The sequence below is a fragment of the Apium graveolens genome, chromosome 3 (assembly GCF_009905375.1).
Source record: "Apium graveolens cultivar Ventura chromosome 3, ASM990537v1, whole genome shotgun sequence".
NCBI classification, from domain to species: Eukaryota; Viridiplantae; Streptophyta; class Magnoliopsida; order Apiales; family Apiaceae; genus Apium; species Apium graveolens.
Window position 1 is genome coordinate 165,645,820 of NC_133649.1, and position 72,089 is coordinate 165,717,908.

The window sequence follows — 72,089 nt, forward strand, 5'->3', positions numbered from 1 at the left end:
TAGTTCTGATTGGTGGGGGTGAGACCCCTTATATAGATGTTGGGAGTCCTTGAATTGGACTTGGTATAGGAGACTTGGTGGGCAAGTCTCATAATTAGAATGGACTTTGGAGTCCTAGATAGTAGGAAACTGATTCCTTATCCTTTTAGGTCCCCTTGAGGCTAATCTCCAAGGATTTATATCCTTATCGGGACTCTTTTCAACATCTGATTTGTCCCTTATTAATTAATTACGAAATTAATTAATAATGAGGGTTTTTGGGCCTTTTTTATTCCATCAGGCCTGATCTGGTCCATCAGGCTTAACCTTTCTGGTCTGAGTATCATATACCTTTTTATTGGGCCTATCAGCCCATTAATTATAAAATCAGGACTTATTTATCCCTATCAGTACCCAATTGTCAGAGACGTGGATGGAAGAGCATCAAAATTTGATGTCTTATTCAAGAAACACCTACTGATGCAGTCAAAGAAAAAGTTCCACTCTCTTTTCAGTTTAGTCCTGGCCAGTTTTCTAATGGTTGTGATTTCTCCTTGATAGCCCAAGGTCCTTAGAATATCAAACAGCTGCTCAGTGATATGAGTATCAGGAGTACCATCAAGGGCAGGCAATCTCAAGGATTGAAGCAAAATATCAGCATCAACTTCATATCTTTGGCCCTTATATTCAGAGAAAAAGCCAGTGTTTGTTGAATTTACCACAGCTGTATTCCAGACCTGCATGACAGCCCTGTATGACACATTGACAGGATTCGTGAGAGCATATCCAATTGGACATAGAAGGAGAAAACCCTAAATATCATGAAAAGATGATGGTAGCTGCTGATGTGTAAGCAGAGCTAGGTAATTGTTAGTGCCAAATGTATTTCCATGAATGATTGTGGTTTGACTGAAGAGTGGCGAAACGTTAGACGTTGTCATGATATGTATAGCTTGTGAGAAAGAGAATAAGTGAGATATACACAATGAAGCTATGTGTATCATGAATTGTGTCACAGAATTTCTTCTGGTTTTAAAACCTTTCTATTCTGGAGTATAACACATTCATATGAAGAAGGTAATTAAGTGAATATGACTTTGAACAGGTAACGACTACTGAGTTATAGAATTTGACGGTGGAGTAAATTGTGGAAGTAAAGACAAAATGCATACAGATATGTCTAGACACAACTGTAGAAATTTGTTTATCAAATAATCCACCATTAACCAATAATTAAGTAAGATACTTAATTGCAGCAAGAAAACTACTCAGAAATTAATTAAGACTAATAATCTGAATTAGAACGTTCTGACCTGTCGTCAGTATTTGAGACCTCGTTTCTATCAGAATTTGACAAACTCAAGATATGTCGATTTAAATTCAACATTTGTTTGTCAAAGCAGCACAAATTATTAGCAACCATAATTTTAATCAAAACAGTCATCAGGATATACAATTTAAGTAGATGATGTAAAGATTAACATGCTTCAATAAGAACATTCACATGCATACAATACGAGATAAGCATAGACTAAATCATGCAATCAAAAGAAATTTCATTAATATATCAGAAGAGTACATTTCATGAAATTTGGAGATTACATGCAAAAAGATTACAAGATAGTCCTACTCTAAGATGGTGAACATCAACAGCTTTGGTCTAAGAAGCCTGACAAAGCTGATGGTGAAGTGAAACGGATGCAGGATGTTTAATGCTTCTTCCTACTTTCAACAAAGAGAACAACAAGATGAATAATTTTCTCCTGTTGTATAAGATTGTGGAGATGAAATTCTCTTTGGAAAAACAGAAGATCATTTTTGATGACATCTGAAAGTTGAATCCAGATGTCGTGTGGAATATTGTTGATGGGATATTGAGTTTGGATTCCATTTCGAAAAATTGTCACATTATTTGTGCCTTAGCAGTAGAACCAGCTGAAATTCGTTATTGTGTGTGAGAAGTGAAAGTGAAGAGATGTGTTTGAATATGAGAAGAGGTAAAATGACTTAAGGATGAGTGGTCATTTTAATAACCGAGAGATATAGAGAAGGAATATCAAGAGACTAAGAGATTGACCAATTATTAAGTGAAGAGTTAACTTAATGAATTAACCAAAAGATGTCTTTTGAAGGCGCGTCTTCCTAGACTGATATGTAATGATGACATTGATATATTTATTCATACATGCAGACTTAGCAAATAAATTCACTTAATTTATCATGCATATAAAAATGATATACGTCAAATATTTCTGGCTTAATATCTAAAAACATAGCATTTAGGACATATCAGGATTTGATCAAATATAAATTGAAATAAATTTATTTGTCCCAATTAACCATACCAAGTTCATTCAAAAGCTTTGTAAATGTTGCTTCAGGTAATAGCTTTGTGAAGATATCAGCCAGCTGCTGATTAGTAGGAACAAAATGAAGTTCTATGGTTCCTTCCATGACATGCTCTCTTATGAAGTGATATCTGATACTGATGTGTTTTGTAAGAGAGTGTTGCACCGGATTTCCTGTCATAACAATAGCACTTTGATTATCACAATAAATAGGAATTTTTGAAAATGATAATCCATAGTCCATGAGCTGATTCCTCATCCATAACAACTGAGCACAACAACTTCCAGCTGCAATATATTCAGCCTCAGCAGTTGAAGTAGAAATAGATTTCCGCTTCTTGTTGAACCATGAGACTAATCTGCCTCCCAAAAACTGACAGCTTCCTGATGTAGTCTTCCTGTCTATTTTGCATCCAGCAAAATCAGCATCTGAATAACCACATAGTGCAAAATCAGCTTCCCTTGCATACCGAAGTCCAAGTGAAACAGTACCCTTGAGGTATCTGAAAATTCTCTTTACTGCAATTAGATGTGGCTCCCTTGGATTTTCCTGAAATCTTGCACACAAACAAGTGGCAAACATAATGTCTGGCCTACTAATAGTTAGGTATAAAAGAGAACTAATCATACCTCTATAGCTTGTGACATCAACTGTTGTACCTTCATGAGGGTCAAGTTTTGTAGCAGTTGTAACACCCCCAGATCCGGGGTCGGGAATCCGGGTCGTCATGGTCTTTCTTTCCATAATTATCACTTAACTTAATTAACATAAATAACCTCATGCTGTGACCCCATAATAACCCACACCACAACACGTTATAGTCTCAGAGATGAAATTGATATAAGTACAAGTCCTTGAATCCATAAATTAAATGTTATTGCAACCCAAAATGATTACTTAATAAGTTTATAGTTAATTGCCATTATCCGTCGCAAGTTATAATTATACATAATTGATTCCGAAAAGTAGAATGCCTGGTCTACAGATAGATCTACCTCTGCATCTATAACAACTATGATATCAATGGGAAGATGCGGGACGCTTCCCACGCTCTTGCGCTGGGTCTGCTTGAGTCTGGCCATCCTTCCTAACTGTTGTTGTGTGATGAAGAAATGAAGCAAGAGTGAGCATTACAGCTCGCAAGATAATATATAGTGTAATTAATAATGCAAGTATCTAAATGAATAACTTACTGGAAATCCTTATCAAATATAAGATAATTACTTATTGGATATAAGCTTAAAGGGAGATTAAGTTACCAAATACTTCACTATACTTATATCATTTTAGAAAACTACTTGAACTACCACTGCTCAAAGTATAATAAGTTTTCGAAGTTCGTCACATAGATGGGAGTACAAGATAACACTTGAATAGATTCAATCTTTGAAATATTAGTTGAAAGAATAGAGTTACGAGATACTTCACTAGTCCCGATATATATATATATACCTCTATATATATACATCCCATACACTCTTCTGCTATGAAAAGTATAAGCAGAGTTGTCATTCCCAAGAATTTTGGAAAGAAGAAACCTTGGCATAAACCTGATATCTTGCTGATCAGGCAAAGATACCAATTAAGTCACCTATTCTACTAGTAGATGGATGAACCCCCACTGGTCATCACCCTGGCCGCATTAGCACCTTATGCTGGACTGCCACTCAGCCACTTACACATTGATAGACTCCCACTGAGCCACTTACACTTTCATGGACCCCCACTGAGCCCATGTTGCTTATGCCGATGCATTTCGATTGGGCTTACTTCCTGAATATTGGGCAAGTAATCAAACTCTTTTATCAAGTTAGCAACTTCGTTGCTCCAAAAATACACCACGGAGCCGGATCCCTTATGTTTTGAGCGAGTATTTAAATCCCCTTCGAAAGGAAGATCTTAAATCTGAAAATAAGTTTTGGGATCCGCTCTAACTTTTAAAATCATTTTGAAGACTCGAAAATATTTTAAATTATGTTTAGAGTAATGATGATTTAATAAAATAAATCGATCCCGATATGTTAGCAAATATTTGAATATTATAATTTAAATAATATTCCCATAAGGATAATCTTTATAAAAATAATTGAAGTAGAAGTTTTAAAACTCATACTTGAAATGAATAATAAATAACCAAAGATATACTTATACGAAAATACGATCTTTATTTGAATAATCGAAAATAAGTTTGATTATTATTCAAAACTATCGAATATACCTTATCTGATTAATAGTTATAGAAAACTATATAGATATACATATATATATATATATTATACTCAGGAACATCGACTCCCGGTTTAGAAAAATGTTCACCTTCGGGTCCCCTATACTAATGGTATACGCAACTACAACTTATCTCTAGCATAGGTATTATGCAGCTTATAAGCATTTGAATTAACAATGAGATATCAAGATTATGAAATAGACATGCATATATATCATATCAACATGCTCCAATATATCGCAAGATTTGCTAATAAGAATCATGCACTTATCACAAGATAATGTATATACAGATATACATCACAACAACAGTATTACGGGTAGAAAACTTGCCTGAGCGACTGGGGGTGGTAAAAGGCCTGGGGCGAGTCCGGTAACCTATAAACAACATATAAGTTAGAATTAAACCATGGTCTCTTAAGAAACTAGACTTTAACCTATTGGACCCTAACGTTCGCTTTTGCGCTTAACGATTCACATAAGTAGCTCGAGTACCCTCGGCTCCATCATTTTTAATAAATTAACCGTTACGAAATTTAACGAAACTCTTTCGCAAATACTCTACCAACTGACCAATTATTCTTACATAATTGTTTCGTACTCCAATTAATCATTTAAGGGCTTTAATCAAGGTTTCAAAGTAAGGCGAGGGGTAATGGTTCATTCGCGAAACGCCGTTACTTAAAACGGTCGTTTCTCCTAAACCGTATATCGGATTCAAGCGAACCACATATCAAAACGAAGCTTACAATATGATCTAACTAATCATGGAAAATTTACAGATTAGTCAGTTAGATTTATGTCTCGAACACTAAAACAAGCAGTTGAATGAAAATGGGCATTACGACGGCTATGTTTACGCGATTACCAAAGTTTAAACTACTCCAATCAACCATAAATCAACTCATAACCACCAATACAACCAAACTTCATCCAAACCTTACTACATCAGTCCATAACCTCATGATATTTCCAACTCATTCAATCACAAACAAGAGCTACTAACTATACTTAAGGTTCATTAACTAATAACCAAGATTTATAACTCAAAATCATTTCAAATCCAACCGAACTCAAAACATACAAGAATCATGCTTCTCATGAACTATATTAATCAAAAACACTCCTAAATACTCAAAGTAAAGCTTAGGGTATGAGGTTTTAGCTTCCTTGGTGAGTAGATGTAACTAAGAAGCTTGAAATAGCCCTTGAAAGTCCGTACCAAAGCTAAATCTAACAAAAAGCACAAGATTAAACAATTTAAAATTCTTGAAAACACTATTCACTCTTTTCTTCAATGAATTATTGAAAAATATTGTGAAGAAATTGGGAGCTTAAACTCCTAGGATAGCCATAACTAATCATAAGGGACCTTGGATAATTACCTTACAAAATAACAAGGCTTGGATCTTGAGTTTTGGATTTTCTTCTTCTTGAAATGCGGGGGGGGGGGGGGGGGCAGAGCTTTGTTCTTGAGAACAAGAAGTCAATTTGTTGTTTTGTGAAATGAATTAGTTGATTAATTCTTTTTATGGCTTGGCTACTTTTTAGATTTACCATGGTAACTTTTACTTGGCTATAAATTAACCAACAAATCAAAACTCCTTGTCATGCTTATGTCACCATGCTTGTGTCATATTTTTAACACATGTCTTCTCCTTGTGGTGTGATGACATCATCATCCACTAACCTCTTTAATTAACTTTTAATTACTTGGCTAATGACCGCTTATCTATTATACGGTTCGCTTAACTTTCGTTCTCGTTTGTTATTTTGAGGGATCATATCCGGGATCTTATTACTTGGGTTCCCCTAAACCTTTCTCAATATTTTATATTCCTTTTATTATCCTCTCTTATAATACTTGAATTTAAATCATTTTAACCATGTTACCTTATACTCAATTCTTTCGGTATATGGTGGATTTTCGAGAAAAATCAAAGTGTTCGAATTTGGATTCTGACGATCTTTACATACACTCATATACTTTATGGAGTACTAATAAGATCTCAAAATATTAATAAAAGAACTCCTACATAGTGTGGCATGAAAAATTTCCTTAATCAGCATAATCACAAAATCACTATTCATAAGGATTACAAAAAGTCCAAATTTTTTGGGGTATTACAGCAGTTGCCATAGAAGTACCTGCAGTTGCACTTTCTTGCATATTAAACTTCTTCAGTAGATTTCTCGTGTATTTGGACTGCTTAATATAAATGCCATTATCAGTCTGCTTAATTTGCAAGCCTAGGAAATAGCTCATCTCTCCCATCATACTCATCTGATATCTTGATTGCATCAACTTTAAAAACTTATCACACAGTGTTTGATTAGTTGATCCAAAAATGATATCATTCATATAAATTTGAACTAAAAGCAAATATTTACCTTTATTCAGATAAAATAAGGTTTTATCTATTGTACCTCTTCTGAATCTACTTTCAAGTAGAAACTGAGCAAGGGTTTCATACCATGCTCTAGGTGCTTGCTTCAGTCCATAGAGTGCTTTATCAAGTCTGTAAATATAGTCAGGATGTTTAGGATCCAAAAATCCTGTTGGTTGTTCAACATAGACTGCCTCTTCAAGTTCTCCATTGAGAAATGCACTCTTGACATCCATCTGGAAGACCTTGAACTTCTTGTGAGCAACATATGCCAAGAACATTCTGATTGCTTCCAGCCTAGCAACATGAGCAAATGTCTCATCATAGTCAATACCTTATTGTTGGGAATAACCTTTAGCCACCAATCTTGCCTTGTTTTTGATGATCATTCCATCAGAATCAGTCTTATTTCTAAAGACCCACTTTGTGCCTACTATTGACCTGGTTTTAGGTTTAGGCACCAACTTCCATACTTCATTTCTTTCAAACTCATTCAATTCTTCTTGCATAGCCATGACCCAATCTGCATCCTTAAGTGCATCTTCTACTTTCTTGGGTTCTTCTTTTGAAAGTAGATTATGATATAAACATTCATTCTGAGTTGCACTTCTTGTCTTTACACCATCATCTGGTCCATTTTCTAGCACTGGTCCAAAAAGGTCCAGGTGTAGCATGTGATATGGCTCAGAAATAGAGAATTATGTTTTACTTTTGAAAGATACTCTTCTTTGTTTAGACTTTTGGAAAGCATCATAAAGACCATCAATTGAGTATAGCATGTTTGGTAATCCTCTTACAAGATCCTTATTGGCAAGTTCATTGATTGAATTGAAGTTGAGATGTGAGAGCTTCTTATGCCTCTTCCAGCTTTCATCTACTGATGCCTTAGAGATAAGGCAAGTAGCTTCCTTTTCAATACTTTCATGTAGCCTTGCTTCATATATATTACTATGTCTGTATCCTATCAAGACAATTTTCTTTGACTTGTTATGAACAACTTCACAGTGTGAGTCATAGAATACCACATGATAACCTCTGTCAGTGATTTGACTGATGCTTAGAAGATTATGCTTCAGTCCATCCACCAAATCTACATTCTCTATTGCCACCTTTCCAATTATCAAGTTGCCATATCCCAGAGTGTGTCTTACATTTCCATCTCCATAATATACATATGGGCCAGCCTTCTTCTCAAATTCTGACAGCAGGGATTTATTTCCAGTCATGTGTCCTGAACATCCACTGTCCAAGACAAGTGTATTTTTCTTGTTACCCTGCAATCAGAAGAATAATTAATTCGAAGGATTTTTAAGGACCCACACTTATTGGGCCCTCTTTTTGGACAACTTAAGCCTTTGTGTGTCAGGAGTTCTTTTGACAATTTTTTCATTGTCAGGATTTGTCTTGTCAGAAGTAGATTTAGTAAAACCAACAGAATTAAACACACAGGCAACTTTATTAAACTTAGGCAAATGTTCATAATAATTATGGTACAACTTGTGATAAGAACTACAAGTATAAATCGAATACCAACTACAACCATAATGAAAACAAGGATTTTGTGGTTTATAAAATACTGATCTACCCCTAACATCAGAATCAGGAATAACATTTTTCATTTTCTTACTCCTCCTGCAATCAATAGCAAGATGATTAGTATTTCCACAGTTAAAACAAGTTTTTCTAGGAGCATTTGGAACAACCTTGTAATTTGAATCCTTAGAAATACATTGCTTACCATTCTTGTTTCTTTTAGGACTTTTTATTTGAGGTTTGTCAGTAACCTCAGATATTTTCTTTTTCAATTGTCTTGTTGACTAAAGTCCTGTGTTCTTTTCTTTCTTAATAGACATAATGGTTTCCTTGCTTTCCTTTCTTTGAGATTTATTACTTACCAGTTTTTCTTGTGATACTGATGTTGAACCCTTTTCAAAGATGGATTTGGGTTCATCAGCTCCTGAAGAAATAAACTTAACAGGATTTTTAAGGGAAATTTTATTTTCAGTGTCCACATCCTTAACTCCATCCTTATAGCCTATGCATTTTTCCAGTTTTTCTTTGAGATCATCTCATGAACCTTTTTTCCTGAATCAGTCCGGGCTTTAAGGGTTTTTCTTTCATTTTCTAAATCTATTTACAACATACTGTATCTAGCCTCAAGAATTTTTACTGTATGTTTAGCTCTCTCATATTCTTTCTTCAAATTTATCTGATTTATTACGTCAGACTCTAACTGTTCATTCCTAGATTTCAGGATCTCAATTTCAGTTATAAGTCTATCATTTTCTAGAGTCTTATTCTTAAAATTATCATGCCGAGATTTAAGAATAGATTTCAATTCAGAAATATCTATAGTATTAAAAGAGAAGAAAGAAGTTGGTACCTTAGACTCAGAGGAGGCAGGATCATCAAGACTAACCATTAGTGCATAACATGTGTCTTCAATTTCAGAATCAGAGGAGTCCATCCAATTCTTGCTTGATGTGATCAGGGCTTTGTTCTTCTCTTTATCATGCTTTGTTTTCTTTCACTCTGTGGTAAAATGACCAGGTTCATCACAGTTGTAGCACTTGATCTTTGTCCTGTCTACCTTTCCAGCTTTAGAGTCCTTTCCGTCTTTTCTCCCAGTTGACTTCCTTTCACTTCCAGTAAACTTCTTCCTGAAGCTTCTGTTGTTCTTAGACATCCTGAATTTCATCCTCCTGAAACCCTTAACCAACAATGCGTCCATTTGCATGACATCAGAATCTGTCATGTTTTCATCAACTTCAGAATCAGTATCATCATCAGGATTTGATGATGAGTCATCAGTATCTTATTCTGGCAAATTTTTCTTCTTTCTTATAACTCCAACAGACTTTTCTTTAGAAGCTTCGTTATTTATTTTCAAAGCAACAGATTTCCCTTTGTTGCTTTTCCTCTCTTTCCTTTGCTGGACTTCCAAATCATGAGTTCTTAGAATGCCATAGACTTCATCCAGAGTAATTATTTCCAAATCATACTGATGTCGTATGATTGAAGTCTGAGTCTCCCATTCTTCACTTAAGGCTCTCAGAAATTTGGTGTTTGAATCCTCTCGATCATACACCTTTCCCACGAAAGACAGATTGTTGAGCAAGGTCAGAAAGCTATCATAGATGTCAGTGAGACTTTCATCAGCCTTGGTCTCAAAGTGTTCATATTCTTGAATCAGAACAGCCCTTCTATTCTTGATGGCCATGGTTCCTTGACATTGAGTTTCAAGAGCATCCCAGATCTCTTTGGCAGTCTTGTAGGCTATCACCCTGTTTGACATCACAGAATCAAGACTATTATGTAAAATGTTTCTTACCTTTGCATCTTTCAGCATAATTACTTTCTCTTCTGGTGTCCACTCACTCTTCTCCTTTAGCTAATAGTGTTCATTAATAGTAGGAGTTGCAGGAACCAGTTTTGTTAGAATGTATGGTCCATCATTAATCACATCGAGATAATCTGGATTCGTAGCTCCGAGGTGCATGAGCATCTTTACCTTCCATGTAGGATATTTAGCCTTTTTCAGAATGGGAATTTTAATACTTTCATACTTGTTCAGAGACATGTTTAGATCGTTTCTGATTATAAGTTTATCAGTGAGCTCTGATACCAATCGTTGCCCAGTGAAGATACAATTGTTTAAGGGGGTTGAATACATTTGTATAAATGTTTCGAACAAGTAATCAAATATAACAACTTTTTATATATCTGATAAAAACTGTTACAAAAACTCTCTCAAGAAATACTGATGTTCTTGAGAGCTGCTAGGTCGAATGATACTCGTGATCGATACACTAAGTGATGACCTAAGCTGTGTTTATATACTACACAACTACAACAAATCAATCTAAGATATGCATTATTAAAAGCTAACTAAAACTGATACATATCTTCAACTGAATAGATAAAGTCCTATAACTCAGACGTAAAAGATATCTGCTCCATAATATAAGGAATAGAACAAATCTTCTAAGCTGAATGTCTTCAAATACTGATGACATCCAAATGCTGATGATGTGTCAAATCCTGACGACATATCAGATACTGATGACACCCGAAAAGCCAGATCCTGAGCTTCTTCTGATCATTGAGAATTCAATATGTAACAGAACCAACTGACAAGTGTTAGTAAAGTAAAAGCAGATTGATAAGGTGTAACGCCCTCCAGACCCGGGGTATAAGTCTGGGGGTTACTAGCTAATCACCAAACCTGTGCAACCTGAATAACAAATAATAAAGAAATGTATTTAAGCCCCTTTAACACTAACCAGGATCTTTTTAGGTTGAAGTATGGAAACAAAAACCACTAACTACTTTATTACAAACCAAATTCAAAATCTTACAAACTCTCTTTATTACAAACCACTGTCTAGCCAGTTTTAAACTAATTTCATCTTTTATTCAAACACACACACTAACTATCTACACTCCACCTGTTCGGGCAACTCAAAGCTTTCTTCCTGGATTGGGATCAACACCTTGGGTATGAGAGGATCCCGAGGCTTGACCCGCTTCTTTACCGCTCGAGTCCTGATGGGTTTCATATTCCTTCTTAACTGAAAACAATAAGGTGAATAACAACAAAAAGGGGTGAGCCAAAAATTGTTCAACAAGTCCGCAAAATATAAACAGTGTTAAAACAGTTTAAATGAAACGGTAATCTGGGTATATCTACAAAGATATAACCCGCGAGAATAGAAAGAAGGCCACTGCTGGCGAGTACAAACGAACTAAACTGGACACAAGTTCGCATCTATACCCTGCTGATCAGCCAGGATACAGTGCAGATCTATATCCCACTATATAGATCCAGTCGGGCACCCAAGCACAACGGCCCATCTCAAGGATCCGGTTATGTCCCGTTCCTTAGGATTAAGTAAAACTTAGTCCCCAAAATATCACTATCCAGTCCATGGAGTAGCAACCGGAACAATTGGTATGCTTTGACATATTCTAATCACCAGAATATATCAATATATGTGAGTAACAATTTGAAATATGCATAAGGAATTCAAAGAAAAGGAGAATTCAAGAATCGAAGTGAATATGAACAAGAATCAAAAGAGTGCAAGCCTGATAAGAATCTGAAGAATTATTACTATTCTGAAATTAGAATAGGGGAAAAACTTGCCTTCTGCGTGACTCACTTCAATTAAATCACCCTCGTCTATTACTGGCTCAACCTGCCTTGCTGGTTTAGCTTCTGTTAGAGAAATAGACTGGTTTAGTCATTTCGTACTTCAATTGCATCTTGAACCGACTTTACATCGTTCCTATTGTCTACCCATGCGCTTATGACTGACTTGTAAATTATATATTAACAAGTAAGACTCGATTAACCACATAATACATATAAGCACATAAGCATATAATCACTTTTATAGTAAAAATATTTTTTTAGAATCGGAATCGACCCGCTGATCGCTTAACTGATCATTATCTGACTCGTTTCCTATTTTTTAGAATTTATCGGACTCGTCTCGGCACGCGATTCGGCTGATAATTAAACAAATAACAAAGTCAACTAATTTCTAGAAGAAATTAGGTTCTAATAGTATTTTTAATGAAAATATTTCATTTTTATGAGTCAAAGGGCTTTCGTTTCGCTCGAATCGGACTTACGGTCTATTTAATATCAATTAAACACAAATAATTCAATTTTTTATTCAATATAGATAATTATTACTAATTTTTAAACTCTAAAATAATTTTTAAATAATTATTTAAGAAAAATCAGAACTAAAAATGATTTTTCTATAATTTTTGGAATTAAAATGAATTTATTATGATTTATTGAAAATTATTTGATTAATTATCAAAATAATTAATCATTTTTAATTAATTAATAAATAATAAATAAATACTAAATAATTAAGAAAATAATTATTTCTGATTTTTTAGAAAATATTTCAGAATTATTTATAATATAAATCAATTAATTAAATAATTAATTAATCAATTTTTAAAATAAATAAAACAGATTTTTAAAATTAATAAAAATAAAAATAAAAATAAAAATCCAGAAACACCTGTAAGAATTCAAACTCTGACAATTTAGGATCAAAGTCGGGTATTTTATACGGGTCAAACGGGTCAATTCCGGGTCATGAAGAACATGACCGGATTTTTCCCAGAAACCGGCCACCGGAGCAGATTCCGGTGAGCCAATTTCAGGCCAAAAACAAAACCGTTGGGTGTGTTTTTCACTGGGTTTTCATTCCTGAAAACTACAGCAATCTATTCCCGACCAAAATAAACCAAAAACATCACGGAATCTTCATCTCCGATCACAACCGACATCAACTCCGGCCAAATATCGAACTTTTGATTCTATATATGAAACTCGATGATTTATAGTACAAATCAAAGCTAAAGAACAGTATGATCAAAGCCCTAACATTACACATACCAAAAATTCATAGAAATTACAGAGTTGTGATTTGAAAATCGAATATAAACCCTAATAATCGAACTTTGCTTTCCAGGTATCGTTTGTTCGATTGAACACCATGAATCGATTGCAAATAACATCAGGAAGCTATATCAATCATCAAAACATCATAATAACCCTAGAATCAAAAAGCCCTAATTCGAACATAAACCCTAGGAATCGAAAATCAAAAACGATGCATTAAAACATGAAATTGATGCTAGAAACAGAAAGATTAGATGAAAACCTTCGATTTGGATACTCGAACTGTTTGATTTGATGCTGTATTCAGTTCAAAATCACTGATTGATTCTCGACCCGTCACTGTTCTAACCGACCCGGTTTGCAGAGAATTCGTGTATTTTTTTATTTTTAATTACTTAACTAATAATAATTAAATAAAAATTAGGCTATTTATAGTAGTAAAATTAATACTCCTAGTTAAAATTAAGGCCCTAATTCTACACTTTTTAAAAGTAATAAGCCCCTAATTTTATAATTTTTTTGAGTATTAAAATTTAATTTATAAATATTTTATATATACAATATATATGCCAAAATTTCCCAAAAATTATAAATAATGCAAAAATACAAGGAAATGGTATAAATTAAAGTCCTATAATTTTATAAAAATAAAAATGTGATTTTTGTAGTGTTTTTAACACCCAACGGGGCCCGGAAAAGTCATTTTTTGCGAAACGAGAAAATTTATAAAATACCTAGATGTTCAGAATAATGTGATGGTAAAAGTCGTTTGATGAAAAATATGGCCCATTGTTTTATTTGAAATACCTGCTTTAAAATCATGATTCAGGTCGTAAAACTTTTGAAATGAAAGCTATGAATGCAAAAATAAAGTATCCGAAAAATATCTTAAAAATACCAGGACGACACAGAATGCACATAACACATAACAAATAGGGTTTGACAGTTAATTCCACATAAATGGCACATTAACACACATAATTTATTATAAATATGATATTATATAAACGTAATTTTCCTAGACGTTACATAAGGAAAGTGTTCATATTCTTCTTGATGATATTATAATTATTTTAAACTCTCTTCATTATCTTACAACTATTTCAAACAGTTCTTATTCTATATTGCAAGTACTTTGAAGTACTTAACCCAAACCCTGATTCTTATTGATCTTGAGCCATAAGCCTGATTCTTCATAAACCACACCTATATGATACTACTCCATAAATATATATCTACCACATACTGATTCTTGATACAAGATTGCTTAACATACTAACCCTTATCTCTTGTGTAACAGAAGACCGATTTTTATAACTTTTGAACCCTCGGGTCTTCTGCTTTCTGATTCTTTCCTTGATTGAAACCCAACCTTTATGATTTCCTTGTTATTTCATGGAATTACATATCATCCTACACTTCAAGATAAATATTGTTTATGATTCAACTATTGATTTACATTGCTTATCATATTGTGATTCTGGAATTGGATTATTTTTAAATATGGACTAGATTCGTGGTCGGACCAGATTCATGGTCATAATATGCCAATGTGTGCCTTCAATCCAGTATATGGAGCAAAGTTGGGAGCCTTGCTCGGGGTTAGTGTGTGACTGATCAGCAGCCTAACTTTGGTTTTTAAAATAAAAATGAATATCCAATTCTAATCATTACTTATCAGTAAACTTGATTGTTATATCATTTCGATTGATCATGGTTAATCTCAGTTACTGTCATCGTGACTTGCTAGGCTTGTTAGCTCACTCTTGCAAATCTGTTTATATTCTTTTCCAGTGAAAAAGGAAACTGGTGGTAGTGAGGATCCCCAGACAAGTGTGTGAGCTAGGTATCCAGGTTGAAATGGAATAGACTAGCAGATGATGTTTGGCTTGGTTGTGTTGATAGTTTGTAATAAAGTTTAAACTTCAGTTGTAAGATAAATAAACTGGGATTTGGTACGTTTGTGTAATAAATAAGATTGTGGCTTTTGGACGTACTTTAAACTGCGTCGATCCATGGATTATGGTAAGTAGGGTAATTTCATATATATTATTATATTCATAAACAGGTTTAAATATGGTGTGTGTGTGTTATGGGCCCCAAACTTCTGACCTGGGTTTGGAGGGCGTTACACTCTGACCCCGGATTTGGGGGCGTTACACTTAGCATTCCTAGAACTTATAAATTCCCAATCTTAGAAGCTATCTAAACCCTAACAATTCTATTCTTATTTTATGTGTTCTTCCTATCTTATCTTACTCCTAATGTTCTTGTTTCAGGGACCAAAACCTACAGCTCTGATACCAAACTATAATGCCCTCTAAATATGGGGTTTAGATCTGGGGGTTACTTGCTAATCTCCAACGTAATACAAACCTGTATAACAATTATGCAAACATATACCCAACCCCTTTACATCTATCCAGGATCTTTAAAGTTGAGGTATGAAAAATAGAACAATACACTATCTTTATTACAACCCAAATTTAATGTAAGAACCCAAATTTTTGACATCGATAAAGACTTTTATGAATAGTAATATAACAACTTGAATTTTTGAGACCTTGTAAAATGTTTAATGAATAGTAACCCTGAGGGACGGGGAAAACTTTTTAGCCAACGCTATGTAGTGCATGAGAAAATGAGTTTCGGAGTTGATATTACGATTATACGTACCAAATGAGTGTATGTAAACGCTATTAGTTTTCGAAGAAAACGAACTTTAAAAAATGACCGTATTTACGACTCATCGAGGATTATGGGAATCATAATATAATTACAAGATTAAAACCCTACGGATTTATATTTAAGTATGATAAATCAAAATATAAGGAATAAATACGAAAGGAACTACGTCGCGAACCACTTACGAGTAAGTATTACGAAAACGTTTAAGCAACCGAGCGAACGCGTAAATGATTAAATAAATGTAATGCACTAACTAAACCATGGTAAGAAAGTAACCATGGTTACTTTATCAAATAGTAAGCTAACCATAGGATGATCAAGCAAGCTATCCAAATAATGTGCTAAGGAAGCTAACACATGTAGTTTCTAGGAAGCTACCTAAAATTTATCCCTAATATTTGCAACAAAGAATAAACCTAGAATGCTATACTAGGAAGAATAAAGATCAAGGAAAGATATCACCCCCATTTCCTAGAAGAAACCTAGCAAAACAACCAAGCTAAGCAACCAAGGGAAGCAAGTATAAATACCCCCCACCCATTAACTTCTTCCATTCGGCCCTTTGAAGAAAAAGGGAGAAATTCCATTTCAAAACTCAAGTTCTAGCCATGGTAAAATCATCCCATTAATTCTCAAGCTTCTTAGAAATTAAACTAAGGTAAGAAAATTCTTTCATCTCTTTTTATCAAGGTTTGATGGGTAAAATAAAATCAAGAAACTCACTAGTGAATAGTATGAATAGTAACCTCTCTTTGGTTTCTTGATTTCAATGGTGGTTTTAGGCTCCAAAAATCTTACCAAGCACTTCCAAGCCTCCACCATTCTCAAGAACACATCTCAAGATTTCAAGAAATGTAAAAATCTTTGGCCCAACTTTATTTACGATTCATTTTTAAGATCCATTTAAGAAGTGGTATTGTTGAGATCTTGAAGTTTAAGTTAAGTAGATTTAAGGTTGATTGTTGTTGCCTCAAGAACATGATGTTCTTGAGAGTAGTTTGTGTGTTGATGATGAAATGATGATTGTTGGTGGTTGTGTTAAGAGTTAGGGCGTAAACGAAACCCCGATCGTAAACGTAACTCCGTTTAAACCAACGAATCGTAACTTTAAGTTTCTGCAGAAAGTCCCGAAGTTGTAAACTGTAGTTTCTTGAAACATAACCCTTAATTATGATAGGAAATTTTATAAGGATCGTTTAGGCGCTTGAATTGCTTGATTCCGATTTACAGATCAAAAGTTATGGTCGTTTTAGTAAAAGTGATTTATGCGACAAAAACTGCTACAAATCACGAACTTTTAAAATATAAAGGATCGACTTAAAGTGTTCATAAATCATGAAATATTTACAGAGGGTAACATATTGAGTTTCCTAATTTCCATAAAAATTTCAAGTAAAAATAATAATTGTTCAATTTTATAAAAATATCGGAGCCAAGATCGCGCGATTAGAAACCGTAGAATCCATAAGCGGAGCCGACGGCGAAAATGAAAATGAACCTAAGATACTTAGAAAAATGAAGCGACCATAATGTGAATAAGAACTTAAAGGAATAATAAGGGTAGTATAAGTTGAGAGGGTGCATAATAAGTAGCGCATGAGTGCGAGTCGCCGTAAATTAGGACGGGACCTAACAAAATGAATTGTGTTTATGATTATAGATTTCTGAGCGGAACCTAGAGCATCCTCCACCTCAAGATACCCAGGCAAGTTTTCAAATCCTACCTTTTAAGAACTGTTGTGTTGTGAATATTTTACAAAACCGTGATATATGCATGAGATTGCTTTAAACTGTTTTACGAAGTTTGAGATGTATTACATTACTCAATTGTTGATAATTTCTAGTATATGTTCATACCGAGTTCAAAATATTATATTTAGACCGAGAGCCGGTCGGTGTAAGCTTATAAAAACCCGGAAGTATCCCGGAGGCATTTATAATTGAGAATGTTGACGCTAGCGAGTAGCTTGGCATGTATATATTTTAGACCGAGGATCGGTCACAAAAACTTGATGAAAACCCGAAAGTATTTCGGAGGTGTTTTAATTAAGAATATTAACGCTATAGTAGAGCGTGATGTATAAGTCGTAAGACCGAGAGTCGGTCAGTTTTGTTTTATAAAGTATAAAACCGGGAATCATCTCGTAGATGTTTTGGACGATTATAAGTCCATAGTAGTACGTTTTAAAAAGGGACTCAACGTCCACTTATGAAACATTAAAACACCTCGAACTTTTATTTCAACGATTTCCCAACGATCATATTACCTCAACTATATTTATGGTTCGAATAATAAATACTATATACTTATTCCTTTATTATGGGAGTAGTATACTCCAACGATTATTTATTTCAAACCTGATTAATCATTGTAGATTATTAATTATGTAGACACAAACTAGTTGAGGAATATTATTTTAAATATTCTTTTAGAGAGTAAACTCATTCGAGGTTTAATTATTTATCGACTATTATTTAATTAATTATTATTCTTAAAGGGTTTATTATTGATTTAAAAATCATAGATCCTGATTTAAAATATACTTTCTGATTTCAGAATATCATTCGAATAATTTCAGATCGTCGGTGAATATTATCCCGACTTATTTAATATGTTGAATATAGTTTCAAAGAGAAACTTTTCCCCCTTATTAATTATTTGTTGACAACGGTCAACTCACATCCTTAGTACTTCCTTCGAAATTCTCGGAAGTACGTATATACATATATACACTTATATATTAGAGAGATAAGCAATTTCTATCAACAAGCAAAACGCTTGGGGAACTTCGATGTGGTTCGAGTTCTCGAGATTGATAGAATTCTTTTAAAGGACAAGGGAGGGGTAGACTCTGGTACTATGTGTGCTAGATGGACTACCAAAGGTACCACAAGCAAAGGTCCTCTGTGTACTCAGGAACTTGTGAAGTATGTGTATACCTGAAAATGGGACACGTAGCCCGAATGCGGCAAGGGTGATAACCAGGATACGAAGGTGTCGTCCTACTACTAGTAGAAAAGGTTACTTTTATCGTAGTACGACTGATCATCATATGCGGTGGCTCCAACGAATGTCCTATTCTTCCAATTGGAATTGTGATGCAATACCATAACCAAAGCCTAGGTGCTGGGTTTACTATTAAGGTATTCGCAGGATAATAAAATCCACTAAAGGATTATTTTCGTAAAAGGTGTGTATCACCAAGGGAAACTATTTTCGAATAAAACATAACTATCAAATATGATATTTTACATGAGTTTATCATACAATCATTTTCATACTGTACATTGTTATGCTGGGCATTATAGCTCACTCTTGCTTTCTTTTAAATGACACAACACAACAGATAACCAGTATGCCGGTGTGGGACTTAGTCGCTTGCAGACATGGGGAGGATCCCTGGAAGCTTTGTCTCAGGTGTGCTAGAGTATCAGATAGATATAAGATATCAGTCGTAATTATTGTAACTTCATGTAGAGGTTATAAATAATTGTTTGAGATCCTGTAAAGTATATTTGAGTGTAATAAAAGAAGATTACCTTTTAAGGCTATAACTTGTGTGTGTGAGTATAAGATTGGGGTCTGTTGGATTATTGAATCAATAACAGGTTACACATGAGTGAAGGATGGCGTGACGACCCAGATTCCTGACCCCGAATTTGGGGGCGTTACAGAAATGGTATCAGAGGATTAAGTTATAGTACTCAGAAATGAGAGTGTTAGGAGTCTGTCTAGATGCGAGATTTCGTGAGAAATATAGAGTTCATCATTGGACTATCGGATGTAGCCCAATGGGTAGGTGAGGATAAGTGTGTATTTGAGGTATTAAAGTATGACTAATAGGACCATTGGAGATTATCAGAATGAGGAGGAGAAAAAATTGAATCATATTTGATTTGGCAAGGATGTGGATGTAGAACTTGGAGCTGAGTCTCCAGAGCATTTGGGGAAAAGATGATATTACCAACACCATATGTAAATTTTGATAACACGAGCCTTGTTACCTGTAGTTCTGTGTAGGTTGCCCAAGAAGGGGCATCACATGTGAGAACCATAAAGTCTAATTATTAATAAACAGTTATGGTTATTGACCCGGACTAGTTGAAGGTGTCATTTTACCAATAAGAAGATGAATATCGTATTAATAACGAATTCAGCAGAGATAGTGTCTGATATACCCTTGAGGATTTTTTATTTCCATTAAGGAATATTTGAATGTAATATAAGAATATTATCTTAAGATGAGTACATTATATGATATTATTAGTCCGTTTAACATGAAGGGTTATAATGGTTTAGCTCAGAGATCGAGAGCATCGAGAATTGATGGCATGACTACAATTGGATGGCATAAGATTACAATGAGCAATAGTTCGATCTTAGAACCTTCTAAAAAGGATAGACCAATGAGTCTAATGCGGAATTCTTCGGTAGATACAATGTTAGAGGCTATGTATATATACACATAGACCTCTAATATATTCGGTAACGTATGTTAAATTACACACACATGCCACTGAACTTATGGACGGCATTGAGATCCCTAAGAGATCTATTTGATCTATTCCCAGGGGGAACTGGCCACTTATAGTTAGTAACGGATGCGTGTAGCAGGCAACTATCGGCTTAACGGATGTTTTGGAATATTTCTGAGTAAGGTCTTCGAGGTAAAACACCTGAATGACAGATATATGTGCGAAAGTCAAGATTAGTAAGCAATTTTAAAATGATGAGAAAGAGACGCTAGCTGAAACATGGAATTACAAAGACGAAGAGGTGGTATCATCCTCAGGCGGATAATAAAGAGAGTTAGGATAATCAGTAAAATATTTTGGCACCTACTCACTGTCACGTTACTCCCTCCAAATTTTTGATCATTCGTATTGCCTTGATAAGTTATATCAGACAATCCTTTTCGTTCCCTACTTTGAACTTCTGATGTGACCATCTCGAATAGTCTTTCTCCGCATCAGGATTTGTATAATTCTTTTAGTTAATCCATGAACTTCCATTCATAGATTATGATCTTCTTGATCAACTCAAAGATATTTATACTTCATTTCAATTATCCAATAGATTTTTTTTATATATAAATTTTCCCTCAATTCATCGATGAATATTTAAAATGAGTATCTTCATCTGATTCTTCTTTCATACTTACTCTTCTCAGTCGAGATTGTAAATATCTAACAAATTGTTAAAAACATGGATAATCTAATATCCATATATTCCTCGGGAATCCTTTTCTTTTAATCATGATGAAATTATATATTGAACTTTGAAATCATAGTAAGGGTATCAATTTGGTATTGGTATTCCGATTCAATTCTATTTAAAGATATGATAAAGTATGTGAACTAGGGCACCTATGAGTGTACCCTTTATTTGGAAAGAAATATTTGATAAGAGGCTATCGATTGATTCCGATGCCAAGACCACTCGATTCTGAGTTATAATTTTCTTCCTCGGCCCAAATTAAAAACTCTTTATTTCAAAATCATCATCCAGGTAGCCATAATTTCTTCAGTGGTTACGATGTTGAGATTTTTACAAACAAACTGAAATATGCCTAGTTGCATATGTTCTCATGAATGACTAGTTAATTGTCCTAACTAGTCAAAATTTTAATTAATACGACAAAAGCCTAGCTAATCGTCCGAGCTAGATGCTATGGGCCAAACCAATTGTGCTGGCCATTTTCTTAGTCGGTTGATAATATTGCTTGATATGGACTAGTTATTATTTTGCTAGTTCCACTTCCAATAAAATTTTGACTATTCCATAGTGCATTATATATGCCAGATTTAATTGTTGATGAAATTTTCAAAGAATGATTTAATTGAGACCTAACTAGGTCGCCCACTCAAACGAGAATTCACATTTAGTTTTATGAAATATTTCGTTCATGAAATATTTTATTCTTTCATTTGTATAACGAATATCAATTAAAATTACAAAGTGATTGAAAGAACAATATGCTTCCTTATTTGTTAATTATTAGATAAAATTCTTTCTTTCAAAATAGCACCTTTTTGAGACCTCAATGGTTAACCTTTGGTTGAGGATGTTATTCGATATTTCTTTCATTATTCGAGAAGAAAAGTATTCTTTCAATGGGAAAATCTTACAAGTATCATTCGTATGATGTTATTATTCAGCAATCATTGCTTTCAATGGATATTCTCCATAATATCACAATATAGACTTCCAAGGACATGGAAGGATAATCCTTGCTATATTCTTCCTTCCAAGTTATAAATCTTCTTAGTATGGACTCTTTTATTCAGAGCTCATTATTTGTTTAGATGTTAGATTTGGAAATCTTGTTAAGATTGTCTAAATTTCATCGATATCGTGAAAATCATCTTTTTCCAAGGCTAATTGCCTTCCCAATAAAGAGAGGTATAATTGAGAACCGATTGTTGTAATATGAGACTGAAAGCTCAGTGCTATGATGGTACAATCGGAGCATCGTGATGAGTAAGTTGTTTTAAAAAGAAGAATACCATGTTTAGTTATTATCATAAGTATCTTTAATATGGTATAAAAGAACGAAAATAGGGATACGATGTGATTAGTGAGGTACACTTCTATGAAACATTATCGGGAAAGGTGCTAATAAATTCGGGAAAAACCAAGCATGTATGAATTTGAGGAATAAGATTTTCAAGAATTGAAGGCAAAGTTAGTAGCAATCCCGTGCTAGAATTACTCGACGTAAAAATAGGATATTGCGTGAAGTCTAATTATATGTCTACGCAGCTTACGGACCGTGACATAAGGCTTTCTAATAATAATCTAGAATAATTGCGATAAGGTTCGGACCGAAAGGGACAAGGAGTTTACTTATGAGAAAATTTTGGAATTTTTTTTTACACTGAACACGAGATAGAGGCTATAGTTCAAATTGATCAAAGGCTATGATCGAGAAATCTATTATCATCAAGGAAATTCCAATATGGTGGCCGACACTTTAAGTAGGAAAAGATATATTGAGGATGACAAATCTCAGAATAACTGATGGGAAGGATCGTATGAAAAGAACGCTTTATTACTTAACAAGAAGACTTAAAGATGCCTAAAAACATAAACGAATATTAGTCATGGCAGAATATGAAAAGGGATGTCATTGAGTAGGTAAATAAGTATTCAACATAGTTGGAAAATGAAAATGGAAAGGCGAGGGTTAAAATTTTGGCAATTTTGACTGGTAGATGACCCAAATAGGGTTAAGAGTTAATTATAATAAATTTTGAAGGAGAATTATCTAGAACCAAGTTAGCCATCGTGCTATTTGAGGATTTTGAGTGATAGATTAAATAAGACCGCTTACTTTATTATGCAAACGATAGATGTCCACTCTACAAAATTGATATGAACGCGAAAGAGATAATTGGGACAAAGAGACCCTGTGACGACTGCGCCACGCAAGGACCCAATATTTAATTAACGGGACTATTTCCCAAGATATTTTGTGAAAAAGGACGGACAGAGGCACGAATTAGAATTCTCAAATCGACAAGTAGAACGAGAGGACTATCCTGATCATATGAGATACGTCTAGCGGCTTACCTTTTATTTGGAAAGGTTTGGGGAATCGCCTAATGTTGACAGATAATTCGTGTAGATGTACTTACCACGCTAGCATACGAAAAAAATTGTCGCCGATATCCCTTACGAAGGGCAACATGAAAGAATGAAGGATGTCATTGTCAAAACTGATAAAAGGCAAAGAAGATCGTACACGCCCTATAAAGGCCACTGGTAGCAGATACCAATAAACGTGAATACGTCTAAAACGCTAGCGAGAATAACAAGTATGACCCAGAAGGTATTGTAGTATTATAGAAATTATACAGGGAATGATTAAAGAAGTCCGACCGATGATGAAAGCTGAACGTTCCACGATCCTAAAAAGTGTCAATCAATTGCGTATGAAATGGTGCTTCCTTCAAGATGGCAATAGGACGAGGATGTGCTTTACGTTACTACGGGAAGAAATGTTAAATCTGGCGCTAAGCGTGTAGCAGGAGACGAGCGTGTAGAAATGCGACGAGAACTTCTTACATGACTTAATCGACAGAGAGGATGCACCAAAATGGGAAAACATTAAGGAATGAAACTCTAGCACTAGTAGGAGCGATGTAGGGGGAAACGAATAAGTTGAAGGATGATTCTAAATAAGATGCACTAATCGTCCATATCATAGATTTTAAAGGAAATGAAATGACCAGTTGACGTTAATCGAATTATCGACAATAACGAGTTATCATGCGTGCATTGGAACGGCTACAAAGCTTGTACGGAAGAAAGAATCGTTCTCTCTTAGGTTGGGAAGAAATTGGTAAGCGGAGGGTACTGGACCATAATTGAGTCAACAGACCGAAGGAATTCCTAGAACTTATCAGAACCCGGATAGTGGCAGCCTAGGATGACAATAGAGGTATGCGGACCAGAACTATAAAGACATAAAGTACGAAGTAGCGGACCAAGTATTGTTGATAATACCTCCCGAGGAGGGAGTGATGAGATTCTAAAGGGGAAGAAAGGTTGAACCCAAGATTTATTGGACCGGTTAAAGGATTAAAGGACTAGGAAAGTTGACTTATAAATTAGCACCATCATCGCACGGTCACCAAGTTTATAACAAGTACCACGAATCGAGGTTAGGAAATTTAATTGTCAAAACCAAATATATGATCAAAAATGAGCTAATAAACTCATAGCCAGACTTAGCGTATGTCGAGTAACGTGTAGAGGTCATAAGACTACAAGGACGAGTAACCGGAAATATATTGGAGGGACGAGTGGAAATTTTATGAAGAGATCAAATACAACAAGGTCAACGTGAGAACTCGAGGTGGGCATGCGAGAAGCATATCCCTACCTGTTTCTGAACTGATTCCGGGACGGAATCCTTTTAAGGGGGGGAGACTGTAAGAACCCAAATTTTTGACATCGGTAAAAGACCTTTATGAATAGTAATATAACAACTTGAATATTTGAGACCTTGTAAAACGTTTAATGAATAGTAACCCTGACGGACGGGGAAAACTTTTTAGCCCACACTATGTAGTGCATGATAAAATGAGTTTCAGAGTTGATATTACGATTATACGTACCAAATGAGTGTATGTAAACGCTATAAGTTTTCGAACAAAACGAACTTTGAAAAATGACCGTATTTACGACTCATCGAGGATTACGGGAATCACAATATAATTACGAGATTAAAACCCTACGGATTTATATTCAAGTATGATAAATCAAAATATAAGGAATAAATATGAAAGGAACTACGTCGCGAACCACTTACGAGTAAGTATTACGAAAACATTTAAGCAACCGAGCGAACGCGTAAATGATTAAATAAACGTAAAGCACTAACTAAACCATGGTAAGAAAGTAACCATGGTTACTTTATCAAATAATAAGCTAACCATAGGATGATCAAGCAAGCTATCCAAATAATGTGCTAAGGAAGCTAACATAAGTAGTTTCTAGGAAGCTACCTAAGATTTGTCCCTAATATTTGTAATAAAGAATAAACCTAGAATGCTATACTAGGAAGAATAAAGATCAAGGAAAGATATCACCCCCATTTCCTAGAAGCAACCTAGAAAAACAACCAAGCTAAGCAACCGAGGGAAGCAAGTATAAATACCCCCCACCCATTCACTTCTTCCATTCGGCCCTTTAAAGAAAAAGGGAGAAATTCCATTTCAAAACTCAAGTTCTAGCCATGGTAAAATCATCCCATTAATTCTCAAGCTTCCTAGCAATTAAACTAAGGTAAGAAAATTCTTTCATCTCTTTTTATTAAGGTTTGATGGGTAAAATAAAATCAAGAAACTCACTAGTGAATAGTATAAATAGTAACCTCTCTTTGGTTTCTTGATTTCAATGGTGGTTTTAGGCTCCAAAAATCATACCAAGCACTTCCAAGACTCCACCATCCTCAAGAACACATCTCAAGATTTCAAGAAAGGTAAAAATTTGTGGCCCAACTTTATTTAAGATTCATTTTTAAGATCCATTTAGTATGTGGTAGAAAACTTAGTTTAAGAAGTGGTATTGTTGAGATCTTGAAGTTTAAGTTAAGTAGATTTAAGGTTGATTGTTGTTGCCTCAAGAACATGATGTTCTTGAGAGGAGTTTGTGTGTTAATGATGAAATGATGATTGTTGGTGGTTGTGTTAAGAGTTATGGCGTAAACGAAACCCCGATCGTAAACGTAACTCCATTAAAACCAACGAATCGTAACTTTAAGTTTCTGCAGAAAGTCCCGAAATTGTAAACTGTATTCTCTTGAAAAATAACGAACTCTAGGCGCTTGAATGGCTTGATTCCGATTTACGGATCAAAAGTTATGGTCGTTTTAGTAAAAGAAATTTACGCGACAAAAACTGCTACAAATCACGAACTTTGAAAATATAAAGGATCAACTTAAAAGTGTTCATAAATCATGAAATTTTTATAGAGGGTAAAATAATGAGTTTCCTAATTTTCATAAAAATTTCAAGTGAAAATAATGATTTTTCAATTTTATAAAAATATCGGAGCCAAGATTGCGCGATTAGAAACCGTAGAATCCATAGGCGGAGCTGACGGCGAAAATGAAAATGAACCTAAAATACTTAGAAAAATGAAGCGACCATAATGTGAATAAGAACTTAAAGGAATAGTAAGGGTAGTATACGTTGAGAGGGTGCATAATAAGTAGCGCATGAGTGCGAGTCGCCGTAAATTAGGACGGGACCTAACAAAACGAATTGTGTTTATGATTATAGATTTCCGAGCGGAACCTAGAGCATCCTCCACCTCAAGATACCCAGGCAAGTTTTCAAACCCTACCTTTTAAGAACTGTTGTGTTGTGAATATTTTACAAAACCGTGATATATGTATGAGATTGCTTTAAACTGTTTTACGAAGTTTGAGATGTATTACATTACTCAATTGTTGATAAATTCTAGTATATGTTCATACCGAGTTCGAAATATTATATTTAGACCAGAGCCGGTTGGTGTAAGCTTATAAAAACCCGAAAGTATCCCGGTGGAGTTTATAATTGAGAAACTTGACGCTAGCGAGTAACGTGGCGTGTATATATTTTAGACCGAGGATCGGTGAGTAAAACTTGATGAAAATCCGGAAGTATTCCGGAGGTGTTTTAATTAAGAATATTAACGCTACAGTAAAGCGTGATATATAAGTCGTAAGACCGAGCGTCGGTCAGTTTTGTTTTATAAAGTATAAACCCGGGAATCATCCCGGAGATGTTTTGTAATAACCCCAATTTTTGAGAAATTTTGAAACCCTTATGAATAGTGTTTTTGCTGAACGAGAAAACTTTTCATGCCACGCTATGTAGGGGTTCTGTTATTGATCTTATGGGATATTATTAGTACTCTATGTGGTATATAAGTGTATGTAAAGATCGTCAGAATCCAAATCCGAACACTTTGATTTTTCCCGGAAATCCACTAGATACGGAAAGAATCGAGTATAAGGTAATAGAATAAAAAGGATTTAAATTAAAGGATTATAAGAGAGGATCATAAAAGGAATACAATATATTGAGAAAGGTTAAGGGAACCTAAGTAATAAGATCCCGGGTATGATCCCTCAAACGATAAACGAAAACGAAAGTTAAGCGAACCGTATAACAGATCAGCGGTCATTAGGCAAACGATTAGGAAGTTAATCAAAGGGATTAGTGGGAATGATGTCATCGAACCAATAGAAAGAGGACAAGGAGGGGAGGATTAATTCACGAGGATGACATAGGCATGACAAGAAAGGAAGGAGATGTGGTGACTTTTTAACCACACAAAATCAAGGGCAACTAGGTAATTTACTAAATCAAACACAAAAACAAGCCAACCAAGCCAAGCAAATCATTTTCATCAAAACACAAAAACCATTCTCTCATCCAAGCAAGCTTGCTCTCGGCTTTTACTATTACAAATGGAGGAGAAATTCAAAATCAAAGATCCAAGCTTCCTAAATTGGTGAGTTAATTCCCTAATCATCTTCATGCTTAGTTAGGACTATATCATGAGTTTAAGCCATTAATTCCTTCTCAATCTTCTTCATTTAATCAAAGAAGAAGACAATGAATAGTGTTTTCAAGATTTTAACTTGAACTTTTTGTTGTTTTTCTTGAAGATCCAAGCATTCTTAAGACTTCTCAAAGCTTCTTAAGGCTTCCTAGCTCCTCCCACCACTTCAAGGAAGGTATACCATCTCCAAACCCTAGGTTCCTATATATTATAAGATGATTTTGATTAGTAGGATGATATTGTAGCTTGTTGTTGTGATTTAGAGTTTGGGATTTGGAATGGTAGTGAAATGGAATGGTAAATTTTGTGGTTTTGATTTAAAAGAACTTAAGTATGATTAAAGTTAAGTTTAGGCATAAGTATGAATGATTAAATTGAATTGGTTGGGATTGTTATGATGTGATAAGGATGGATGTTGGTTGTATGTTGGATTTGAGGTTGAATCGGGTTGTGATTGTGGGTTGATTGTGAGATTATTTGGAGTTGTTTAAAATTGGGTAATCGCGTAAACATAGCCGTCGTAACGTCCGATTTTCTTTGGACTGTTTTGTGCATAGCATTAGGACCCGAGAACCCCCTGCTAGTTTATGACCACTGCCATGTTTAAATAGCTCATGTTACGAGCTTCGTTTTGATATGTAGTTCGTTCGATTCCGATGCACGGTTTAGGAGAAACGACCGTTTCAAGTAACGGCGTTTCGGTAACGAAACTTTTCCCCTCGCCTTACTTTGAAACATAGGTTAAAGACCAAAAAGGGTTAATTAATGTATGAAACATTTATGGTAAGTGTGTTAGGCAGTTGGTAAGACACTCGCGAAGGAATCGCTTTAAAACTCGTAAAGGTTAAATTATTAAAAATGGTGGAGTCGAGGGTACCCGAGTGACTTAAGCGAATCAGTGAGCGCAAAACAAGCGTTAGAGTCTAAGTTAGTTAAAGTATAGATTTACAAGTGATTTTGGTTTAATTCCAACTTACTTGTTGTTTATAGGTTACCAGACTCGTCCCGAGCCTTTTATCACCCCAAGTCGCTCAGGCAAGTTTTCTACCAGTTATAACTGTTGTTGTGATGTATATATGTATTTGCATTATCTTGCGATAGATGCATGTTGGTTAATTAGCAAATGTTGCAATATATTGAAGCATGCTGCTATGGTATATATATATGCATGCCTATTTCGTATTCTTTCCATATATATCTGTTGATTCAGTTGATAATACCTATGCTAGAGGATAGCGGTAATTTGCATATACCCTTAGTATAGGGACCCAAAGGTGAAAATATTTTCTAAAACCGGGAGTCGAGGATCCCGAGTAGATTTTGTATATATGGATATAAATATATATATATATATATATATATATATACTTATATATATATATGGTCATAGTTTTCAAAACTATTAATCGAATAAGGTTTATTCGATAACTTTAACTTTATTTTATTATTGAATATTATTTTGAATATTATTCGAAGGCGTATGACTCCTTTATATTAAATGAATATTATTTTGAATATTCATTCGAGGACTTATGACTCCTTTTACTTTATTAATGAATATTATTTTGAATATTCATTCGGGGACTTATGACTCCTTTTATTTATTTATCTGAATATTATTTGAATATTCATTCGAGGGCTTATGACTCTTTTATATTATTTATTGAATATTATTTGAATATTCATTCGAGGGCTTATGACTCAGTTTATATTATTTAATGAATATTATTTGAATATTCATTTGAGGATCTATGACTCCGATTATTTGCTGAGGTATATTCTTTATTTTATTAAAGAATAAGGTGTCAATAATCAAACTTATTTTCGATTATTCAAATAAAGATAGTACTTTCATATAAGTATATCTTTGGTTATTTAATACTCGTTTCAAGTATAAGTTTTAATACTTCTACTTCAATTATTTTTATAAAGATTATTCTTTATGGGAATATTATTTAATTAATAATATTCAGTCATTTTCTAAATATTCTGGGGACTGATTTACTTCATTAAATCAGCTTTACTCCAAACACTCTATAAAGTGTTTTCGAGTCTTTAAAATGATTTTTAAAGTCAGAGCGGATCCCAAAACTCATTTTTATATTTAAGATCTTCCTTTTTTTTAGGGGATTTAAATACTCGCTCAAAACCTGGGGAATCCGGCTCTGTGGTGTATTTTACATTCGCAACGAGGTTGCAGTTTTGGTAAATGAATTGATTACTTGCCCAATGTTCGGGAAGTAAGCCCATCTAATTGAGTCGGCATAAGCGACAGGCCGGGGTACGGTCTATTATTGTGTAAGTGGCTGGGTGGCAGTCCATCAACGCGTAAGAGGCCGGGTGGCGGTCCAGCACAAGGTCCTTGTGAGGCCAGGGTGATGACCGGTGGGGGATTCATCCATCTACTAGTAGAAAAGGTTACTTATTGGTATCTTTGCCTGATCAGCAAGATATCTGGTTTATGCCAAAATTCTTTTCCTTTCCAAAATTCATTGGATGTTTCAAACTCTGTTCATACTTTACATAACAGAGGTTCCAGGAAATATTTAAGAGATATATATATGTGGATATATACATATCGGGACTAAATAAAGTATCTCGTAACTTTATTTCATTCAATAATATTTCAAAGATTGAATCTATTCAAATCTTGTCTTGTAGTCTCATCTATATGATGAACTTTTGAAACTGGTTATAACTTGAACGGTGGTAGTTCAAGTAGTATTGGGAAAGATATAAGTATATTGGGGTATTTGGTAACCTCATCTTTTAAACTTATATCTAATTAATAATTGTCTTATGAATGACAAAGATTTTCAGAAAAACGTTGAGACAAGGTTAGATATATGAGATCACCTTGCAATGATATTTTTTTTATATACAGTTATACACTGGGACTTTGTGTATATTATGCATGGAAGAGGACTTCCAATATTTTGAAAAGTATATATGTATATATACTGAATATTTTGCGACTTCATCGCATTAAGATATCAAACTTGGTTCATTTCTTTTGACCAAGACTTTCATGAGTATTATGAGTAGGCTCATATATTGTAAATCATTATACATATTATTTTGGTGGGCTTGCTGCTCACCCTTGCTTTCTTCTTTCATCACACAAAAACAGTTAGGAAAGATGGCCAGACTCCAGTAGACCCAGCGCAAGCGCGTGGGAAGCGTCCCGCGTCTTCCCGTTGATGTTGTAGCTGCTATAGCTGCAGAGGTAGATCTATTGTAGATCAGACCATCTACTTTTGAGAATCAATTATGTATAATTATAACTTGTGGCAGATAATGGCAATTAACTGTAAATTTATCAAGTAATCATTTTGGGTTGTAATAACTTTTAAATTGTGGATTCAAAGACTTGTACTTATTTAAGTTTCATCTCTGAGACTATAACGGGTTGTGGTGTATGTTAGTGTGGGGTCACAGCATAAGGTTATTTATTATTAATTAAGTGAAGTGATATTGTGGAAAGAAAGACCGTGACAACCCGGATCTGGGGGTGTTACAGAAATGGTATCAGAGCTAAGCGTTATAAACCTCAGAGATGATGGGACGTTAAGATAATAAGTTAACTAAGATAATAAGAACTCTTGCCAAGTTCATAGTCGGGCTACCTAACGTAGCACTGACAGTTAAAACCCTTATGGGAACCCTTATAAATATCGTGATAGGAGCGTAGTTCGTTATCGTATATGGTAGCGGGACTCCGAACCCTGAGGTTGAGGAGCAACATCGCGATGATATTTTATTACTAATTGGAGATCGAATTGTGGATCCGATAGAGTGTCCTAATGCAGGACCGGATGATGTTGATATTGAGGATTTAGCGGTTGAGGATGTTGTCCTAGAAGGGATAGTTGTTGAGGAGGATCCCATGGAGGATCCTGACAGGATTGGATAAAGGACCACTGATGAATTGATGACCATGGTTTGGTCGACTACCAGAGGTAGGATTGGCCGGTCACTACCGGAGGTTCGTTCAAGTTGTAAAGATAGTAGCCCCTTTAACGCGGCTTACTCGTAAGACTGAGAAGTTCGAATGGACAGAGAAATGCGAGAACAGCTTTCAAAAACTGAAGCAGAGGTTGGTGATGGCCCCTATGCTGGCGTTGCCGGATGGAAAAGGAGATTTTGTGAAGTGTAGTGACGCTTCGCACAAGGGCTTAGGGTGCGTGCTTATGCAGCACGGTAAGGTAATCGCGTACATGTCAAGACAATTAAGGTAGTATGAAATTCGATATCCCCGCTCATGAGCTTAGGCTCGTGGCAATAGTTTACCCTAAAGATTGGAGGCACTACTTGTATGGAGAGAAGTGCGAGAATTACCTAAGCCATAAGTGCTCTAGTACATTTTCACGTAGAAAGAGCTCAACATATGCCAGAGGAGGCAGTTAGAGCTAATCAAGAATAATGATTGGGAGATTCTTTATCATTCGGGGAAAGCCAATATGGTGGCTGATGCCCTTAGTAAAAAAGAGAGACTCAAGATGATAATGTCTTTTGGAGAGTTTATAAGAGATTTTGAGAAAATGGAAATAGAAGTGAAGGTAACCGGAGCCGGTACCGAAAAGCTGTTTGAGATTGCAATACAGCCCGAATTATTGGAAAAGATCATATTGTGCCAGAAAAAGTTATGAATGAAGGCAGAGAGCCAACAATTAGATAAAAGATTAATATCGAGAAAGATGATAAGGGAATAATGAGGTATTCCTATAGAATTTGGGTTCCGAAAGTTCAAGAGCGTAAGGATGAGAACTTAGATGAGAGCCATAGTTTGAGGAATAAGATTTAGAGCAAACCCTGAACGTGATAGTCAGGGAGGTCGCCATCAAGATAGAAGGAACCCATGACATAATGGAGTGGAAAATGAGGATTTTAAATTAAAAGATGACCCCAATTATGGGGAGTAGGATGAAACATTTCATACTAAGGAAACAGAAAGTCGAGTAAGGAAAGGAGACCCGAGATGGTACTCCTATACGATAATTTATGGACCAGTCTAGACAGACCTTAGACTATTATCCCCAACCACCACCCTGAGGAAACAATGTGGTGTGAAATTCTTTCATAACCTTTAAATCGCTAAGCTCTCAGAGTTCCAAGGAACAGGTTGACCTAGTCGAGGCAAGAGCCTGGCTAAAGGAAATAGAGGAATCATTTGAGATTCTGAATGATTGACGAACCATAAAAGACTATTTTTGTCACTTACCCTCCTAAGAGAGAGACCACCCGCTGGTGAAAGACCAAGGAAGGCACGGAGTAAGAGATTATAATAAACTAATTTAGGTTCAGTCAATTGTTTTCGGGAAAGTAATTCCCAAAGATAAGGAGATAGTGTAAAAGCTTTAGAGCCAGAACAAAGGCAGAAGAGTATGATGAATTATGAATCTAAGATGTAAAAGTTGTCAAGATTCGTTCTGAGGACACGAATCCAGAATGACGGGATGTTTGAAATCAATGCTTATGTGGTGTTGGTTCATGAAATAATGATAAGAGAAAGGAAAATAAAAAGAAACTGAAATGGAAAGGAATATAAAGGCAATAGAGTTTGAGGAATGATAAAGGAATTAGGTATGAGGAAACCCTAAAGACTCGTAGCAATAGAAATAGAAAAAGTATGTAATCGTCAGGATGAGGGTGATTCACCATGAGTTAAAATTGTTGGGTGAAGGCATAAGAGATACATATATTTTATCCCCTATAAGTTGGGAGGATTTGAGGAAAACTTGAGATAGTTCGAAGGTTAAATATGAGACGCGGATAGACTGAGGAGACAAGGAAGTAAGAAATTAGGAAAATTGGATGAAGGAAGTGACCTTCAAGAATGTGAAGTGTAAGACCGGTGGCTTGATACCCAGAAAGGGAGACGCCAGGTATGAGAGATATCCCAACATTGAGGTGACTGTTGAGAAACAACAAAAGTAAATAAGGAATTATTAAGAAGAAGTTCACGTTGAACACGACCAATATCTTCCAGAACATCCTTGTTATCGTTACCAAATTAGGCAAGACAAGCGGATAACCGTTGTTATCTTTTGGAGGCCATATGGATTGACCTCAATATGAATAAGGATGCTATTATGAAGTTAGGTATAGACTATCGAGGTGGGAATGATGAATATGATAATCTATCAGGGATATATGACTTTATTTATCCATGGAAGGATGCTTGTACCTTTTTAAAGGTGGAATTAAGGATAGAACATCGGTAACTTAAAACGAATCCTAGGGGAATGCATAAAGGTTGGCATTTCACCCTTAATAGGGATAGTATGAGTTTTGACAGTATGAATTGGAAAGGATTAAGGTAATAATAACCTTTAAGGATCAGTGGAGAAATTTTTCAGAAGTATATAGACAATGGTTCTAGTATTAGTAAATCGTATTGTGATATGCCCTGTATCTAGGGAATACAGGAGGAACGATTGAAGGATAACCTTAGAGGTTTTATAAGGAAAAAGGTAATATTCAAAATTCTCAAGAATAGAAATGTGGATAAAGGAAATATGACGTAATTATAATGATGCCAAGTGGGGCACGTGTTAAACCACGAAAAAGTATGGATCGAACCAGTAATGGTCGAAATTGTTCAGGGCAATTAGGACTTAAGATAAAAAAAAATGTTCTAAGTATGATTGAGAGTCAGTCTTGACAGTGATTAGCCTCTAAAGACTGAGGCAATAACTTATGGAAAAATGGTGATATTTTTTTTTCTTTTTTTTTCTTTTCCCATCTGATTTTAAGGAAAACATCTTCACTCAAGCAGTGATCGGAAATAAGGTAGAAAATTTATTTGGAGGTGGTTAAAATGACATTGACTGTAAGGAAATTTTACTATCAGGAAAGGCCAAAGCGGTGGCCGACACTTTAAAGGTAAGAGGATAATTATAGGCGCGTGTGCCAAAAGAATACAGTGATGATGGTTAAAAATTTGAAGGTCGAATTATGGTTTGGAAGATTGACATTCCTTCTGATGACTGTGCAATATCCAACTGTAATAGTAGTTGGTAAAAGTTTAATTTGTGTAATCGCCATGAACGGGCTATCTATCTTAGAAGGTCCTATCTTGAGATAAGCCAGGACCATGTTTCAAAAAGGACCAAATAAACCTTTGAGTTAAGTCTTCTATTGAAGGCATATGATTAAGAATGGTATTAACCTGCTATCGGTGCTTTGATTGAAACTCTTCTGCAATTTTATCTGCTTCATGTCATGTATGTATGTCAGGATCAGGAGTGTTCTTCATGAATCATGAATGGTGATTATGTTACCTCCTTAGAAGGATTTGATACGAGATGTATGGACTCTGTATGGTTAGCTATTAAGACTTCAGGGAAAATGAATGACTACAGTGGGTCAGTGGTGGACCATAGTAAGGCAGCAATGATTCTGCGAGTATTGAGCTGATTACAACCGTGAGAGTTGTATTGGAATGGGTGTTGAGATTGAGTACCACTAATCGGGTCGTGGTAGTGTATAAGTTATCATTGATAGACTAATTAAGTAGAGTATCTACCTAGTGAATAATTATTCTTTCTTATCAATAGAGAGTCGTATTATTATACGAGGAAGGTTGCGGTGCAAGCATAGAATTCTAGTAACGATGATGTATAGAATGAGATCCCAGATTCGATTTTCGATGTCGAGGGAGTTTCAAAGGTGATTGTGTATAAGCTCGAGGAAGAGTGTGGGTCCATAGAATGATGGACGGGATAGCGAAAATATTTAGGCATGGGAAATACGAGGCTATAATGCTTGATGCTGATATAAATACGTATATGTTTTGTTCTCCTATGACAAACCTCTATAGTTCAGAGGTAGGTTCCAAGCCAGATATTTTGTGGCAGTATATTTTTTCATATATACAATTCTCTTCAGTTCATTCTTTTCTCTTCTTTTCATTTCATGTAAGCTGAGAAGAACAACCCTTCCAGAAAGGGGAGGTATTGCCGAATGACTATCTATCTGTGTGATAGAAGCCTAGTAGGATACCAGCTATTGTTTAATTGCTTGTCAAGTACTAAAGGCTGGCCACCTTCTGTACTAACTATGCGATATAACAAGTGTTCATGATCTTAGTGATCTCTCAACAAATTCCTTTACTTCTATTTGATTGATCAAATTTTGGAAAATAGAAGCAACTGAAAAAGGAGTAATAAAGTGGTGGTAGTATGCGGAATGGGAACACATTCGTGATACTAAGGTTGACGTGGTTATTAAAAGGTTATAGAACGCTAACGAGCAAAAGTATAACCAGTATAATATTAGGAACGGAAGGTAGTAGCGATTACGAACTGGAAAAGAATGGGTATTGAGAAGCAAAAGTTCTAATGATAAAAGCTATAATGAGAGTCTGTGCAATAGACTGGAAAGAATTTGGAATGATCACTTAATGCGGATTGAGTTATCTTACGACAATAGATCATATGTCATTATCGAGATGTCGCCTTATGAGATCCTTGAGGGAAGATAATGTCGATCTCCCTTATGTTAGGATGAAGTTGTAGAGTGCAAGATGCTCGGACCCGCAGTAGTCCAAAGGACCAAGGATATGATAGATCTAATCAGAGGACGGCTGGTAGTAGCCCAAGATGGACATGATAAGTATGTTGATTTGACACGAAAGGATAAAGAGTATGAAATAGGGGACCTAGTAATGTTATAGGTATCCCTTGGAAAGGATTGATGAGGTTCGGAAAGAAAGGAAAGCTAAGTCTACAATTTGTTGGACCCTTGGATATATTAAGACGTTTGGGAAGTTAGCATATGAGCTAGCCCTAACCCAGAACATGTAGCAGGTCGTAACGTGTTTCACGTATCAATGTTAAGGAAGTGTAATTCAGATGCCAGATAAATAGAGGCATATGAGCGCATAGATATGCAACCCGACGTAACCTATATGGAGCAACCAGGAAAGGTTATAGAGTGAAAAGGAACAAGTGCTTAGGAGAAGAATTATCAAACTAGGCAGAGTTTGATGGTAGAACCACAATGTGGGAAAATTGACTTGAGAGTTAGAAAGTGCAATATTAAGAAGGTATCCCCATTTGTTTTCTATCTGATTCAGGGACGGAATCCTTTTAAGGAGGGGAGACTGTAATAACCCCAATTTTTGAGAAATTTTGAAACCCTTATGAATAGTGTTTTTGCTGAACGAGAAAACTTTTCATGCCACGCTATGTAGGGGTTCTGTTATTGATCTTATGGGATATTATTAGTACTCTATGTGGTATATAAGTGTATGTAAAGATCGTCAGAATCCAAATCCGAACACTTTGATTTTTCCCGGAAATCCACTAGATACGGAAAGAATCGAGTATAAGGTAATAGGATAAAAAGGATTTAAATTAAAGGATTTAAATTAAAGGATTATAAGAGAGGATCATAAAAGGAATACAATATATTGAGAAAGGTTAAGGGAACCTAAGTAATAAGATCCCGGGTATGATCCCTGAAACGATAAACGAAAACAAAAGTTAAGCGAACCGTATAACAGATCAGCGGTCATTAGGCAAACGATTAGGAAGTTAATCAAAGGGATTAGTGGGAATGATGTCATCCAACCAATAGAAAGAGGACAAGGAGGGGAGGATTACATCACGAGGATGACATAGGCATGACAAGAAAGGAAGGAGATGTGGTGACTTTTTAACCACACAAAATCAAGGGCAACTAGGTAATTTACTAAATCAAACACAAAAACAAGCCAACCAAGCCAAGCAAATCATTTTCATCAAAACACAAAACCATTCTCTCATCCAAGCAAGCTTGCTCTCGGCTTTTACTATTGCAAATGGAGGAGAAATTCAAAATCAAAGATCCAAGCTTCCTAAATTGGTGAGTTAATTCCCTAATCATCTTCATGCTTAGTTAGGACTATATCATGAGTTTAAGCCATTAATTCCTTCTCAATCTTCTTCATTTAATCAAAGAAGAAGACAATGAATAGTGTTTTCAAGTTTTAACTTGAACTTTTTCTTGTTTTTCTTGAAGATCCAAGCATTCTTAAGACTTCTCAAAGCTTCTTAAGGCTTCCTAGCTCCTCCCACCACTTCAAGGAAGGTATACCATCTACAAACCCTAGGTTCCTATATATTATAAGATGATTTTGATTAGTAGGATGATATTGTAGCTTGTTGTTGTGATTTAGAGTTTGGGATTTGGAATGGTAGTGAAATGGAATGGTAAATGTTGTGGTTTTGATTTAAAAGAACTTAAGTATGATTAAAGTTAAGTTTAGGCATAAGTATGAATGATTAAATTGAATTGGTTGGGATTGTTATGATGTGATAAGGATGGATGTTGGTTGTATGTTGGATTTGAGGTTGAATTGGGTTGTGATTGTGGGTTGATTGTGAGATGATTTGGAGTTGTTTAAAATTGGGTAATCGCGTAAACATAGTCGTCGTAACGTCCGATTTTCTTTGGACTGTTTTTGTGCATAGCATTAGGACCCGCGAACCCCCTGCTAGTTTATGACCACTGCCATGTTTAAACAGCTCATGTTACGAGCTTCGTTTTGATATGTAGTTCGTTCGATTCCGATGCACGGTTTAGGAGAAACGACCGTTTCAAGTAACGGCGTTTCGGTAACGAAACTTTTCCCCTCGCCTTACTTTGAAACATAGGTTAAAGACCAAAAAGGGTTAATTAATGTATGAAACATTTATGGTAAGTGTGTTAGGAAGTTGGTAAGACACTCGCGAAGGAATCGCTTTAAAACTCGTAAAGGTTAAATTATTAAAAATGGTGGAGTCGAGGGTACCCGAGTGACTTAAGCGAATCAGTGAGCGCAAAACAAGCGTTAGAGTCTAAGTTAGTTAAAGTATAGATTTACAAGTGATTTTTGTTTAATTCCAACTTACTTGTTGTTTATAGGTTACCAGACTCGTCCCGAGCCTTTTATCACCCCAAGTCGCTCAGGCAAGTTTTCTACCAGTTATAACTGTTGTTGTAAAGTATATATGTATTTGCATTATCTTGCGATAGATGCATGTTGGTTAATTAGCAAATGTTGCAATATATTGAAGCATGCTGCTATGGTATATATATATGCATGCCTGTTTCGTATTCTTTCCATATATATCTGTTGATTCAGTTGATAATACCTATGCTAGAGGATAGCGGTAATTTGCATATACCCTTAGTATAGGGACCCAAAGGTGAAAATATTTTCTAAAACCGGGAGTCGAGGATCTCGAGTAGATTTTGTATATATGGATATAAATATATATATATATATACTTATATATATATATATGGTCATAGTTTTCAAAACTATTAATCGAATAAGGTTTATTCGATAACTTTAACTTTATTTTATTATTGAATATTATTTTGAATATTATTCGAAGGCGTATGACTCCTTTATATTAAATGAATATTTAAAGAAATGAAGGGCAATGCAATTGTCCTGAAAACCTTTTCTTTTAAAAGAGAAAAGGTATCATTTCCATCCAATCAAAAAAAAGCTATTCCATCTGAAAGGCGGATTCATTATCTCTTGGAATCCACTTGAGACGCATTTCCTCTAGCCCCTGAAAAAGATCCTTGGTGGTGAACCCTCCTCTGGGTCCGCCCGTACCAGCAGGTTTTACATGAAGAAGAGTTTGGCTCAGCATGTGTTCATCAACTAGTTCTATTCAAAGCAAGACATCCGAACGTCCGGTATGGAATGAACTTATAATCATGGAATCGATTCGTGATTGAACGAGAATGGATAAGAGGCTCGTGGGATTGACGTGATCTATTAGTTATTCGTCAAAGTTTCATTTATTCAGTATGTAAAAAATTTCTTGTCAAGATGAATATTCCACGATCCTTGCTGGGTGAGACCGAGAGAAAGAAAGGACGGGGGTTTGTTGTTCGGGGGATGGTCCCTCGTTCCACAGGCGCCGCATGGAGTCAGAGGGAGAATAAGAGGCAAAAATTGAGTCTTTACTTGATCCAGGATGTGTGATGTATACTTTTCTTCGCCAAATTGCCCGAGGGGGTAGGGTACTACACTACAACGGGAAGGCGTAGTCGATGGACAACAGGTGAATATTCCTGCAAATTCGTTATTACGGGTAGTTCCTACAAAGGTCGAAAGCGAGTCTTCATAGGGCAATTGTCACTGCTTATGACCTTTCGCATAATCTATATACCACTTCTGGTACACATTGTTGTACGTCGAAAAGATTGTGGCACCGCCCGAGGTATTTCTGTGTGCTCGCCGTGTCCTTTATATGGATATCAGGGGCCAGGGGGCCATTCAACTGTTTAGTCAAAAATACGAATTTTTTTGATCGAACTTTGAGATACATTAGTTACATTTATATATGAAAAATCCCAAATATGTCCAAAGAAAAAGAGCAAAGCAAACAGATAGCTGCCAAGAAGCACAAGCCAGAAAACACAATATGTGCCCCGGCTGATCAAAGACGCAGTGCCAAATATGCCCCTAACAAGATCAGAAGTGGTCAGAACTGCCTTCACTCCTTCAGTACTTTTCGGACTTTGGGGATAGAGGGACTTGAACCCTCACGATTTTTAAAGTCAACTGGAAAACTCTACTTTGCTTCGGATGCGCCCAATTTTTTTCCTTATCAGTCAGAAAAGATAAAAATATAAGGCCCCAGGCCGTCTTTCAATGGAAATTGACTGATCTAATCTTTTACGGAATCGATTAGGAATAGGCGTAGGAATCGGACCTGCTTTTTACTGCCCTGGCTAAACCTATTGATGGTAGGGGTGTCTTGGGGCGTCTTTGGCTTTACGAGAGAAAACTCGAAGGAAGTGATCGAGCGATGACAACCAGGAGGTGGGCTTGGAAGTCAATTCGAACTTGCTCGATCTGTTCAATTGCGACCTTATAATGCAATCGCGTTCTCTGGAATGAACCTATTTGAAGTGGCTCATTTCGTACACACTTTTGGCTTGCTACAGGCTGGGCTCGGGGACTGCAGTCAGCCACCTCCGGGGTTCTTCGCACCTGGATAGTACCAGGACCCCGTTTAGGAATAACCAGTTCGTGGGGCGGTTGGAGTATCACAGGATTACCCTCAAAAAAAGGAACCTTTCCTCTCCCCAGCCATTTCGGCATCCCCGAAGCGCGGGGGATTTTGTGACATTTCTGATTGGCCTTTAAATTCTACTAATTCACCCGCCATTACTTCATCAAGACCATGAATTCAAACTTGAAAAGGATCTTTCTGATTCTCGAAGGTCCGGGGGGGACCACCATGGCTCCTCTCTTCTCGAGAAGAATCCCCTTTTGGATCAAAAAAAGCATTTTGACTAATGGAATCCAAAGGATCTCTGGATTGATCAGAAGGCTACTGCTGAAACACGGAAGAATTGAAATATTAGATCAAATTGCTTCTATAAAATCTCATGTTCTAGAATGTAGGACAGAAAGTCGGCACGCATGCTTGGCACGCTCTCGCCCTCCTCCCATCCGCGAAGCGGCCTCTCTCTAGCTAATAATGCAATGGGGCCTACCCTTGCGAAAACTTCTGGATAGGTATCCTACATCTGCATTTTTGTTCAAGAATGAAATCTTATTGGAACTGTCTCAGTCCCAGTGTGGCTGATCATCCGAAAAGACCAGCTAAGCATCCTGCTTTTATAGCGCCATTGACAACACGACTTCTTTCTTTGCTTTGTTCCAATAGAGTCTAAGGCAAAGATAGATAGATCAGATCCGGACGCGGCTGTTGCTCCGAGCTCAGGTTATGGAAGAAGGAGAAGAAGGAACCGAGAAGAAGGTATCATCCATTTTTGTTCTTTCATTCCAGGTAAAGCCTCCTTGAAGGTTTTCACTCCCCACCTTCCACCATAACAAAATGTTTCGGTTTTTTTTCCCGAATTTTACTCTTAAACCATCTCTGGCGATTAATCAACAATTCAAAGCCGGGGACCTAGGTGGGAATAGTGAAAGAAAGAGAAGGGGAAGCGAAACAAGACTCATTGGCCGGCCTGGCCTTCCCTAATTTTGGTAAATATTTATCGCAGCTTGCACAATAAGTGCTTGCTGCTCTTGTACCAGCGCCCTCCAGGGTCTTTGTTAAGGAAGCTGCTCCCGAACGATCTGAGACAAAGATGGGCTGTCAAGAACGTAGAGGAGGTAAGTTTTCGGGAATGCTTGGGAAGAGAGGAATATAGCTTTAAATAAAATTATTTTGATTCAAACGGAGAAAGGGCAGATGTATAGAACCTTTCAACGAATCTCAATTTTACGACAAATCTGGTCCGATGGCTGTTCTCAACAAGTCCACCGCGGAGACATTCATTAAATATCATATTCTTTTTTTATGTTCTAACGAATATTCGTCATTTTCTTCTCTTCCACTTTGGCCAATATGAGTTTGGTGTGATGATACCTAATAATGCCTTTTTAAAACGTCCCCGCCTACGGATTAGTCGACATTTCGATGGTTATACAGGTATCCAAAATACAAACGAGATGGATGTTTGTTGTCATTAAATCCAGGCTAATAATTCCTGACTCTCTCAGATTGGTTCTCACGTCCCTGCGCCCAAAAGGACGGGCGAGTTGTGATCGAATTGTTTCAAGGTTCTGCGCAGGCGGTTGGAATTTTCCGAAGAAAACAAATCTGAATGGGGTTTCTTTGTTGACCAAACGACTCCCGAGACTTCCTTAGATTGGTTGGCAGGTCTCTTTGTATGTGTTGTCCGGAAAGAGGAGAATCAAGGCTGTGATAAAAGCCTGTTTTGTTTTGAATATTCATTCGAGGACTTATGACTCCTTTTACTTTATTAATGAATATTATTTTGAATATTCATTCGGGGACTTATGACTCCTTTTATTTATTTATCTGAATATTATTTGAATATTCATTCGAGGGCTTACGACTCTTTTATATTATTTATTGAATATTATTTGAATATTCATTCGAGGGCTTATGACTCAGTTTATATTATTTAATGAATATTATTTGAATATTCATTTGAGGATCTATGACTCCGATTATTTGCTGAGGTATATTCTTTATTTTATTAAAGAATAAGGTGTCAATAATCAAACTTATTTTCGATTATTCAAATAAAGATAGTACTTTCATATAAGTATATCTTTGGTTATTTAATACTCGTTTCAAGTATAAGTTTTAATACTTCTACTTCAATTATTTTTATAAAGATTATTCTTTATGGGAATATTATTTAATTAATAATATTCAGTCATTTTCTAAATATTCTGGGGACTGATTTACTTCATTAAATCAGCTTTACTCCAAACACTCTATAAAGTGTTTTCGAGTCTTCAAAATAATTTTTAAAGTCAGAGCGGATCCCAAAACTCATTTTTATATTTAAGATCTTCCTTTTTTTTAGGGGATTTAAATACTCACTCAAAACCTGGGGAATCCGGCTCTGTGGTGTATTTTACATTCGCAACGAGGTTGCAGTTTTGGTAAATGAATTGATTACTTGCCCAATGTTCGGGAAGTAAGCCCATCTAATTGAGTCGGCATAAGCGACAGGTCGGGGTACGGTCTATTATTGTGTAAGTGGCTGGGTGGCAGTCCATCAACGCGTAAGAGGCCGAGTGGCGGTCCAGCACAAGGTCCTTATGAGGCCAGGGTGATGACCGGTGGGGGATTCATCCATCTACTAGTAGAAAAGGTTACTTATTGGTATCTTTGCCTGATCAGCAAGATATCTGGTTTATGCCAAAATTCTTTTCCTTTCCAAAATTCATTGGATGTTTCAAACTCTGTTCATACTTTACATAACAGAGGTTCCAGGAAATGTTTAAGAGATATATATATGTGGATATATACATATCGGGACTAAATAAAGTATCTCGTAACTTTATTTCATTCAATAATATTTCAAAGATTGAATCTATTCAAATCTTGTCTTATAGTCTCATCTATGTGATGAACTTTTGAAACTGGTTATAACTTGAACGGTGGTAGTTCAAGTAGTATTGGGAAAGATATAAGTATATTGGGGTATTTGGTAACCTCATCTTTTAAACTTATGTCTAATTAATAATTGTCTTATGAATGACAAAGATTTTCAGAAAAACGTTGAGACAAGGTTAGATATATGAGATCACCTTGCAACGATATTTTTTTTATATACAGTTATACACTGGGACTTTGTGTATATTATGCATGGAAGAGGACTTCCAATATTTTGAAAAGTATATATGTATATATACCGAATATTTTGCGACTTCATCGCATTAAGATATCAAACTTGGTTCATTTCTTTTGACCAAGACTTTCATGAGTATTATGAGTAGGCTCATATATTGTAAATCATTATACATATTATTTTGGTGGGCTTGCTGCTCACCCTTGCTTTCTTCTTTCATCACACAAAAACAGTTAGGAAAGATGGCCAGACTCCAGCAGACCCAGCGCAAGCGCGTGGGAAGCGTCCCGCGTCTTCCCGTTGATGTTGTAGCTGCTATAGCTGCAGAGGTAGATCTATTGTAGATCAGACCATCTACTTTTGAGAATCAATTATGTATAATTATAACTTGTGGCAGATAATGGCAATTAACTGTAAATTTATCAAGTAATCATTTTGGGTTGTAATAACTTTTAAATTGTGGATTCAAAGACTTGTACTTATTTAAGTTTCATCTCTGAGACTATAACGGGTTGTGGTGTATGTTAGTGTGGGGTCACAGCATAAGGTTATTTATTATTAATTAAGTGAAGTGATATTGTGGAAAGAAAGACCGTGACGACCCGGATCCCCGACCCCGGATCTGGGGGTGTTACATGTTTTGGATGATTATAAGTCCGTAGTAATACGTTTTAAAAAGGGACTCAACGTCCACTTACGAAACATTAAAACACCTCAAACTTTTATTTAAACGATTTGCCAACGATCATATTACCTCAACTATATTTATGGTTCGAATAATAAATACTATATACTTATTCCTTTATTATGGGAGTAGTATACTCCAACGATTATTTATTTCAAACCCGATTAATCATTATAGATTATTAATTATGTAGACACAAACTAGTTGAGGAATATTATTTTAAATATTCTTTTAGAGACTAAACTCATTCGAGGTTTAATTATTTATCGACTATTATTTAATTAATTATTATTCTTAAAGGGTTTATTATTGATTTAAAAATCATAGATCCTGATTTAAAATATACTTTCTGATTTCAAAATATCATTCGAATAATTTCAGATCGTCGGTGAATATTATCTCGACTTATTTAATATGTTGAATATAGTTTCAAGGAGAAAATTTCCCCCCTTATTAATTATCTGTTGGCAACGGTCAACTCACATCCTTAGTACTTCCTCCGAAATTCTCGGAAGTACGTATATATATATATATATATACTTATATATTAGAGAGATAAGCTATTTCTATCAACAAGCAAAATGCTTGGGGAACTTCGATGTGATTCGAGTTCTCGAGATTGATAGAATTCTTTTAAAGGACAAGGGAGGGGTAGACTTTGGTACTATGTGTGCTAGATGGACTACCAAAGGTACCGCAGGAGAAGGTACTCTATGTACTCAGGAACTTGTGAAGTATGTCAATACCCGAAAATGGGACATGTAGCCCGAATGCGGCAAGGGTGATAACCGGGATACGAAGGTGTCGTCCTTCTACTAGTAGAAATGGTTACTTTTATCGTAGTACGACTGATCATCGTATGCGGTGGCTCCAACGAATGTCCTATTCTTTCAATTAGAATTGTGATGCAATACCATAACCAAAGCCTAGGTGCTGGGTTTACTATTAAGGTATTCATAGGATAATAAAATCCACTAAAGGATTATTTTCGTAAAAGGTGTGTATCACCAAGGGAAACTATTTTTGAATAAAACATAACTATCAAATATGATGTTTTACGTGAGTTTATCATACAGTCATTTTCATACTGTACATTATTATGCTAAGCATTATAACTCACTCTTGCTTTCTTTTAAATGACACAACAAAATTAGATAACCAGTATGACGGTGTGGGACTTAGTCGCTTGCAGTCATGGGGAGGATCCCTGGAAGCTTTGTCTCAGGTGTGCTAGAGTATCAGATAGATATAAAATATCAGTCGTAATTATTGTAAGTTCATGTAGAGGTTATAAATAATTGTTTGAGATCCCGTAAAGTACATTTGAGTGTAATAAAAGAAGATTACCATTTGTACGTCATTTCTAAGGCCATAACTTGTATGTGTGAGTATGAGATTGGGGTCTGTTGGATTATTGAATCAATACCAGGTTACACATGAGTGAAGGATGGCGTGACGACCCAGATTCCTGACCCCGGATTTGGGGGCGTTACATTTAATCTCACAGGACTCTCTTTATTACATACCACTATCTAAACAAGTTTTAAACTAAATTCATTTTTATTCCAAATACACACCACATCTATCTACACTACACCTGCTCAGGTAGCTCAAAGCTTTCCTCTTTTATCGAGATCAGCACCTTTGGTGCCAGAGGGTCCCGTTTCTTAACACGCTTCTTTACCCCGCGAGTCCGAATATGTTTCATTCTCTTTATTGCCTGAAAAAGATAAACTGAATAACAACAAAAAAGGATGAGCCATAATTGCTCCGCAAGTCCACAATATATCAACAATATTATAAAAACGTTAAATAAAGCGGTAATCTGACTGTATCTGTAAAAATGTATCTCTGCAAAGAATGATGAAAGCCATTATCGGCGATTATCAATAAATTAGAATGGACACAAAGTTCGCACCCATATCATGCTTATCAGTCAGGATACAGTGCAGATCTATATCCACTGGTATAGATCAATTCGGGTACCCAGACTCTACGACCCAATAGAGATCCGGTTAATTCCCGGACCATAGGATCAAGTGTATACCTGATCTTTACCATAACCATCCAGTCCACAAATAAGAATTTATCAGGATAAATATATGTGTAATCTATTGGAATATGAATAGAGCATTCCATGTAACAATAGGAATCAGGAATCGAAGTACAAATATTGTAACGATTGGGAATTTTACGTCTGTATTATATCATAATTATAATAAATTATGTGTATTAATGTGTCATTTATGTGTAATTATCTGTCAAATCCTAATTGTTACATGTTACGTGCATTCTGTGTCATTTATGCATTTTTAAGATATTTTTCAGATATTTTATTTTTGCATTCATCGCTTTCATTTCAAACGTTTTACGACCCGAACCATGATTTTAAAGCCAGTATTTCAAATAAAATAATGGGCCTTATTTTTCATCAAACGTCCTTTACCATCGCATTATTCTGAACATCTAGATATTTTATAATTTTCTCGTTTTACGAAAAATGATTTTTCCGGGCCCCATTGGGTGTTAAAAACCCCACAAAAATCACATTTTTATTTTTATAAAATTATAGGACTTTCATTTATATTATTTCCTTGCATTTTTGTAATATTCACAATTTTTGGGAAATTTTGGCATATATATTGTATATATAAAATATTTATAAATTAAATTTTAATACTCAAAAATTATAAAAATTAGGGTCAAATATTTTTATTTGTTGTATAATTAGCCCCTTAATTTTATTTAGGAGTATTAATTTTACTACTATAAATACCCTAATTATTAATTAATTATAATTAATAAATCAGTAAAATTCAGAAAAATACAAAAATTCTCTGTAATTCGGGTCTGGAAGAACACGGTCGGGTCGAGAATTCAAGCCGTGATTTTGAGCAGATTACAGTACCAAATCAAGCAGTTCGAGTATCCAAATCGAAGGTTTTGATCTGTTCTTTCCATTTCTAGCATCAATTTCACGTTTTAATTCGTAGTTTTTGATTTTCAAATTCTAGGGTTTATGTTCGAATTAGGACTTTTTGATTGCAGGGTTATTTTGATGTTTTGATGATTAATATAGCTTTGTTAGATGATTTACAGTTGATTCTTGGTGTTTGATTGAACGAACGATGCCTTTATAGTGATTCACGATTTCAAGGGTTTATGTCAGATTTTCAAATCACAACTCGATGATTTCTGTGCATATTTGATTCTTGATATGTTAGGGCTTTGATTGTATGTGTTCATAGCTTTAATTTCCACTATAGAACGTTGAGTTTGGTTTACATAATCAAAAGATAGGTTTTTGGCCGGAGTTGAGTTTGATTTTGATCGGAGATGAAGTTTCAGGCATGTTTTTGGTTTGTTTTGGCCGGGAACGGATTGGGGTAGTTGCCAGGAATTGAAACCCTGTGAAAAAAGAACCAAACGGTTCCATTTTTGGCCTGAAAATGGCCCACCGGAATCTGCACCGGTGGCCGGATTCTGGGCAAAATCCGGCGTGTTCTTCACGACCCGGATTTTGACCCGTTTGACCCGTTCAGATTACCCGGTTTTAATCTAAATTGTCAGATGTTTAATTTCTGACATCTGTTTCTTGATTTTAATTTTAATTTTATTTTTATTAATTTTAAAAATCAGATTTATTTATTTCATAAATTGATTAATTAATTATTTAATTAATTGATTTATATTATAAATAATTCTGAATTATTTTCTAAAAATCAGATTAAATTATTTTCTTAACTATTTATTATTTATTAACCATTTATTTATTATTTAAAAATGATTAATTATTTTGATAATTAATCAAATAATTTCAAATAAATCATAATAAATTCATTTTAATTCCAAAAATTATAGAAAAATCATTTTTAATTCTGAATTTCTTAATTAATTATTTAAAAATTATTTTTGAGTTTTAAAAATTAGTAATAATTATTTATAGTGAATAATAAATTGAATTATCAGTGTTTAAATGATAATAATTAGACCGTTAGTCCGATTCGAGTGAAACGAAAGCCTGTTGACTCAGAAAAATGAATTATTTTCATTAAAAATAATATTAAAGCTTAATTTCTTCTAGAAATTAGTTGATTTTGTTACTCGTTTGATTATCAATCGAAATGCGTGCCAAGACGAGTCCGAAAAATTCTGGAAAAATGGGAAACGAGTCAGATAACGATCAGTTGAGCGATTGGCGAGTCGATTTTGGTTCTAAAACTTATTTTAACTATATAAATGATTATGTGCTTATGTGTATTACGTGGTTAATTGAGTCTTATTTGCTAATACATAATACATGAGTCAGTCGTAAGCGCATGGGTAGACATTAGGAACGGTGTGAAGTCGATGCAAGATGCAATTGAAGTACAAAATGACTTAACCAGTCTATTTTGCTAACAGAAGCTAAGCCAGCAAGGCAGGTCGAGTAGGTGATAGACGAAAGTGATCTAATTACAGTGAGTCGCGCAGAAGGCAAGTTTTTCCCCTATCCATTTTCAGAATAGTGATATTTCTTCAGATGCTTATCACTGTTGCACTCTTTTGATTCTTGTTCTTACTCATTGATACACACTTGTTATTCCTTTGTTCATATTTCATTGGTGATACATTGAGATTGATATATTCTGGTGTTTAGAATGTATCAAAGCATACCGATTGTTCCGGTTGTTAAGCGATGGACTGGATAATGATATTTTGGGATTGAGTTTGTCTTAATCCCGAGGACCGGGATATGACTGGTGCCTCGACATGGGCTGTAGTGCTTAGGTATCCGACTGGATCTATATATTGAGATATAGATCTGCATTATATTCTGACTGATCAGCAGAATATAGATGCGAACTTGTGTCCAGTTTAGTTCATTTGTACTCGCCAGTAATGTCCTTTTTTCTATTCTTGTGGGGGTTATATCTTTGCAGATATACCCGGGATTACGGATTCGTTTAAAATACTTTAACACTGTTTATATTTTGTGGACTTGTTGAGCAATTTTGGCTCACCCTTTTTGTTGTTATTCACCTTATTGTTTTCAGTTAAGAAGGAATATGAAACCCATCAGGACTCGAGTGGTAAAGAAGCGGGTCAAGCCTTGGGATCCTCTCATACCCAAGGTGTTGATCCCAATCCAGGAAGAAAGCTTTGAGTTTCCCGAACAGGTGGAGTGTTGATAGATAGTGTGTGTGTTTGAATAAAAGTTGAATTTAGTTTAAAACTGGTTAGACAATGGTTTATAATAAAGAGAGTTTGTGAGAATTTGAACTTGGTTTGTAATAAAAGTAGATAGTGGTTCTTGTTTTCATACTTCAACCTAAAGAGATCCTGGTTAGTGTTAAAGGGGTTTAATTTCTTTTCTTTATTAATTGTTAATCAGATTGTATAGGTTTGGTGATTTGCTAGTAACCCTCAGACTTATACCCCGGGTTTGGAGGGCGTTACAGGTTTGGCATCAGAGCTGTAGGTTTGATACCTGAAAACAAGAACATTAGGGTTAAGATAAGATAGGGAGATCACATAGGATATGAATAGACAAATAGGAAAAAAAATAGTGTTAGGATTTAGGTCAGATTAGAATAAGGAAGTATAAATCTTAGGATTGTTTAGTGACCTTTCTTTTCTTTGGTATATTATCAGATGGCATCTTCTGGTTATTCTGCGTCTTCTAAGAGGACAGTCACCGGGCCAGTAGCACCAGTTATACCTCCAGTATCTGAGTACATGTTTCCTCCTCTACCACCTCCACCACCATTGCCACAGGAGTCGGTACCACCAGTACAGGGGATAGTTCATGACCCCATAGAGATGTCTGATCCATTTGAGTTCTTTGAGCCGATGGTTCCTTTACCAGTTGAGCATCAGTTTATACCGGAGGTTGAGCAGGAGTTACCACCACCACCATTGTTACCTCCTATACCAGTGCATGCCCCAGAACCGAATGTGTTTCAGATGATTCCAGTCGAGGGGATGGGAGAGCATGTTGTGGATCTACAGTTAGGTTTACCACAGCAGGGTGCAGGTATACCGAGGGTTCCGTCACAGGAGTCAGTAGGTCAGGTTGCACAGCCGCATATGGTACCATATCATGAGTACAGGGTTATGAGGGATGATGTGGAGTATTGGAGGGCACAATATCGAGAGATCATGTATCTGTTTGACCAGAGGGACAGAGGACCGTTAGCGGCCCTACAGCCAGATTACTATATGAGACAGCGATTGTAGTCAATGTTGATGAGTGCCACTTGGGAGCTTGATGATTTGACCCATGAGAAACCACCTTCTTTCGCAGAGTTCTACAGGATATTCCGCTTGGCACAGACCTTGGTCCAGGCACTTAGAGAGGAGCTTAGGCGTATTCCACCTGGGTTTTGAGAAAGTGACTTTAGAGTATAGATGTATATAGAGGCAACATAGTATAACCTAGTGAGTAGTGTGTATGGGTGTACTAGTAGATTAACCTGTAATAGTAGTTTAACCTGTAGTAGTAGTTGACTTGTAGTGGTAGTATGACTTGTAGCCGGAGTGATTACCAGTAGCACAAGACTTTTTGTATCAAGCATTTACACCTGAGGCTGATGTCACATATATAAGATGAACTTTTTTCAAATTTCTTTTATTTAAATTTCAGTCTTTACAGTTTTACAGCATTTACTTTCACTTTATTATTTTACAGCTTTTCGTATTATAATTCCTGTTGGAAAAAAAACAAAAAAAAGAAGAAAATAAAAGAAGAAGAGAAGAACAACCATTTTATTTAACTACTTACATTTCCAGTTTTTATATTCAGCAACTGTTTTCTTGATTTTAATCATGTTATTAGTACAAGATAAATTGTTTCCTTACCTATTGTCAATTGTTTATTAAACTGTTAAAGAAATATCACCTATTTTATAATCAGAAGAAGATGGCACCAAAAAGAAAGACTAGGGCTGAGACCTCTAACAGCAATTCTGAAGGTCAGACTAATGAAACCATGAACCAAATATTCCATCTGATACAACAATAGATGGTCATGATGCAGCAGCAGATGCAGCATCAACAACAACAAATACAACAACAAATGTTACAGCAACCACCTCGTCCTAAGCCTCAATTACCACCAACATTACCTGTTGTTACTTTTAAGAAGTTTCAATCAGTTAAACCTCCAGAATTTGAAGGGTCTACTGATCCTATTAAGGCTACTACCTGGTTGAAAGAAATAGAGAAAGCGTTTGCACTAGTATAGATAAGTGAAGACCAGAAGACTGATTTTGCTAGCTATTTATTGAAAGGAGAGGCAAATTATTAGTGGGAATATAAAAAGGCTTTAGAGGGTGAAGATGTGATTGTGTGGGATAGGTTTAAAGAATTGTTTTTAGAAAAGCATTTTCCTCGCTATGTGAAGAACCAAATACAGATTAAGGTTTTAGAACTAAAGCAGGGAAATATGTTCGTGGCAGAGTATGAAGCCAAATTTACTGAGTTGGCTAGGTTTGCCCCAGAACAGGTTGATATTGAAGAAAAGCTAGTTCAGAGATTTCAAGAAGGATTACAACCATGGATTCGTGGCCAAGTTGCAGTTTTTGAATTAGCAACGTATACCGCCGTAGTCGAGAAAGCTTTGATTATTGAAGGGGAAAGTGAAAGATCTCAGCAAGACAAAGGACATGGAAGTTTCCAAGACCGCTCCAGTAGAAAGCCGGAATTTCAAGCCCGGACAAATTTGAATTTTAAAAGAATAGGACAAGGTACACAGAAAACAGGTAATCGTTTCCAAGCCCCCAGTCAACAGGGAATGGCCAGAGTTCCAGTGCCGTACTGCATGATATGTAATCGAAAACATACCGGCGTATGTATAAAAAGGGATGTGACGTGTTATCGATGTAAGCAGAAAGGGCATTATTCTAACGAATATCCAACGGGAAAGATAACAGAAATTACTTGCTTCCAGTGTGGAAAGAAAGGGCATATCGCCAGAAATTGCAAAGGACCAGCTATGGCAGCCAGTGTTCCAATAGTATTGGCATTAACTCCGCCACCGCCTAATCAACCCAGAGCAAGGACTTTCAACATGACAATGAAAGAAGTCGTGCAAAGTCCGAGTGTGATCGCAAGTACGATTTTGGTGAATTCCGTAAGTTCAAAAGTATTAATTGATTCTGGAGCTACCAGTTCATTTATTTCTGAAGAATTTCTTGATAAGTTACATTGTGAAATCGAATGGTTGGGCGAGACGTTAATTATAAAATTAGCGAATGAAGACCATGTTCCAGTAGATCGAGTATGTCATGCGTGTGATGTAAAAATAGTCGAACATCATTTTTTGGTAGACTTGATTCCTTTTAAGCTAGGAGAATTCGATGTCATTTTGAAAATGGATTGGTTAGCTTGTCATAATGCTCAGAGAGATTGCGCGAATAAGAAAGTCAAACTGCGAAATTCGAAAAATGCGACGGTAATATTCAAGGGCGAAAAATAGTGGAAGAAATTTCTCACCGTAATGCAGACTAAACGATTGCTTCGACAAAGTTGTGAGGTGTACATAGCTTACATGTTAAATACTGAGAAAGGAAGTCCTAAAATAGAAGACATTCCAGTTGTAAGTGAATATCCGGATGTCTTTCTAGACGAGCTTCCAGGGTTACCGCCAGATCGAGAAATAGAGTTTGTGATTGATCTAGCACCAGAAACAGAACCAGTTTCGAAAGCTCCATATCAAATGGCTCCAGTTGAGATGAAGAAATTGTCAACGCAACTGCAAGATCTTCTAGACCGAGGCATCATACGACCCAGTGTATCTCCATGGGGTGCACTGGTGTTGTTCGTAAAGAAGAAGGATGGCAGCATGCGATTATGCATTGACTATCAGGAGTTGAATAAGCTCACCATCAAGAACAAGTATCTCCTACCGAGAATCGATAATTTATTCGATCAGTTAAAAGGAGTCGCATGGTTTTCGAAGATATATTTGCGATCAGGCTATCATCAATTGAAGATTAAAACCGAAGATATTCCCAAAACTGCATTTCGTACGAGATATGGGCATTACGAGTTTCTGGTAATGGCATTCAGTTTAACCAATGTGCCAGCAGCATTCATGGACCTGATGAACAAAGTATCCAAGAGGTATTTGGACAAATTTATGATTGTATTCATTGATGACATCTTGATTTACTCAAGGACAGAAGAAGAGCATGCCGAACACTTGAGGATAGCTTTGGAAATTCTGAGGAAAGAGCAATTGTATGCGAAATTCTCAAAATGTGAATTCTGGTTAAAGGAAGTACAATTTCTAGGGCATATTATCAGTAGAGAAGGCATCCAAGTCGATCCAGCAAAGATTGAAGCTGTGTTAAATTGGGAAAGAACAAAGACACCGACAGAAGTTCGAAGTTTCTTGGGATTGGCAGGATATTATAGAAGATTTGTTAAAGATTTGTGAAATTAGCAACGCCGTTGACCAAGTTAACTCGAAAAAGTGAAAAGTTTGTATGGAATGATAAATGTGAAGAAAGTTTCCAAGAATTGAAGAATCGGTTAGTAACCGCACCGGTACTGGTATTGCCAGACGAGCAAGGGAATTTCGTCATTTACAGCGATGCTTCGTATCGTGGGATAGGATGTGTATTGATGCAACACGGTAACGTCATCACATATGCTTCGAGACAACTTAAACCTCATGAAAAGAAATATCCTACGCATGACCTGGAATTAGCAGCGATCGTATTTGCATTAAAGCTTTGGAGACACTATCTCTACTGTAAAAAATGCAAAATCTACACAGATAATAAAAGTCTGAAGTATATCTTCACGCAAAAGGAACTGAACATGCGTCAACGTCGATGGCTGGAATATATTAAAGATTACGATATTACGATCAGCTATCATCCAGGAAAAGAAAATGTTGTGGCAGATGCGCTAAGCAGAAAAGAAAGATTGAATTTGTTAACTTCATGTGAAGAATTAGCTAAGGAATTCAACAAATTGGAAATCGAAATTCGTATTCCCAATGAATCTGCAGAAGCTATTTACACTATAACTTTCCAACCGGAGTTGCTAGAGAAGATTCGCCGCTTTCAAGAAGAAGTGATAAGTCAAGATGATGACCTAACGGGAGAAGAGATTACAACTCAGACGGATAATGAAGGAATTTTATGCTTTGCATCGAGAATCTGGATTCCTAACGTGGCAGAATTAAAAGAAGAAATATTGTGAGATGCGCACAATTCGAAGTATTCCATTCATCCAGGAAGCACAAAAATGTATCGCGATCTAAAAGAAAACTTTTGGTGGCCGAATATGAAGAAGGAAATAGCAGAATGGGTAAATGCTACACATGCCAGAGAGTCAAAGAGGAACATCAACGTCCGAGCGGATTATTACAACCGTTAGATATTCCAGAATGGAAATGGGAACATTTAGCGATGGATTTTGTGGTAGGACTACCAAGGACTAAAGCAAATCATGATGCGATATGGGTGATTGTGGATAGACTCAGGAAGTCGGCACATTTTCTACCGATTAACGAAAGATTTTCGCTCGACAAACTAGTGCACATGTATCTCAAGGAAATTGTGATGCGACATGGAGTTCCGATATCTACCGTTTCTGATCGAGATCCTCGTTTCAACTCAAGATTTTGGAGACAATTTCAAGAGTGTCTCGAAACAAAATTAAACATGAGTACCGCTTATCATCCGTAAACTGATGGACAAAGTGAAAGAACTATCCAAACCATTGAAGACATGCTACGAGTTTGTGCGATTGATTTTGAAGGAAGCTGGGATGAGCATTTACCTTTGGTGGAATTTTCTTATAACAACAGTTACCATGCAAGCATTGGAATGCCACCGTACGAAGCATTATACGGAAGAAAATACAGATCACCAGTATATTGGGATGAAGTTGGAGAACGCAAGATTTTGGGTCCAGAATTAATCCAACAGACTAAAGAAAAGATTGAACTTATTCGAAAACGACTCTATGCAGCACAAAACAAGCAACGCAAATATGTAGACCAGGCAAGGAAGGATATAGACTATCAGGAAGGAGAAAACGTATTACTCAAAATATCGCCATGGAAAGGATTGACCAGATTTTGCAACAAGGGTAAATTGAAACCACGATACGTCGGACCGTTTGAAATTTTGAAGAAAGTGGGAAAAGTTGCGTACTAATTAGCTTTACCGCCTCATATGCAATATATTCATAATGTGTTTCACGTGTCAATGCTTAAGCGATATAATCCTGATTCTAGGCATGTAATAGAGTATGAACCGATAGATATCCAACCTGATTTGTCTTTTGTAGAACAGCCGGTAAAAATTTTACATGGCCGAGAAAAAGTGTTGAGAAATAAGTCTGAATTTTTAGTGCGAGTGTTGTGGAAAAACCCTATGGTTGAAGAATCAACCTGGGAACTTGAGAGTGAGATTTAGAGAAATATCCTCATTTGTTTTCATAAAAGATTCTGAGGACAGAATCCTATTAAGGAGGGAAGGATGTAACGACTGGGAATTTTACGTCTGTATTATATAATAATTATAATAAATTATGTGTATTAATGTGTCATTTATGTGTAATTATCTGTCAGATCCTAATTGTTACGTGTTACGTGCATTCTGTGTCATTTATGCATTTTTAAGATATTTTTCAGATATTTTACTTTTGCATTCATCGCTTTCATTTCAAATATTTTACGACCCGAACCATGATTTTAAAGCCAGTATTTCAAATAAAATAATGGGCCTTATTTTTCATCAAACGGCCTTTACCATCGCATTATTTTGAACATCTTGATATTTTATAAATTTTCTCGTTTTACGAAAAATGATTTTTCCGGGCCCCATTGGGTGTTAAAAACCCCACAAAAATCACATTTTTATTTTTATAAAATTATAGGACTTTCATTTATATTATTTCCTTGCATTTTTTTAATATTCACAATTTTTGGGAAATTTTGGCATATATATTGTATATATAAAATATTTGTAAATTAAATTTTAATACTAAAAATTATAAAAATTAGGGTCAAATATTTTTATTTGTTGTATAATTAGCCTCTTAATTTTATTTAGGAGTATTAATTTTACTACTATAAATAGCCTAATTATTAATTAATTATAATTAATAAATCAGTAAAATTCAGAAAAATACAAAAATTCTTTGTAATTCGGGTCGGGAAGAACATGGTCGGGTCGAGAATTCAAGCCGTGATTTTGAGTAGATTACAGTACCAAATCAAGCAGTTCGAGTATCCAAATCGAAGGTTTTGATCTGTTCTTTCCATTTCTAGCATCAATTTCACGTTTTAATTCGTAGTTTTTGATTTTCAAATTCTAGGGTTTATGTTCGAATTAGGACTTTTTGATTGCAGGGTTATTTTGATATTTTGATGATTGATATAGCTTTGTTAGATGATTTACAGTTGATTCATGGTGTTTGATTGAAGGAACGATGTCTGTATAGTGATTCACGATTTCTAGGGTTTATGTCAGATTTTCAAATCACAACTCGATGATTTCTGTGCATATTTGATTCTTGATATGTTAGGGCTTTGATTGTATCTGTTCATAGCTTTAATTTCCACTATAGAACGTTGAGTTTGGTTTACAGAATCAAAAGATAGGTTTTTGGCCGGAGTTGAGTTTGATTTTGATCGGAGATGAAGTTTCAGGCATGTTTTTGGTTTATTTTGGCCGGGAACAGATTGGGGTAGTTGCCAGGAATTGAAACCCTGTGAAAAATGAATCAAACGGTTCTGTTTTTGGCCTGAAAATGGCTCACCGGAATCTGCACCGGTGGCCGGATTCTGGGCAAAATCCGGCGTATTCTTCACGACCCGGATTTTGACCCATTTGAACCGTTCAGATTACCCGGTTTTAATCTAAATTGTCAGATGTTTGATTTCTGACATCTGTTTCTGGATTTCAATTTTTATTTTATTTTTATTAATTTTAAAAATCAGATTTATATATTTTATAAATTGATTAATTAATTATTTAATTAATTGATTTATATTATAAATAATTATGAATTATTTTCTAAAAATTAGATTAAATTATTTTCTTAACTATTTATTATTTATTTATTATTTATTAACCGTTTATTTTTTATTCAAAAATGATTAATTATTTTGATAATTAATCAAATAATTTCAAATAAATCATAATAAATTCATTTTAATTCCAAAAATTATAGAAAAATCATTTTTAATTCTGATTTTCTTAATTAATTATTTAAAAATTATTTTTCAGTTTTAAAAATTAGTAATAATTATTTATAGTGAATAATAAATTGAATTATCAGTGTTTAATTGATAATAATTAGACTGTTAGTCAGATTCGAGTGAAACGAAAGCCTGTTGACTCAGAAAAATGATTTTTTTTCATTAAAAATAATATTAAAGCTTAATTTCTTCTAGAAATTAGTTGATTTTGTTACTCGTTTGATTATCAATCGAAATGCGTGCCAAGACGAGTCCGAAAAATTCTGGAAAAATGGGAAACGAGTCAGATAACGATCAGTTGAGCGATCGGCGAGTCAATTTTGGTTCTAAAAATTATTTTAACTATATAAATGATTATGTACTTACGTGCTTATATGTATTACATGGTTAATTGAGTCTTATTTGCTAATACATAATACATGAGTCAGTCGTAAACGCATGGGTAGACATTAGGAACAGTGTGAAGTCGATTCAAGATGCAATTGAAGTACAAAATGATTTAACCGGTCTATTTTGCTAACAGAAGCTAAGCCAGCAAGGCAGGTCGAGTAGGTGATAGACGAAAGTGATCTAATTACAGTGAGTCGCGTATAAGGCAAGTTTTTCCCCTATTCTATTTTCAGAATAGTGACATTTCTTCAGATGCTTATCACTGTTGCACTCTTTTGATTCTTTTTCTTACTCATTGATACACACTTACTATTCCTTTGTTCATATTTCATTGGTGATACATTGAGATTGATATATTCTGGTGTTTAGAATGTATCAAAGCATACCGATTGTTCTAGTTGCTAAGCGATGGACTGGATAATGATATTTTAGGATTGAGTGTATCTTAATCCTGAGGACCGGGATATGACTGGTGCCTCGACGTGGGCCGTAGTGCCTGGGTACCCGACTGGATCTATATATTGAGATATAGATCTGCATTATATTCTAACTGATCAGCAGAATATAGATGCGAACTTATGTCCAGTTTAGTTCATTTGTACTCGCCAGTAATGGCCTTCTTTCTATTCTTGTGGGGGTTATATCTTTGCAGATATACCCAGGATTACGGATTCATTTAAAATACTTTAACACTGTTTATATTTTTTGGACTTGTTGAGCAATTTTTGGCTCACCCTTTTTGTTGTTATTCACCTTATTATTTTCAGTTAAGAAGGAATATGAAACCCATCTGGACTCGAGTGGTAAAGAAGCGGGTCAAGCCTCGGGATCCTCTCATACCCAAGGTGTTGATCCCAATCCTGGAAGAAAGCTTTGAATTGCCCGAACAGGTGGAGTGTTGATAGATAGTGTGTGTGTTTGAATAAAAGTTGAATTTAGTTTAAAACTGGTTAGACAATGGTTTGTAATAAAGAGAGTTTGTGAGAATTTGAACTTGGTTTGTAATAAAAGTAGATAGTGGTTCTTGTTTTCATACTTCAACCTAAAGAGATCCTGGTTAGTGTTAAAGGGGTTTAATTTCTTCTCTTTATTAATTGTTAATCAGATTGTATAGGTTTGGTGATTTGATAGTAACCCCCAGACTTATACCCCGGGTTTGGAGGGCGTTACAAATATAGTCAAAGGAACGATAACTAAATATCAGTGTTTGCAAACAAGAACTATCAATGATTATCGAGATGAGAATTTGAGTAAAGTCAAGCAATTCACTATTCTGGATTTAGAATAGGAGAAAAACTTGTCTGGTACGCGATTTACCAAATATATATCACCGTTCCCTAACACTAGCTTGGCCCGCCTTGTTGGCTTCATATCTATCAAAGAAAGATACTCATCCAGTCGACTCAAATTTTAATCGCATCTCAAACTGACTTCACATAGCCCTTATCGTCTACCCGTACAATTATAACTGACTCGTAGAACAAGTTCTAGCAATTAAGGCTCGATTAACCACATAATTCACATAGCACATAAGTCTCATAGTCATTCAGGTTTATAAATACTTTTAGAATCAAAATCGGATAAATATTCGCATTATCGAACAATATCTGGCTCGTTTCCTAGTTTTCGGAATTTATTGGACTCGTCTCTATAATTAATAGGGTCTATAAATAAATAACTATCGAAAGCCAACTCGATTCCAAAAGAAATTAAGATATAAAACTATTTTTATTGAAAACAAATAATTTTTCTGAGTTTAAGGGCTTTCCTTTCATTTAAATTTGATAAATGGTTCACTTATAAATCAATAAATAGGAATAAATCAATTTATTATCCAATATAATCAATTATTCAAAATAATTGAATCTCAAATATATTTTTATATAAATATTTAGGAAAAATCATAATTAGAAATGATTTTTCCATAATTTTTGGAATTAAAATAAATTTTTTAATGAATAATTAAAAATAAATTGCTTAATTATTAGAATAATTAATCAATTTGAATAAATAATAAATAATTAAAAAATAAAAAAATAAATAATTTTTGAATTATAGAAAATATTTCAGATTTATTTAAAAAATAAATCAATTAATTAATTGAATTAAATAATTAATTTATAAAATAAATAAAAGTGAATTTATGATTTTATAAAAAAAAGTAAAAATAGAATTTTAAAAATAGTTTTTCAAAAGTGATTTGGGGAAAATCTGAATCAAAATTGTGCTTTACACCGGGTCTGAATCCGGGTTGCGAAGAATGGGATGGGTCGCCGGCCGGTTTTCGAAAAATCCGGCGACTCCCCCTCCAGTTTCCGGCGATACCAATCTAGCTTCTAAACTATCGAATTCAATCTATTTTTGCACCATTTTTCATCAAGAGCAGAAACACAACCCCAACCTCAGACTTCATCGACGATCAAGCTATCGTCTTCTCCAGCCGAAAAACCGAGCTTTTTCCTATGGTTCAATCGGAAAAACGGGCCTCCCTCAAAATCAAACCAAACTCAATGATTTATATGTTAAATCAAAGCTCTAAACTTCTAAAATCGATCCCCATAAATCATAACAATCTCAGATTAATCAATAGTTTAGAAATACAAATCAAAATCTACAAAATTTTGAAACCTCGTTTATCAACTTCAAGGAATCGTTCGGTCCTAATATATACTTAAATCGATTGTACACAATCCAGGGAAGCTATATCAATCATCAGTAACATTTAATAACCCCTGGAATCAAAAACCCTGATTCGGGGCATAAACCCTAATTTTAAAATTGAAAATCGATGAATTTAAACATGAAATTGATAGTAAAATTGGAAAGTAGAGGTCATGAGCTTTTGATTGGTTACTTACATGATCGATTTGGATCACAGAATCACAGTGAAATCAAGCTTTGATCTTCAATGGCCAAGAACCCTAATTACAGAGAATTTTGGGGATTTTTCTGATTTGTAATGATTATTATATAATTAAATAATAATAATTAGGTTATTTATAATTATAAAAATAATACCCCTAATTAAAATTAAGGCCCTAATTATACATCTAATAAAATTAATTGGGCCTTAAATAATTTTTGGGCATTAATTTTTAATTTTTAAATATCCAATAAATACAAAATATATGCCAAAAATTCCCAAAAAATGTGAAAAATCCAAAATTGTGAAGAAATGGAATAATTGAAAGTCCCATGATTTTATAAATATAAAAATGTGTTTTTATGGGTTTTTTAACACCCGAAGGGGCCCGAAAAAGTCATTTTTCGTGAAACGAGAAAATTCCTAAAATAACTAGATGTTCAGAATAACGATATGGTATAAGCCATATTAAGCAAAATAAGACCAATTATTTTATTTGAAATATCAGCTATTAAAACAAAGTCCGGGTCGTATGACTTTTGAAACAAACACTTTTAACACAAAATAAAATATCCGATAATACCCAGAAAATACCCTGACGATACAGAACACACATATAGCACATAACATCAGGGGTTTTACGACTAAACACACTTAGTGACATAATAAAACACATAATTCATCTTTATTATGATATAATACAAGCGTAATTTCTCAGTCGTTACAAAAAAGAACCAAGTTGATAACTAAACGCGACGAAGTCACAAAATACTCAATATATATATATATACTTTGAAAATATATATATAGTTTGTTCAATTGTACAAAGTATCTTTATCGATAACTTTATGAAAATCTTTTTATGCATAAGATAACCATTTACTAGATATAAGTTTAAAAAGATGAAGTTACAAAATACTCTAATATACTTATATCTTTTCCAAAAACTACTTGAACTACCACCGTTCAAAGTATAATAAGTTTTCAAAAGTTCATCTCATAGATGAAGTTACAAGGGAAAACTTGTATAAAACACTCATCAGTCAACCAGCCGTATCCTTTCTATAAGCTCTGGGTAGTGTTGTAGAAATCTCCAAATTGGATGATGAACTCATCAAGGGAATTTTCCGCGCCAGAAAGACCATTTACGATGATCAGTCACAGTAATACAACCCCACAATTTTCTACATGTAGAGGAGAACAGTCGGATTTACTTGTCGACCGAATGATGGACTCCTAAGTAATGGACCATCTCAGCGGAACTTCCGGGCCAATAAAATAAGGCTGGGCCGGTGCCACTCGACCACTTACGCCACTCCTAGTTCAGATAAAATCCATAACTTTGAAACGTAAAGCTCGTCTCCCCTTTCCCCAAGTAGAAACTTGTTGATACGGCTCCACCAAGTAGCCGCATCTACTTGTAAAGGAAAACTCACCGATATTTTCCTACGCGATGCCTGTTGATGGATTAAACTCATTCCAAAAATTTTACTTCCCGAGTGTTGGGTAAGTAATCAAAAACTCTTTTATCAAAAAAACAACCTTGTTGCGAATAAAAAATACATCACGGAGCCGGATACCTCAGATTTTTGAGCGAGTATTTAAATCCCCTTCGAAAGGAAGATCTTAAATATGAAAACAAGTTTTGGGATCCGCTCTAACTTTTAAAAACAGTTTTGATAAAATTTGAAAATAATCACTGAAAATATTTAAAGTAAAAATTATTTAATAGTATCAATCATTTCCAGAATACTTAACGAATATCGAAACATTATTCTTTAAGAAAATAATGAATATTATTTAATAAAATAAGCGGAGTCATGAGTCCTTGAATGAATATTCAAAATAATATTCACTTATTAAATAAAATAAATTTCATAAGTAGAAACTCTATTCAAATAGTTGAAATAGTCTTTGATCGTAATAAAAATGTTAAATGAATAGTTGTAAAATAATATTCACTTATAGTTTAAAACTATCGAATAAACGTTATTCAATTAATAGTTTTAAAAACTATATATATATATATATATAATATACTCGGGAACACCGTCTCCCGGTTTAGAAAAATGTTTGACTTTGGATCCCCTATACTAAAGGTATACGCAACTACTGCCTATCTCTAGCATAGCTATTATGCAGTTTACAAACAATGGAATTGACAATGAAATATCAAGATTCTGAAACAAACATGCATATATATATATATATATCAACATGATTCAATATATCGCAGGATTCGCTAATAACAATCATGCACTTATCTCAAGATAATGCATATATATATACATCACAACAACAGTATATAGGTAGAAAACTTGCCTGAGCAATCTGGGGTGGAGATAGGTCTGGTGTGAATCTGGTAACCTATAATCAATATATGAGCCGTAATTATTCCACGTTCGCTTAAGAAACTAGACTTTTTCCATTTATACGCTAACGCTCGCTTCTATGCTTAAGGATTCTCATTAGTCGCTCGCGTACCCTCAGCTCCACCATTTTTATAAAATTAAACATTAAACATTTTAAGGAGACTGTTTTACGAGAGATTTACCAACTTTCTAATACACTTTACATAATTTTTTCGCATTCCAATTAGTCGTTTAAGGGCTTTAAATAAGGTCTCAAAATTATGCGAGGGATACGTGTAACGCCCTCCAAACCCGGGTCAGAAGTTTGAGATTCACAACACACACACACTCAATATATAAATACCTGCTTATGAAAGTAATATATATAGACCCTACTTACCATAACCATGGATCGCAACAGGTTAAAGTATGAAAACAAGCCACAACCTTAACTTTTATTACATCATACCACATCCCAACTAGTTCCGCTTACAACTGATAATGATATCATTCTTACAATCTTACATAACTCATCTACATTATAAAGCTCCTACTAACTCGGTCCATCTTATCCTGGAATCCTAGCTCGCATACTGGACTGGGAATCCTCGTTACCAACCATTTCCTTTTCAACTGTAAAATATCATAACAGATTTGCAAGAGTGAGCTAACTAGCTCAGCAAGTCATAATAGCAATCACTGAGGTTCAACAATGATCAGTTGAAATGATTCATAAGAATCAAGTTTCTGGATAAGTAATAAATAGAATTGGATATTCCTTTCATTTTTAAAAACCAAGGTTAGGCTGCTGATCAGTCACACACTAACCCCGGGCAAGGCTCCCGGCTTTGCTCTATATACTGGATACAAGGCACGCATTGGCCTAATATGACCACAAATCTGGTCTGACCACGAATCTGGTCCATATTAATAAAACCATCCAATTCTAAAACAATTCAATATGATAACTATTGTAATTCAATAAAATAGAATCATAATTAACATTGATAAAGCATTTATCTCAGAGCATAAAACATTTCACAAGTATCACCAGGGTGTATCAAGGTGTAAGTATGAAGAATGGCTTCAAGCCTGATGAAGAATCAAGTATCGAAAGAACAATGGTTCAATCATAATACAAGGTATTGATCTTTGATGTGATAGGGTATTCTAGGGTGTATAAGTTTTAGCATGCTCAAGAAATTCTGTTGAAATACTTGGTTTATGGTGTGTATGTATTTGTGGAGTAGTATTGTATATGTATGTTTTAATATCTGGGAAATCAACCGTTGGTGATTTATAAGGAATAAAGCTTACGGCTCAAACTCAGCGATACGATCAGGGTTGAAGGTTGAATAGTTTAAAGCGCTTGCAATATAAAACAAGATTTATTTTGAATAATAGTAACATGTTATGAGAAAGTTCAGAAATAATTGCAATATATCTCGAAGAAAGGTTCAGAAGGACTTGCCTTATTATAGATGATTTCCAACTTTACTTGTACTAATCTAACAATTCTACTCATCAATCACTTTCCTTCTTTTCTATGCCTTGCTTCTATTCGTCAATCACTTGACTTCTCTTTCTAAACTTCAATTCATATTTACGGATCACTGACTTTCTATTTTTATGTCGTACTTACTCTGCTAGACATCACAAGTATCTATCAATACTCAATCTCATATCATTCTAATTGTCACACTGACGTCATAAGCTCCTATCTACCCTTCGTTTTACCCAAATCCGGTTTACGGATTGAAAGTTACAACAAAAACCGTCAAACAATAACCACAGAGGCATATAACACATCAATCAGATAGCATATAGCACATAGAATGCAAGATATTCGATTAAAATAATTTTTCAAAGAAGATTCGGGGTCAAAATGATTTTCCAGGTATTTAATACGAATTTTTAAACATTTTTTCGGAATTAAAATGGGCCTCCGAATCATATTATAATCAAATAATAAGGTTCGAACACCCGAATCTGACTTTAAAATAATTTTATTATAATTATCGACCCTTGAAAATAATTTAAAATAATATTTTAAAGCTCGAAACTATTTTTCGGAATTTTTAAATCCAAAGAAATATTTAAATCAAATTAAATAATCAATTAAAATTAATTAATAACTAATTAAATTAATTAACCAATTAATATTTAAATTAATTGACTGCTTAAATAATTAATTATCAACTAAAATTAATTAATTAAATAATTTAGATTTATATTGGAATTTAAAATAATTTTCAGAATTAAAAATAATGAATTTTTGAAATTTTAAATAAATAAAAACTATTTTATGAAATTATAATAAAAAGGAAATACTATTTTTGAAAATTTTAAAACCACGATCCTGTTTTTGTAAAGTTTTGAAACCAAGATACGTGATTTATACTTTTTGCAAACTACAGGGGTCAAATTGTAATTCTCCCCCCTCTTGCCTGCTCCGGTCACCGCGCCACCACCACGTCGCCACCGGCCGGCGACCGACGGTCGTCTACTTGCACAGAACTTCTCCAGGAAGTGCAGATCGAAAGGCTGGCTTCCCAAGAACCTGTTTCTGCGGTCCTTTTCAAAAAAATAGCCTGATTTTAAGCCGTGATTCACAAGCAAAGTTCGCCGACGGCGAGCTTCGTTTCCAGAATTCGGCGAGTGAAATCGAGGCTGGTTACTCGATCTGATTACACGAATCGACTCCTTTCAACAAGATACACACCCCGGTATACTCAGTTTCATCCCACAGTTCCCTAATCAAAAATTCCCAAATCGAATTAAAAATATTCAAGAACATAAACCCTAATTTATGAATCTGAGAATCAAAAAGCAGTTTATATATGTTATTGAACTCTATTTTTGACATATAATATATCTAATTGACCAGGAAGAAAAGATCTACGTGATTATGCCATCAAATCATATCAAAACATCAAGAACAAAATTCCTAATTTAATCCATAAATAATTTGAATTAAATTAATTAAATAAGAAAATCACCTTGATTTCTGCACTAAAATGAATGATTGATTATTAAAGAACTTTTCGAGAGCTTCGATTTGATATATTACACGCCCGAATAGGAGTTCGATAACGCCTTCGTTTGTGCGATTGATTTTCAAGAATACGGTATGTTAATAGGGTTTTCTCTGGTTTTCAGTGGTTTGTACTATCTGATTATGATTTTACGCGTAAAATGAAATAAGAAAAGGGCTATTTATATTTACGGAATATTAGTACGTTCTGGATCGTATTGGATCGATAAATATGTTACTTAGCCCCTAAGTAACTATAAATACGATCCTATCGGATAAACATTATCCTATTTTGGATAAGTGTTATCCTGTTGCGGATAAGCACTATCTTGTTTTGGATAAGCATTATCCTGTTTTGGATAATTATCCAAATCGGGTTTTTATAAAATGATTTGTACGAAGATAATGTTATAGAAAAGGGTTAGCGTATCGAAAATATTGCACCGGGCCACACACGGGTGAAACCGTAATCCGGATCGAAAAAGTCAAAACATGGAAAATGTCCGGAATTACCAGATTAGGTTAGGAAGGAGTTTTCGGAAGAGTTTTGGGTTGTAAAAACGTAAAAATGATTCCCGGCTTTAGAAAATAATTTTGTAATTATTCAGAAAATAATTAATAAATTCAGAAATCAAGATAAAATCATATAACACTCCAAAAATTACTAGAAAAATACCTTAATTATCTATATTTTATTCTGGACATAATAAAATTAACATACTTATACTTTACCAGATATAAACATTCACATAATAACACCAATCATCAGATAATTCACCAAAAATCATAATATAATCACATAATAGTTATTTATCAACAAAAATAATTACATGTTATGTCCCGGATATTACATCCTTCCCCCTTAAAAGGATTATGTCCTCAGAATCACACTAAGGATCATATAATGATATATTCCAGTATATTACTTCCATTTTTTCAAGTTGATCTCTTAACCTTACAACTTTTCATAAACTTTTACTCGCAGCATTACTCATTACTCAACAACCTTTCGCAGACATCATATTTTATTAGTTGTTCCTATAACTCAATTCAAGTCTCCAATTTATGTATAATGGAGCTTAGTTACTTTTCATGAATATACACATATAAACACCTTATGAATCAGCTAAACATGTGGCGGTGAATCCAACTCACTTACACTTATCTTCCCTATTTTACTATTTCAAAAGAACCAGCATAACACCTATTAATTCTCTTTTCTTTATAATTCTAGAAATTTGTGCTCATGAACGTTTCCAATAGTTACTGGTTGTTGAATCTCATTCCCACATGTTTCTCTGTTCAATTAACTTAGTTTGTAATTGCTTCCAATCGCATTCAAGGCTCTTTAGTCGTTCTCTTAATCTTCTCGTCCACTTGCTAATGATATACTGAAACCATGGCGTATTCGGTTTCTAACGTTCTCAAAATTACACTAGAGTTAAGAATTAACAATAATGTCTCGACCGGATACGATTGGCGCATAGCCGTAACATCATACCTTAATTTCCTTGAATCACAATCAAGTAGATTTACCGAGCGAAATTCTCTTACTACTTAGAAGAAAGTATACTAATCTGGAGGCATCACCCGCTTATTCTAATCCATATTATCATTTTTGGTTTTAGGGAGTTCTCATACGAACTGACTGTAATGCTCTTCCTTGACGTCTAGTCACATATAACGCTTATTCTTCCTTTGTGCTATACTATTGGAACGTCCTCTTTGACATCTATGTCTCGTATCATATTCTCGGAGTAGCTTGAATCCCGTGAGTTATCGTAACCAAATTCTTATCTTTTAGTTCTTCCTTACTTACTATCCGTTCATCTAGGAGTGGTATATACTATTCTGGTTCGACGTAATTTCATCATATTCTGAATACTCATGTCAAATCTCAAATCAAATAATATCGATCATTTACAATCAAATTCTGGATCTGATGACGTACCACCATTTCTTCAAGCACCAATAACCCACTTATTGGACAAACTTTGGTTTACAGGTGACTTCACTATGATGTTTCCTGGCAAAATGTATCCATCTAGTCTTTGACATCCCGCATTAACTCTTGGGTAGGCATAACATTCATTTACATATTTCCTCCCATTTCCTCTTCATGTCTAGTCACTAGATATCTTCTTTTCTAAATTTTTCACCTTACTTTTGTCCCTCATGTTACCCATATCTTACCTATAAAGTTTCTTTATCATCCTTTTGATTCCACTTTCTTTCCTATTTCCGTTCTTCAATCTCATAGCTCATTCACAACCGAACTCCTGATATTAATACTCATTTTGATGTCATGTCAAATTAGATATCAATACGAACTTTGATGCTCACAACATCCCATACTGAAGTAAACATCAATCATCTATATTAATATCACTTTTGATATTTAACAACCTAAGTATCAGTATCAATCAGAAACTGAACTAAAACTGTATCTCACATTTTATCCAAAATAGAAATACTTGATAAATTATTTATTGTATGATTATCAAAATAATTTGGAAACAAGACGTCCTTCAATAAAACTTTATTGCAGATGATAGAATCTCTTCGATTTTCTAATAAAATCCATATTGGTGTGATTATTAATCTCTCCTTTATTCCACCTTCCTTCTTCCTTTTCTTCCTTCCTTCTCTTTACTCTATCTTAAATCTTTAGTTCTTCAACACATTCTTCTCACTTTTCCATACAAATAAGTTTTTATTTCTCTTGTTCATTACTAAGGGCATCTTCATCTAAGTAAAGCCTCACACACTTGCAGCAACTTCTAAACTCTACTGGTGTCCTTACCTTCTCCAAATTCATCATTGCTTTGATTTCGAATTTGAAAGTCATATCAAAATATAACTTAATCTAATTGGAATCGATTTCCATCTAACTGACCATTAATTGGTAAAACTAACCAATTAACTTACTTAATTGATCAATTGCACTACGTGATGACTACTAAATGAAAGCAAAGACCAATTATATATAGTCGGATAGGCTGTAACAACCTCTTTCAAGAACTGAGATCACAATCATTTTGAGTATTAACATGAATATCAATAACACACGGAAGTATACTTTCTATCTTTAAGAGTAGGATATTTTCCGAAAATTTGGGCAGCATCTCCTTTATATTATTGACTACCATCTGGACTCAAACCGACACCAACAATCAATCAAACAACCAACAATCAACTCACAAGTAGACCACTCAACTTCCATCTTCTAAACTCACCATTCCACCATCACATATAATGCTAACCAGTACAACCCATATTTTAGTTCAACTTAAGATTATAGCGAGCAATTCTTATTATATCATACTCTTTCTCATATCATTTGATTATAACTGAATATCACTACTGAGTACTATTATAAATTATTTTAAAATTCTTCTAGTTCATGTTTCTTTTCAAGCTCTCTCATTAACAATTCATCTATCCTTGACAATACTTGTTCTTATTAGTTAACTCGTTCAACTTCTGATAACCAACACATGGTCTCAACCAACCCTCTCATAATCCTGTGAAAGAATTCCTTTGGTTTAAAAGCATCACTTCTTAAAAATCCTTGCAGTTGAATCACCATATCTTCATCTCCCCTTATGTCTTTTCATACTGAACTTCTTTCACTGGCTTAGTTACGAGTATCAAATTTACCATAACTCATTTACTTAAGTGGGAAAATCCAACCATTCCTTGAAAAACACCTTTGAAGTTTATTTGTAACTAGCATTTCTTCGATCTTGAACCTTCATGACAAGTATTTTTCTGGATAATCTGAACCTTATAACAAACAAGAAACTCAAGTAGTAGTTTGACAACCAAGTTTTCAAAACTTGTTTTGTTTAAAGGATTTTTAGTAAAATCTTATAAAGAAAATCTCTTTTGAAAACTGTTTAAAATCTTTAAAATCGTACACCTGGTCGTCATTACTATATGAGTTGGTTGTTGTCCTTCCCGATAACTACAAGGTATCAAATTAGGGAAACACTCAGATAAGAGCTCATTCATTTCCATATATCTTCTACCCCTTATTGGGTCCATTTTGCCTTCACTGGTCAACAAAAACTCCAGTTACCGTTGCATATTATCTTATTCATTGCTTCACTTCTAATCTTCCATCCCATCATCATCTCTTACGATTACTGAGTATAAAAAAATATCCAGTAATCATCAGATCTATTTTACAACACAAGGTCGATTTATATCAAATTACTTCTACACGTATCATGTTTGGTCATAACATCGTCATCAAATTCCAAGAAAACTCTCTGTAATAACCTCAATTTTTGGGAAATTTTTGAAACCCTTATGAATAGTGTTTTTGCTGAATAAGAAAACTTTTCATGCCACACTATGTAGGGGTTCTGATATGGATATTCTGAGATTTTATTAGTACTTTATATGGGATATAAGTGTATGTAAAGATCGTCAGAATTCAAATCCGAACACTTTGATTTTTCCCGGAAATACACTAGATACGGAAAGATTTGAGAAAAAGGTAACAGGATAAAAAGGATTTCAATTAAAGGATTATAGGAGAGGATCATAAAAGGAATATAATATATTGAGAAAGGTTAAGGGAACCTAAGTAATAAGATCCCGGGTATGATCCTTCAAACGATAAACGAAAACGAAAGTTAAGCGAACCGTATAACAGATCAGCGGTCATTAGGCAAACAATTAGGAAGTTAATCAAAGGGATTAGAGAGGATGATGTCACCCAACCAATGAGAAGAGGACAAGGAGGGGAGGATGACATCATGAGGATGACACAAGCATGACATGGGAAGGAAGGAGATGTGGTGGCTTTTTAACCACACAAAATCAAGGGCAACTAGGTAATTTACTAAAACAAACACAAAAATCAAACCAACCAAGCCAAGCAAATCATTTTTCATCAAAATCAAAAAGAAACCAAGGCATTGTTCTTCATGCTCTCGGCCAAAACAGAACCAGAACACTAAAACTGCTGTATCTCCTTCATTTCTCACTCAAATATTGTGTTCTATAGCTCATTGGAAAGGTATTGAGATGGCCTACAACTCTTGTTCACAGGTCTCGTCCAAATAATCATGGTAAGACCCTCATTTTTACAGTTCTTTAAATCGGACTTTTAGAAACTTCAAAGCCTAACTTTGTGTTCTTGATTTCTTTGGAAAGATCAAGCTTGTAAGAGGCTCCCTAAGGCTTCCTAGCAACTTAACACCTCCCAAGGAAGGTATAAACTTCAAACCCTAGCCTTTACTTTATTTGTTAGTAATTTTAATGGTTGGTGTTGTGAAATGAGAAGCATGGATTGTGATTATTAGTA